The 72,089-nt window shown below is 45.5% G+C and overlaps 1 long non-coding RNA gene across 1 annotated transcript; it reads left to right on the forward strand.

Annotated features, from left to right (window-relative positions):
* Window positions 1-6,460: 6,460 nt before the first annotated feature.
* LOC145715541 (uncharacterized) lies at window positions 6,461-17,046 on the forward strand. Its single transcript, XR_014137756.1, has 3 exons — window positions 6,461-6,543; window positions 10,510-10,571; window positions 16,777-17,046. It is a non-coding gene; the product is annotated as an uncharacterized LOC145715541 (long non-coding RNA).
* The last annotated feature ends 55,043 nt before the right edge of the window (window positions 17,047-72,089 follow it).

Below are 72,089 nucleotides of genomic sequence, written 5' to 3' on the forward strand. Positions count from 1 at the left end.
TAAAATTGTAAGATTTGTAATAATCTGTAATCCTATTTAAGATTCACTTATGACTTCTGGGGTTTTAACAAACTTCTCAGGATTTAAATGGTAAATGAAGTCTTCTTGACCAATTAGGCCCTTTTATTTGGGGTGCTAAGTTACTTGGAAAAGCACTGTCATACAATGATAAGCCTGCCCAAATATATGCAATTCCTAAAATTTTAATGTTTTGATATAAGGTCATCACTTAATATTCTGATTACTTGAGATGTTATGTGTCACAGAAATAACCGAATTTCTTTGTCAATTGCATCATAATGAACTCTCATCAGATCTTTAACAATGTCTATTTCTGAGATTTTGCCATTTATAATTGTTCTTATTCTCCCACAAAACGTGTTTCTTCTTCAAGGAGATTTATAAAAAAGGACTTTGGGGACAAATACAGGTATTCGACATCTTTAAGATTAATACTAAAATGGGTAAGAATTTACAGAACTAAAAAGGTGCATTCAAATTAAACAAGAATTAGGAACATTTTGTGATTCTTGTTGAAAATATTGCTGCTTCTCTAATGTTTCCTCTTCCAGATTAAGGAAACTTTCTCTTAAGATATCTATAATATACAAAAATGTCGTAAAATATTCGCTTGTAAACTAAAGCATTTATCTTTTCTCTGTACATAATTCCCCTGAAACTCAAAACTCTCAATGAGTATTCTTTCTTTCATGGCAAATACAATTGTTTGCATAAGTTCAATAAGAATCTGTTCATCTTATAACAGGTCACTATTGAAAATGCTGGTTGTTTTACCAAGGCTTTCACCGTAATGTCATATTTGAGGATGACATTCATAGACTCAGATATGACCAGACAGCTTTAAGGAACTAGGATTGGCATTATAAAACATGGGCCCATAAAGCCCCTTGGAAATGTTGGTCTGGTGTCTTGCTTACAGTTCTCCCAGCAGCCTCATCAGGTAAGTAAAGAAGGTCACTTCCTGGTAGGTGCAGGAACCTCAGGATATCTTGAGGACCTCATGAAGAGGAATTCGCTCAATTCTACAGGTGTTGAAGGCCTGTCTGATGGCAAGTATTTGGCTTGGCTTCTGGCCTGGAGAGGCTACTAAAAGTTCAGCCCAGAGATTCCTTATAAAAGGTTCCAACAAGGCAAGCTTTAAAAGATCCTCATGATCAATCTCTACTCTTGCTGAGCTTATGTAAATAATTAGGCCAGATTTGTTAAGACTGGATTTGTTCTGCAAATGCATTGGTCTCAATTTGGCTATCTCTGGAGAGGGGGATTTTAGAGAGAACAACTATGTTTCAACAATGCACCATTATGGATGTTAAATTCTAGTTATGATGGCCTTTAAATGTTTTTTTGTTTGCCTAAACTAGACAACTTGAGGTAAACTTCATAAAAATTGTCATAGTATTTCATGTATAGGCAATCTTCTGTGCTTGTTATTCTATGGGGATAATAAGACCCCATGGGTGTCTGATTATTTAAACAACTGGAATGGATTTGTAAATATGCAAACCATATCTTCCCTACGCCTGATCTGACAGTTACCAGAAACCCGCCCCTTTCAAAGACTTAGAGATGGAATTTATAGACATACAAACAAATAGAGGATTCAGATTCAGGTATCATCAACCCATGAGTCAATCACTCCAGAGCTAAGAAGGCCAACTCCGAGGAACCCTCAACCTGGAGAAGCGATCCAGATCCAGTCAACCTACTTAAACTGACCCTCAAAAAGACACTGGCCCCTGAGATCTCCAGCCCTGCTCCAGCCACACCTGGAAGTTGGCTGGCCTGCACACGGAAGAAGCTTGAGGAATCAACATGTGGACCAAGCCCAGGGGTTTGGATGCAACTCTGCCAGCCCTTTCCCCTCACTGGTATCATAGCCCTGATCTTACTTCTTACTATTGGGCTGATAGAGACTGCACCAACAAGCTGCACATGGGACAAAAGATGCATGCTGGATCTCACATACCTCTTATGGATGGGAGCATTATTAAGTATTGCCTGTATATTATGATAACCTCTCTCACCCTCACAACTGCCACTTAACCACTTTGCCCCCAGGGTTGTTATATGACAATAAAAGGGTGAAGGGCATTCAGTACCTTCACCTCCCTCCACAAAGATTGTTACAAGGGAGAAACACCCACTCTCAGTCACCCACTGCCCCAAGGACTAAGTATTGGACCGTAGAGATAACCCAAAATTTCAGGAACACATGTCACAACGAGGGCCTCCAGAGAGGGAAGCGAGCTCGCTACACTTCCCTTCCTCAATGGGGGATCTCAGACAGAGGAGGTGTGCAAGACAAGGCCTTTCAAAAAGTTATAGGATACCCAGGATAGGGTAATACAAGCCACAAAGGCAACCACTCCCCTGGCAGCCTACCAGCGATTGAACCTTTCATCCCTCAATAAAATACCAATTCCCCCACTCCAGCTTTGGGCCAACTCTACAAGTCCTCCATAAAATAGATAATCACACCCAAACCTTCTGGATATGATGGCCCTCAGCCGAAGAACTTACCTAGCTCCTCCTATCCCTTTGACATAGGAAGCTCCTGAAAATCTAAAAACCAACACCTCTGTCTTAATTGGACTCCTGGCCACTGGGATCCGTCTCACAAATGACAACAGTCTAATCTGTACAGTTTCTGATGTATGAACGGTACCACTCTGTGTGAAAGAAATATAACTGTAAAGAGGAATACAACCCTATGTTCAACCCCTGGGGTGTTCTATCTGTGTTTTAATTTGGCCTACCGATGCTTAGAGGCCAACTGGACTCAGATATGTTTTTCCATCCTCCTAACCCCAGAGATATCCGTGTACACTGAAGATCAATTCCTAACAGAGTTTAGCCCCAAGTCCCAGGCTAAACGGGCAATCCTGCTACCTGTTCTTATAGGAGCAGGAATTGTGACAGGAATAGGAACCAAAATAGGGGACATAGGTTCATCTGTAGGACTATACCGTAGACTATCTGAAGAGATAAATGAAAACATGGAATGGGTGGCAGATTCTGTGGTAACCTTGCAAAGCCAAATAAACTCCCTGGTGGCAGTGTTCCTCCAAAATAGGTGAGCCCTCAACCTCCTCACTTCAGAAAAAGGAGGGACTTGTATCTTTCTGGAGGAGGAATTTTGCTATTTTGTAAACCTGTCAGAAATAGTTACAACTAAGGTTAAGGGACTCAAGGAAAGAATTCAATGTAGACACCAGGAAAATAAATCGAGAGAATGGGATCTCACAGACTGGGCATCCTGGCTCCCTGCCCTGGAGGGGCCCCTCTTTTCCATAATTTTACTTGTGACCACTGGCCTCTGTATACTAAATACCCTGGTAAGTTTTATTGGAAACACTGTTGCTCGCCAAACTGCAGCACATATTTTAACCCTCCGAGGGTACCAATCATTAGAACTAAAAAGTGATGCCTAATAAAAGATTTTTAAAAAGGCATCAAAGGGGGGAATGTTGGGAAAATGAATAAAGTTTACACAAGATGGCTGATGGGACTACAACAAACTCTGGTCTCTGGCTTAGAAACCCCTCTTGCAGGTCCTTCTTGCCCTGTTTTCCCCACGAGTGAAACTACCCTCCCGCACAAATATGGAGGCTGACAACTATAAATTACACTTCCCGCTTGCATTCAGTGCTCAGAACTGGAGAAATGGTCTCCTCTGAGCCCGCCAGTGTTAAATAAATCTCTGATCCACCAAGATCTGAGTGCCACTTGGTTTTTCCGCCTGCATTCCAGCCTGATTCAGTAACATCAGGACTACACAATGAAAATCCTAGAGACTTCCAGGCTAGGACTCTCAGTCCCTCACAGGAAAACCTGCTTAGAAAAAGATCAAGGGAATTGGAAGGGATGAATTTGGTCCAAATTCATTGCCTCAGATGACAATAGAATAAAACTCTGAATGAAGTGACTGGCACAACTCCCAGAGAAGGTAGAAATCCTGGGACTAGGGAAAACCTGGGCACCGTAGAGAAGTGGAACATATTTTACTTCCCCCTGGGAGTCCTAAAGTAGCATAAAAGCCCTACATTTGAATTCAAACAGTGTAGGAAAGCTAGGACACCTGCCAGCTTTGCAGCTTTTGCTGCCAGAGGGTAAAAGCAGTATGATTTTTGGGGCAGAGTCTCAATATGGGCTGATGCCCAAGGCTGTGGGACTGGGTTCTGAGTTTTAGGGTTTTGAGTAGTTTCTTTCATGTTTACCTGCTGTAAAATGGAATGGGCACATGGGAATACTTAGAGGCTCAGAAAGCAGAATGTTCAGGTAGTCTATGGCAGGGGCACAGAGCACAGCAATAAACACTGAACAAACCGACACTGAACAAAAAAACTCCCCAAGTTTTTAGGAGGGAAGTATTTTCCTCTTGATATCAGAAATTAGTTGTTCTTGGGGGAGAAAGATAATATTCATATATGCTCTCTGGGAGTTAATCAGCTCAATCTGTGTGATTTTTTCCCTCTGAATGTGTCCCTGAAGGCCACATCTCCACCAGCTTTTCTCACAGATGTGAGGCCAACTGTCTCCCAACAAAATATTACCTGCTCTTACCCACAAGCAATCCTCCTGTGCTTAACACAATCAAGTGCCCAATACCTCCTGTTCCCAAGGTAGATGTGGAAGATACCCAAGGTGCACCTGTTCCTAAAGCTATTCCAAACTTATGGGAACTTGGCATGACTCCACAATTAAAATTGGAGAAAACTGCTGCCAGACTCTGGCACTAAAAGTCTCCCAGTGAACACACGGCTAGGATAAGTGTAAGAGAATTGAAAAGGATACACTGAGACCTAGAGTTCACCATCTCATGTGAGAGCAGAATGAAGCTGTAGATAATGTTACAGGCACAATTCCCTGGGCAAGTTTGGTATCGAAGGAGTAAGAAAGACCTGTGGCCTGCCTGAAGAGAAGTGGGACATCTGCTAGCTATACCAGAGAATTATGGAAGCAAAAATCATGCACCCCAACAAATTTCAAGAAGGTCTGGAATGTGTAAAGCCATCTCCAGCTTTCAAGCACTGCCTTTCTGTGGACAGATATCATTGTGAGTCACAAGGTAAGCTCTTGCTCCTGGAAAGTCTGCAGATTCGGGTTTGGTATTTCGGTCCTTGAGTATTTTTGTGCCCTAAGCTGCTCGGTGAATGGACTTGACATGCATGAACCCCGAGGGTCTCAGGAGGTCAGTAGTTCAGGCTTCCCTGAAAGGAGTTGACAGAGAGGAAGAAAATGGTCCTATGCGAACAGAACCCTGCCAAAAACAGAGTTTTCCTGGCCGAAGGTCAATCTTTACTTTTTGATAGAAGAAATTAACTGCTATGTGATGACACATGGTGTGAGTGCAGGCTCCCCAGGAATTACTGGGCACTGTCTGAGGACAGCCCTGTAGCTGCTGAATTTGACCCTAGGCCCTTGCTCCAGAAAGCATTTAGGATCCTTCCCAACATCATCTGCCCCTGTGCACATGCAAACCTCTTCTGCTGACCACATTCAAAGCCCCTGTGCCTCTTTTGGTTAAGGCTTGTCTTGCAGAAGTGTTCCATGGACTCCCGTTGCCCAGCCTATTGCAGGTTACTGGGAACTAGTCACAACTCTATGATTAAAATCAGAAAATGTTCCCTGATTATGTCTGTCAATGTCCCCTAATGCAATCTTCATTAATGTAAAAGCAAGGGAATCTGAAGGGAGGCACCTAGGGCCAAATGTCTTCATCTCAGAGGAAAATGGTAGAAAGCTTCACATGAGGGCACTAGCACTTTTCCCGAGGCAAGGTTGGTGTCATATCGCCAACATAAGTGGGCCACATCTAAGAACATCCTTGAGCTAAACTTAGGGGCCCTGTGTGCAAAAAGGCTGTCACTCTTCCATTCCCTTCCTTCAGTGATATAACAGTGGTGGTTTGGAGGCTCTTGTCTGGCTCCTGACTCATATCCACGTCTGTGGAAATGAGTTCTGGTGTTTTAGTTACTATGTTTACTTTTTCTATCCTTATCTCTCCAAGTACAGACTTTGCATGGGCAAACCATTAGAGTCTCATAATGAAGTATGTTCAGTCATTCCAGGAGGTGGTGAGAGCAGGGAATGAGCATCTGGGCCAACACAATCCTGCTAAGCACTGAGTTCTCAGCAACAGAACCTTTCTTCCCCAACAACAACTAATATCTATGTGGCAGGACACCACTAGAGTGGGAACTTGAGTAGTTTCTTGTCAATGAGGGAACACCAGTCTCTGCTGACTCTAACCCCTAATCTCAGTCTTTTTTTGCCCCTGAAGTGAGGTGGGCTTTTTCCAGCACCACCTGCATCGAAGTGCATTTGGGTTTTATGTTCTGTACTCTATTTCACATCTAACCTGATTGTTTTGCAGCATGGTATCTTTCTTTGGATTGCATTACACAGTGACACATCACTGTTTTATGTCTTCAGCTATTTAGACAATAATATAACATTGGACTAAAGTGGGAAGCCTTCTGGAGGTGGATCTTTGAGTCATTCTGTGTGATCTCCAAACAGGTAACTGATATCTGACACAAGTATAAAAATACCTAAACTCACGTGAAAGGCAGTCTGTCATTTGTGGTTGTTGAATTCTGTCAAATTCTGCTATCACATGGGAATAGTGAGTTTGAATATTTTGAAGCACTTCTGATTAGAAAATGTAAAGAATCACTGAAGTTTCATGATATCACATTCTTCTCCCATTTTTTCTTAATGTATTCTAAATATTTGAGTTGCAAACAGTTGATTTTATGATATTACTGATGAACTGCAAGTAGAAAGACAAAATAAAAACAATCGTACTTGGAATACGTAAGTTGATCACTGTAAATCATTAGGCTTTTGTTTTTGTTTTTGTTTTTGTTTTTGTTTTTGTTTTGTGTGTGCTCTTTGGAATATGTTCCGCCATGAAGCCTCCAGCTTTGCTTTTCTTTTTCCGGATTAATTTGGCTATTCAGGCTCTTCTGTGATTCCATGCAAATTTTGGGATTGTTTGTTGTGAAAGATGTGTGAAAGATGCTGGTGGTACTTTGATAAGGATTGCATTAACTCTGTAGATTGCTTTGGGTGTAAGAGATATTTTAACAATGTTTCCACTTCCAAACCATGAGCATGGAATTTTTTCTCATTTCTTTGTATCATCTTCTATTTCCTTCATAAGTTTTCAGAGTGCATATCTTATACCTCTTTGGTCAGGTTGATTTCTAATTATCTTACAAAGTATCTTTGGTGAAATTGTCAGTGAGATTGATTCAGTGATTTCTTTTTCTGGGTGGGTGGGGTATGGGATAGATGGGTGATGGGTATTGAGGTGGGCACTTGTTATCATGAGCACTGGGTGTTGCCTTTTCAAGATGAATCACTTAATTCTAATCCTGAAACCAATATTGCATACTATGTTAATGAATGAGAATTAAATAAAAATTTGGCATACAACTGGAAAAAAAATGAGCAGATTATTTTATCTTGCTATTTGTACACTCCCATTTTGACCCTTCTATCATGACTCAGAATTTTATCTTGGAGAATTTAGCTCCTGCACACAATTTTGTTTTGGTATTGTGCTTAATAAACATGAAAATCAGACATACATGAACATAGGATGACTTGGGATAAAGTGTTTTCAGGGAAAAAATAATAAAACACTTCAAATCCTTGATCAATTTAAAAAAGTGTAGCTTAACATACCAGTTCTAGTTTATATGAATTTATTTCATAATGAATGATTTTTCTTCAGGACCAATTAATTGTTATGTAAATGATTGGATGTTCTAGCTCCACCATAATGCATTAAGTATGGATTTTGCCTTTTTAAATTAAAAAAAAAAAAAGGAAATTATATCCTGACATGTTAGAGCAGGGAGATCAATGATATGTGATCTCCAATGGTGGGTAAGCCATAATCAGCCATATCTGGGGATCATTTATATGAAGAAGAAATATATCTGTAGTCTGTGTCACTGTTACTTTGACATCTACTGCAGGTGCCCAAACCTCACCCTTAAGCAAAGCAAGAACTTTGACACTGGAGCACTGTGTCACTTTGGAAAGGATCTGTGTCCTTCTGAAGGACAGATCTCTGTATGCCTAGCAGCAGAGGCAGGTGAAGAAGTAGGCTCTATGATTCTGAGATATAGTGCTTCTGCTTGGTTGATATCTAGGCCTTCTCTTCTGGGAACTGTACGTGGTAGTGTGGTGGGTGGTTGCTCAAGACCCACTTCTTGAGTGGAGCCTTTGCTGCATTACCATGCCTCTTAAAACAGGGAGCACACTCATGCACTGTTGTGTTAGGGCTGGACATAGACATGATTTTTCCTCCAAATTTTGGCTCAAACGTTTGCCTGTTTTATGCAGGTTTTTAGGCACACAGGGACACTTAGTGTACAGGTGTGGCTGAACACTCCCCACCTGACACCCTATGCAGTGTTAAGGGAAGCTGACATCCCATCTTCTGGAGAACTGGCTTTTGTAGTTCTCTATGCAAGCTCTCATTGTACTGTAGAGTGACTGATCTGATCAAGAGACTAGGACTGGCCTAGGTCACAGGAGGTGGGAAGAGTCCAGAGGATAAGCCTTGGCTCTGCCTTTTTAGGCCATGGCTCAAATCCCTCCCATCAGGTTTGCTTTAGAAATGAGAGAGTCTAATGTTCTGGGAGGAATCGTGCCCACTTGTTCTCCATGTGTGGTCATTTTACCATCCAGTCCCCACATGTGCACTGGCACACACATACTGATGGTGCGTTCAAGAAAAATCAGACCTGGGTAAGTGACAAGAGAGAAAGAAGAAAGAAGATAGAGTTCTGCCATGGGGCTGCAGCATCCATTTTCTTAGCTGTGTGCTCAAAGGCCCAAACATGGTCAAGGAATTCCTGAAATTGGTAGGTTTCTGCTGGACACAGGGCCATCCTTCGCCCACCTCCAGAGGAAAGGACTAGGGTAGTGCAGTGTAACTCTGTGGTCATCTGGAATTATGATGAGTTAACTCCCCATAGGGTATACAATAAGTACAGAAGAAAAGGCTTCCGTGTTCTCCTGTAGTGTGTTGTGTTATCAGTGGGTTTCTCCAGGGTTAGGCTGACCCTCACACTGACACTTAACATCAACTGAGCCCTCTGTGTACATCTTCGCACTTCCAGAAGATAAGCCTTTACCATTTTCCTTGCCCTAACCCTAACCCTAGCCATGGCCCTGAATGGACCTGAATGCTAGATCTGAGGAAACAATGGATTTGGAACACATGACTGGCCCAAGTTGCTCACCCAAGTCCATAAGAGGAAATGGTGCCATTTGCAAAGATCACAATGGAGCCAGAGTGTATGATTCCGTGTGAAAACCCTATCCTAGGCCACATAATCAGCGTAGCCCTTTAACCCAAACCAAACCCTGATGGACACTCAGGCTCAATTGAGCCCTCTGTGTAGGTCTTTGCACTGCCAGCAGAAAGACCTTTGCAATTTTTCACAGCCTAACCCTAATCCTAGCCATTGGGCTGGCCCTACTTGAGCCTGAGTGCTAGTTCCAAGGATACAACTGGATTGTGACACATGAATGATGCAAGATGACTTGGCTAGAAACAAAGATGGATACAATGTCACTTGTAAGGACCAGGATGCAAGGACTGGCATGCAGCCTTGAGAGCAGGATTCTAAACAAAATCCTAACTCTAGACCACAAAATCAGCCTATCCCTTGAATTGAGACCAAAGCCTGTCACAAATCCTGATTTTTCCCTCAATCCATCCCTAGAGGGAGGGTTCTGCATTGCTGAAAAATTGACCCCTACAAACTGCCAGGCCCTAACCCTAACCCTAGTCATGACTATCCCTACTCAGACCCGGATCTCAGGTCAGACCAAACAAGGAATTTGAGACACAAGAGTGATACAAGTTTACTTAGGAATAGAAGAGGAAGTTGTGCTGTTTGCAACAACTGGGATGGAGCTGGAGCAAAGGATTGTGGGCAAATACCCAACCTTAACCCTCACCATCACCTTAGAAGCCTAGGAACACAATCCATAAGCCTCACCCTCACCTAACACTCGCCCTCAACTCAACTCTTCGGGGAGTGCTCTGCACTACTGGCAAAGAGGTCACTACCATCTCCTGGTCCCTAATGCTAACATTTGCAAACTAGTTTCTTCCTAGGTGTCATGCAGAGTGAGTATCTCAGAGAAATATACATTCCTTTAAGTTGGGAAATCTGGCCAAGTCCTGATGTCTCTGGCATAATTGGGACACAGGACCCATCATTATTTACCTTTGAGAAGTATGTTGACAATGGGAGGCATAGGGTCTTCGAAATGCCCAGCAGAGTGTCCATGTGCAGGCAATGCCAGGACTTAGGAGGGAGCTGGCCTTACTTCTGGATGAAGGAGAAACTATATTAGACATCTCATTCCCAACTTTATCCTAATCTCCTCTGTAATGTAGACGTTTGCCCTTCCTTGTAACCCTTCCCACCCATTTTCTGTTTTCATAACTAGGTCATGGGTCACAACCAGGCGGAACCGGTCTGTCAGCCACACAGCTGCATCTAGGATTTGTGGTAAACTACCACTCTGGTCCTGTGCTATGTGAGAGCAATCAGTTCCTTCATCTCAAAGAAGAATGACCCTCCTGTCCATGAGCACCTGTTGCTTGTCTGGCGATGGTAATCCCCATGGTGGGTGGCCAACTTGCCTCCCTCCCTGGCTGACTGAAATGTCTTCATCCTATAAGGCAGGTGGATCAGGCATGCACAGTAGACTTCAGGACAATTCAGCCCAAAAAAGCCCTTACAAGGAATACTGCACCATGACTTGGTGACAATACCTAAAGCACCAACAGGACCCCTAACCTGCTATCACCGAATCACTTCCCTTTCTATGTCCTGATGGGTAGGGAATGCAAACGAGCCAAGATCAGGAGCCTTCTTTCTCTTTCTTAAAGAAAACTGCAAGCCTTTTGCCACATGGGCACACAGGTGTAAGTAATGAATGCTTCTCTTTGCCCCTGCCTACCGGTGTTTCTTACTACAGACAACTACTAGCCTCTCAGGAGATGGTGCTAGGCATGTCCTTCTCAGCTTCATCTTGCTCTCCTTTGTAATGAAACGCTTTGGACCTTTGCCTATTTATTTCCATCCTTTTGCTCCTTTCTTCAAACTAACATCTCTCTGGAGTCCATTCAGATTCAGTGTCTCAGAGCAATATCTTCCAATTTAAACTGGGGCCTCTGGCTGAGTGCTGGTGACTCAGGCATAGATTGGCAGCAGGACCTCTTGTAACTTCCTATGAGAACTCTGTTCACAATGAGAGGTGTAGGGCATATGAAGGTCCCAAGATGGATATGGGTAGGTACTCATGAAATTTTGGAAAGGGACTGGCCTTACACATCGAGCAAGGAGAAATGAAGGTAGATAAACGTGGTTAGCATAACTCATTACCATCAGTAATGTAGAGACTTGGCATCCCTTGTAGCCATTCCCACGAATTTGCAATTTTCTAAGTCTTGGTTCATATTCAGGGACAACTGGGCCGTCACTCACTTCACACAAACAGAACCCAAAGATTGGTGCTAAACTGCCACTGCGGTGCCTTGCTATGTGAGAGCAAACACTAACTTCAAATCAAGGGAAGGATGGCCTTCTTTCGCTGAGTGCTTTGTGCTTGGCCAGCTCTGCTTAAATGCAGTAAAGGGAAGACATGCCTTCATTCTGTATCAAACATGATTCCCATATGCACACTATTCTTCAGACCTGGTGAACACAGAAAAGGCCCTTTGAAGAACTACTGTATCAGGTACAGGTTCCAAACACTTGATAACCAGCTGGGAGCAGGACACCCTTGCCTCTATATCAATGGTGCATTTATTTCCTGATGGGAGGGACAGGAAAAATCGCCAAATACAGCTTTTCCTGTTTGTTAATGAAAATACATAACTCCTGCAAATTTTCACTCTTATGTGCAGCCAATGGAGGTTTCCTTTTCCACCAGCTCTCAGGCTTTCTTTTCTGCCCAGACAGCCAGCCTGCCAGGAGACAGAAGTAGGCACTGAATTCTAACTTTAGCCCATTGTCTTCAGTAATGAACAGCTTTTGTCTTCCAGGTGCCTATTTGCATTTTATAGCTCTATTTTTCAAACTAGGTTCTACCTGGGAGCCATTCAGAGCAAGAACCTCAGAAGAATGCACTTTGTTTAAACTAGAACATTGCAAGGTTTTTATTAAGAAAGGATGTTGAATTTTGTCAAATGTTTTTTCTGCATAGACAGGATCATATGGTTCTTTTCTTTTCTTTTATTAATATGATGTATCACATTGATTGATTTCCGAGTGTTGAACCAGCCCTGCAGCCCAGGAATGAATCCCACTTGATCATGGTGAATAATTCTTTTTATATGCTGTTGAATACGATTTGCTAGTATCTTACTAAGAATTTTTGCATCCACATTCATCAGGGACATTGGCCTGTAGTTCTCTTTTTTTACTGGGTCTCTGTCTGGTTTGAGAATCAAAGTCATGCTGGCATCATAGAATGAGTCTGGAAGTTTTCTTTCCCTTTCTATGTTTTGGAACAGCTTGAGAAGAGTAGATATTATCTCTGCATTAAATATCTGCTAGAATTCCCTAGGGAAGCCATATGGTCCTGGACTCTTATTTGTTGGAGATTTTTGATAACTGATTCCATTTCTTCGCTGGTTATGGGTCTGTTCAAGTTTGTTATTTCTTCCTGTTTGAGTTTTGGAAGTGTATGGGTGCTTAGGAATTTGTTCATCTTCCAGGTTGTCCAGTTTGTTGGCGTATATTTTTTCATAGTATTCCCTGATAATCACTTGTATTTCTGAGGCACTGGTTGTAATAATTCCATTTTCATTCATGATTTTATCTATTTCGGTCATCTCCTTTTTCTTTTTGAGAAGCCTGGCTAGAGGTTTATCAATTTTGTTTATTTTTTCAAAAAAACAACTCTTGGTTTCATTGATCTGCTCCAGTTTTTTTAGATTCTGTATGGTTTATTTCTGCTCTGGTCTTTATTATTTCTCTTCTTCTGCTGGGTTTGGGGTGCTTGCTGTTCTGCCTCTAGTTCCTTTAGGTGTGCTGTTAGATTTTGCATTTAAGATTTTTCTTGTTTCTTGAGATAGTCCTGGATTGCAATGTATTTTCCTCTCAGGACGGCCTTTGCTGCATCCCAAAGCGTTTGGATTGTTGCATTTTCATTTTAATTTGTTTCCATGTATTTTTTTTTTAATTTCTTCTCTAATTTCCTGGTTGACCCATTCATTCTTTAGTAGGGTGTTCTTTAACCTCCATGCCTTTGGATGTTTTCCAGACTTTTTCCTGTGGTTGATTTCAAGTTTCATAGCATTGTGGTCTGAAAGTGTGCATGGTATGATCTCAATTCTTTTATATTTATTAAGGGCTGTTTTGTGACCCAGTATGTGATCTATCTTGGAGAATGTTCCATGCGCACTCGAGAAGAAAGTATATTCTGTTGCTTTGGGATGCAGAGTTCTAAATATATCTGTCAAGTCCATCTGATCCAATGTATCATTCAGGGCCCTTGTTTCTTTATTGATTCTGTTAGATGAGCTGTCCATTGTTGTAAGTGGAGTATTAAGGTCCCCTGAAATTACTACATTCTTATCAATAAGGTTGCTTACGTTTGTGATTGTTTTATATAATTGGGGACTCCCATACTTGGCGCCTAGACATTTATAATTGTTAGCTCTTCCTGAGGGATAGACCCTGTAATTATTATATAATGCCCTTATTCATCTCGTGTTACAGACTTCAATTTAAAGTCTAGTTTGTCAGATATAAGTAGGGCTACTCCAGTTTTCTTTTGACTTCCAGTAGCATGATAGATAGTTCTCCATCCCCTCAGTTTCAATCTGAAGGTGTCCTCAGGTCTAAAATGAGTCTCTTGTAGACAGCAAATAGATGGGTCTTGTTTTTTTATCCATTCTGATACCCTATGTCTTTTGGTTGGAGCATATAGTCCATTTACATTCAGTGTTATTATTGAAAGATATGGGTTTAGAGTTATTGTGATGTCTGTAGATTTCATGCTTGTGGTGATATCTCTGTTACTTTGTAGTCTTTGCAACATTTAACTCACAAAATCCCCCTTAGGATCTCTTGTAGAGCTGATTTAGTGGTGATGAATTCCTTCAGTTTTTGTGTTTGGGTAAATCTTTATCTCTCCTTCCATTCTGAATGTTAGACTTGCTGGATAAAGGATTTTTGGCTGCATATTTTTTCTGTTCATCACATTGAAGATTTCCTGCCATTCCTTTCTGGCCTTCCAAGTTTCAGTAGATAGGTCTGCTACTACCTTTATGTGTCTGCCTTTGTAAGTTAGAGTCTGTTTATCCCTAGCTGCTTTCAGAATTTTCTCTTTATCCTTGTATTTTATCAGTTTCACTATGATATGTTGTGGAGAAGATTGATTCAAGTTATTTCTGAAGGGAGTTTTCTGTGCCTCTTGGATTTCAGTGCCTTTTTCCTTCCCCAGATCAGGGAAGTTCTTAGCTATGATTTAAGTACACCTTCAGCCCATTTCTCTCTCTCTTCCTCTTCAGAATTCCTATGATACAGATATTGTTGTGCTTGATTGCATCACTTAGTTCTCTAATTCTCCCCTCATACTCCTGGATTTTTTTATCTCTCTTTTCTCAGCTTCCTCTTTTTCCATAATTTGTCTCCTAGTTCACCTATTCTCTCCTCTGCCTCTTCAATCTGTGCTATGGCCATCTCCGTTTTTTTTTTTTTGCACCTCATTTATAGCATATTTTAGTTCCTCATGACTATTTCTTAGTCCCTTCAACTCTGTAGCAATAGATTCTATGCTGTCCTCTATACTTTTTTCAAGCCCAGCGATTAATTTTATTACTATTACTCTAAATTCTTGTTTCTTATATTGCTGAAATCAATATAATTGGATTTCATAATGTATCATTGGATACATTATGATCAATTCGTTATCTGTCCCTACTTCCTGGAGTTCCTTTTGAGGAGAATTCTTCCATTTTTTCGGTTTAGCTAGTTTTCTGTCCCTTATGCGTTTTAAAAGCTTGGGTGCTCTGTACCTGTGAGCACTGCTATATTAATGGAGGGTATACACTGTCCAGAGCCTGGCCCTTCAGAAGGTGTTTTTTAAGGGGTTGTTACTTGCTCTCTTTTGTTGTGACTTTGGTTATTTTATTACCCTACTCGTAGTAATATTTTGTACCCTCCACCAGGTGTGCTTTGATTTGTTCTTTGCAGTAGTCCTGTAAAGGAAAACAGATAGACAAACAGGAGACAAAATACACAAACACACAAGTAAATAACACAAACAAATAAACAAAAACAACCTAAAGAGTAAAAAGAAAAAAACACAAAACACTGACTCCAAGTAAAGAAGAGAGTGGGGGGTGGTGTTGAAAGAAGAGCATATGCAAAGGGAGAAATGATATGAGTGGGGAGGGGGGAGAAAAAATAAATGTTGATTAGGCAGAGAGACTAAAAGGCTTAATCCAGAGAGAGACAGGAAAATAAACCAGGGTGTGGAGAAAACAAAACCAAGATAAAATACCCAGGCAGAAAAACTATATGGCTTGATTATTCCTGACAGAGAGAAAGGAGTGTAAAGAAAGAGGTATAGAACATGTATCAAGACAATGGACTAAATATGTCTCTTTAGACAGAACAATAACCAGAGTAACTAGCCTAGGGGAGGGAAGAGATAAGGAGGAGAAATGGGGGGGGGGGAGAATATATCTTTGTATCCAGAATTGACCTAGAGTTAATCCAGGCAATGTTGCATCACTTGGAGGTAATAGCTGTCCGCAGGGTCTGTGCTGCTCTGGTGGATAGCAGTTACCCATTGCAAAGGGGCATGGTTTGGTGTAATCTGAACCCACCTCCTCTGTGGGCCCAGGAGTGATCCCACAGTCCTTGTCTTGGTGGTGGTGGGGGCGAGGGAGGGGAAAATGGTGATTCCCTAGTCTCTTCTCCATGGAGCAGGACCTGGTGGATTCCTTTAGAGTGGCCCTCACTGTGCAGCAGGCGTAGATGGTCAGTCTTTCTCTATCAGCCAACTCCCCTGACCCGGGGCTTGGCTAGGATTCAAAGTCCCACTCTATGCTCTCTGTCGCTGTGGAAGTGCCTCTCAGTGCAGTGATATGTGGTCCCGGCTGCTTTGTCTGTGTCACTGAACTTCAGGGAGGACTGTCTTCTACTGCACACTGAGCCACACTGCCCTCGTGGCCGTGAACCCCCAGGGTGGTGGATGTAGGCAGGCTTTATCTTTTCCCACAGCATGCCAGGGAAACGACCACATTATCCTCCTGCAGACTGAGGCCTAGGCCCAGCCACTGCACCCAAGGGTGGCAGATGCAGACAGGTTCTGTGCTATCATGCAGCCCTCCAGGGGCGGAACTGCTTTTTCCAGCTGCGGACTGAGCCTCTGACCTACCACCACACCCAGGCATGGCTCCCCTCCTCCCCAGGTGCACGAACAGGGACCTGGCCCCAGTCCGAAGAAAGCCCCGCAGTTAGAGATCAGATCCTTCTAAGTCTCAGTCCCAGGTCTTTCTCTTGAGCTATGGTCCTGCACTTCCCTAGCCGCTCTTTCTCTTCCCTTCATCTCTCCCCAGAAGGGGGTCCCTCTCCTCTGTGACCACGCAGCCTTTTTTCTTTTTGTCTCCCCCAGTTCGCAGTTAAGCACCTATCTTTTTTCCAGCTTTGCCATTTTCTTCCTAGTAGATTCTGTCTCTTTTCCTCCCAGGCTCTGGTGTTCAAAGTCTTTTGGCTTCTACTCTTCTTTGTTTGAGAGACGCAGGATGTATGGATCCCCCTATTTCTCTGCCATGTTGGCCCCTCCTCCCTGGAGACCATCTTTCAACTACATCTTGTTTCACCAAGTAAGAAGGGTTTGAAAACCTGTGGGATCTTATGCGGATAGTGCCATACACTCAACTCTGTCAAACTGCCCTTTGGGGAAACCATTTTTCAAATAACATCTTGTATCACTGAGTTGTAAGTGTTTGAAAACCTATGTGGGCACGAAGTGGAAAGTGACATGTACTTGATACTCTGAAACAATCCTGCAGAGGAACCTTCTTTCAACTAACATCTTGTTTGACTAAGTTAGAAGAGCTTGAAAGCATATGCAGACGTATATGATAAATGCTATATACTCGACTATGTGAAACAACACGGTGGGGAAAACACCATTCAACTAACATTTCCTTACTCTAAGTTAGAAGAGGTTGAACAATGATGGGAGGCCTATACTGAAAGTGCCACATATTCACCTTTGTGAAACTGCACATTGGGTAAACCATCTTTCAAGTATCACTAAGTTGGAATTATTTGAAATTTTATGTGGAGAACGATGTGGAAAGTGACATTACTCCACCCTGTGAAGGAATACTGTGGAGAAACCATCTTTCAACTAACATCTTGATTCAGAAAGGTGGAACCGTTTGAAAACATATGTGGGGTCAATGCAGAAAGTGCGATATACTCAATTCTGCGAAACAACACTGTGTGGAAAACATTTTTCAACTAACATCTTATTTCACTAAATTAGAAGTGTTTGAAAACCTGTGGTGGCAGAAAGTGCCCTATACTCAATTATGTGAAAAAAACACTGTGGTGAAACAATGTTTCTACTTATATCTTTTTGCACTAAATGAAAACTGTTTGAAAACTATGTAGAACCTACAAGGTAAGTGCCATATAGTCAACAATGTGAAAGAACACTCTGGGGAGCCATCTTTTAACTAACATCTAGTTTCACTCTGGTACAAGTTCTTGAAAACCTATGCAGGGACTTTATGTAAAGTTCCATATCCTCAACTCTGTCAAACTTCACTTTGGGGAAACCATCTTTCAACTAACCTCTTGTATCACTAAGTTAGAAGTGTTTGAAAACCTATGCAGGGCCTATGTGGAAAGTGACATATACTCAACTCTGTCAAACTGCACTTTGGGGAAACCATCTTTCAACTAACATACAACCATGCAACACACGAATTACACAAACCAAACATATATCACACATATCACAACACAAACAACACAAATACAAAACATTTATGACAAACACACTACACATGACCACATGTACACTTCTCTCAAGACACTTATAACACACATACACGCACACCCTGCCCATTCCACACACGTTGCCCTCTGCATTAGCCACATTCATACTAAATACACACCTACATCACACATATATCATCTACAAATACATTAAATACACCATATATATATCACACACTCACCATGCATGTGCCACAAACATATCCAACACAGATCCCACATGCCCCACACACCTACAGTTATAATCCTCACACAGGATTACCAAACTCAACACATATATAGCACACAATTTCCAAACACACCACACATACACCCTCCACATAGACACCACACACCCCAAGCCTACACCACATATACAGAAGGCAGATGCCAACTCCTCTACACATCAACTACAAAGACACAACACACACTGCACATATAGACACAAATGTGACACATATACCACACAGCTACACCACTCTTACACCGAACACACAGCAACAGATAGTACAAACACATACCTCACATAACCCGTGAATACCAAACACCTCACCCAGTCACAACATACACACCACTTACACATCACACAGATATCTTCCACACACTATTTACTACACATAATACACATATCACACACACACATATATACACACCTTACACACATATGCCACACAAACACACTCCATATATACACCACATACATGCCAAACATATACTACACACAACACACATATACTACACAGACACCACATCTACAATAAGCACACCATGAGAATCCATACATCTATGATATATAGACACCATGCACACCACACACACCACACTTATATTGCACAAACTCCACCCGTATGCCACACCACAAAACCACCCATGCACCACATACAAAACACACATGCCGTACAAAGACCATACACGAACATACATTCTATGTGGAGCATACATACATGACATATATAGTAAAATCACAACATATATACACTTAAAGACCACACAGAAAGACACATACATCACCTACAAACCACCGACACACCATACATGCACATCACATTCACCACACAAATGCAGTACACAGAAACAAACCACATATACAACATACGTGCCATCCATACAGAACAGGATCATGCACTCAATCACAACTACTCCCAACATACACCACAAACACCACACACACCACACATATACCTCTCAATACACCCACCAGACGCCACCAACACCTTGTGGTTTACCGCCTGTAATGACACTGCTCAAGTGTCTTTCATGTAGCCTTTCACATACATCTCATAGACAGTTTGTTGAAACATCTTTATTAGTGTGTGTTGGGAGAGCTAGCATGGCAGCTGTTGTAGTCTCATCCCGTGAATGTAGCTAGATCACTAGCAAATCATTCTAAATACCCCAGAAAGCAACACGAAGACTGACAGAACCAAGGCCACGGTTACAGGGAGAGAAGAAGCCAAATCAAAGAAAGTAGGAAGTGCAGAGAGGGGTTTGGGGAAAAATATATCAAGGGTTCTGCAGAGGAGAGGGAGCCCTCATTGAGAAAAGAGGGAGAGGAAGAGAAGCACACAGAGGAACACACAAGGTGACCCTTCCCCCAAAGACACATGAAAAGAGGCTCAACATCACTCATCATCAGGCAAATACAAATCAATACTACAATGAGATATCACCCACGTCTGTCAGAAGGGCTACATTTGACAACACAAGGAACAAGTGGTGTTGGCAAGTTTGGGGATAAAGGGAAACCCTCTGACACTGGATGGGAACGCAAACTGGTGCAGCCACTCCGGAAAACAGTCCAAAGTTTCGTCGAATGTTGAGAATACAAGTGCCCTGGGGCACCTGGGTGGCATGGTCAGTGAGGCGCCTGACTCTTGATATCAACTCCAATCAGGATCTCACAGTCATGGGACTAAGCCCTTGTTGGGCTCTGCACTGAGAGCATGGAGTGCGCTTGGGATTCTCTCTCCATCTCTCTCTGCTCCTCTCCATCTCTCACTCTTTCAATCTCTCCCTCTCTAATAAATTAATTAATTGAAAAAATTGCTTAACCTTTAAAACTTAGAGTTGCCCTATGATCCAGCAATTGCCTTATGAGGTATTTATCCAAGGGATACAAAAATAAGAATTCAAAGGCACACAGCCACCCCAGTGTTTTTCACAACACAATGAAAAATAGCCAATTAGGGAAAGGGCTCACATGTCCACTGGCTGAGGAATGGATGGAGATGTGGTATATACATACAATGGAATATTACACAGCCATGAGAAAGAATGAAATTTTCCTTTGCAATGATTTGGACGCAGCTCAAGAGTAGTATGCTAAGTGAAATAAGTCAGTCAGAGAAAGGCTTATACCCTATGATTTCACTCCTATGTGGAATGTGAGAAACAAAACAAAGAAATAATCATGGTGGAAAAAAGAGACTGGCAAAACAAGAAACATGCGTTTAACTATAGAGAACAAACTGATAGATACCAGAGAAGAGATGGGTGGGGAGATTGGGTTATATTGGAGATGGGAATGAAAGAGTACACTTTGTGATGTGCATGGAAAGTTGTGTGGATGGGTGAAACAACTGAATTCTACACCACTGAATTCTACATCAACTACACAAATTACAACTGAAATCTACACCACTGTATCTTAACTAACTGGAATTTAAATAAAAACTTATTAAAAAAAACATTGCATATTAGCTGTAGGGAAAGGCCCGGTGCTGAAGTGCCCAAAGCGTTACTGTGCTTTAAGTGACATTCTTGTCTCTCATAGACATGTAGAGTAACACTTTGCTCACCTCTCTGTATTGACACTTGTACTTTACTGCTGAAAAGTACCCTTTGCTGCAAGAGGGATTTAGAAAGCTTCTTGGGGATATTGAGTCATATGTATTATTAAACCCTTGTGTAGAAGCACCAAGAAATGCCCTAGGGTTATGTGCCTAAAAGTAGAGTGTGACACACTGTGTCTGCCCCCTACACCAACCGAGATCCCTGGTTTGTAGGTGAGTTTCAAAGTCATTCCTGACACAATGCAGGGCTCTCAGAGGCTGATATTCCATAGGAGAGCTACCCCCGATGTCCCTGCTCTCCTGGTGCTGGGCAGGCAACAGTATCACAGGAATGGGAGCCACTTTGACCCCCGCCCCTAATGGATGGAGCTACCATCCTTCGGAAGAACAGTCTGTGAAAATACACCATTCTCCATGATATGATAAGTGCACCAAAAGGCTTTTGAATAAATAGCTCACAAAGGTTTGTTCCCACCTCGTGATCATCACATGGAAGCACATTCTTCATATCGCAGATCCACTGGTGACCCTCTCTACAAATACAATGGGCTGAAACCCACAAGAATTCAAAGTCGTGCTCTAATTCTTAGGGGACAATGTGGGGCTCTTTCTCACAGGCTCCAAAGGGTATCTTTTGGAACACTCCTGTAGCCAAAGACCCCAAAAGTTCTTTTGATTCTGTGTGAGCTAGATTGTGAATACATGAGCTAGTCAGGTTCTTGTAAACATGAACACTGGCCCTCAGAGTATCTAGTCTCAGAAAATTGCTTTATCACCCATCAGGTTCATCTTGTGGTCCACAAAATCTTAGTCTTTTTGAGTATTATAGCCAGCTGTAGATGTCCAATGGGGACCATCCCTGGTGACTGTGTGACAGGTAGAGCCAGAGACCCTGGTCTTGTGGCTTTAGGACTACATGGACATCCAGAGCCCTATGGCACCAAAAGGGGTCCAGTCAAGAGCTGTGCATGGGGAGGCTCAGGCAGAGGTATACTCCAGAAGCTGGCTTCTTTACTGGGTTTCGGGGAAATGAAGATAAGTATCTCCATTCCACATTGATCACATTCCCATTGGATGGTAATTTTGAATCCCCTTTGGTCTTGGATGCAGCCATCTCCTCTGCCTCCCTATGTGTCCGACTGCTTCTTGATTCACCCTTAGCAGCCATGAGCTGACACACACTCAGCAGGCACCCGAGGATGGGCATCGGGCTCTTACTCTGTCCCTTGCTCAGTTATAGCCATCAGCATCGGATATACCAAGGGAGAATACTCCTCGTATCCGTGAGCTTGGTGGTTGGCTGTTTGTAGCAAGGGGTTGGGGGAGAGGAGCCACACAGCTTCCTTGCTCTGTCTGATTGAGGTGCCTTCCTTCTGAAAACCAGACAGTTCACACAAGAGCTGTAGGCTCCAGAAGCTGGTCATCAAAGAGCCTTTACGGGAAGAGAACACCAATGTCCCTCTCCACACTCTGGAGCCACAGCTAGGGGCACCTCTCAGCTACAGCACTGTCACTACTCACTCCATTCAATCATGCAAAAAGCAGCAAAATCCGACCAAGTCCCAGGGATCTTTAGGTCCTTCTGAAAAAAAAAAAAAAAAAGCAAGACTGGTGATGACAGGGCTCCCAGGTGGAGTCTCTAGAGGGCATAGCTTCCTAAGCCCTCTGGTGATCTTTTTACAATCAGGTTCCTAAGAACAGGCCCTGGACACTCCCCTCCTGATAGAATTCCTCTTCCAAGCTGTGAAGAGCTCTGACCCTCCTTGTTCGCTTTGACATATCTTTGATCTCTTGTAGAAACATGGTTCTGCCCACAATCCATTCAGAATCAGTGTCTCAAGAGCCCTATCCTCTGCCTTCCACCTGGGAGTGTGGTCCAGTCCTTGTGACTGGGGATGAGATTCATAAATGCATTTGGCTTCAGAAGTATGCGACCATTCTGAGGCTGAGGGCATTTGAAGTGGTCCAGCAGACAATGTTTGCTCTGTAGGCTGGACCAGAGATTTGGGCAGGGTACTGGCCTCCCTGTGGGCCAAGGGCAAATGAAGCAAGACATCTGTCCAAGGATATCCCCATTCCCGCTGGAAATGTCGAGTTTTGGCCCAACTGGTGCCCATTTCCTTTCCCTTGATGTGTGTCTGAAAATGTGTGTGTGTGTGTGTGTGTGTGTGTGTGTGTGTGTGTGTGTGTGTTCCTTAGGAGCCATGGAGTCATAACTAACTCAGCTAGTATCTCTGCCTAGGCCACATTCTCCCACTCTGCTCCTGTGCTCAGTGAGAGCTAACAGGCTCTGCTCTACCAAAGGAAAGAAGACCTTTCGTCCATGTGTACTTGGTGCTTGGCTTGCTGTGCTATGGAAGGGAAAGGAGAGCCAGCTTGCCTCACTGACCTGGGTGACTGAGGTGCCTTCATTTTGAAAAGCAGACAGGTTGCACATGGGCAATATGAAGGAGGAGGGGGTCAGCATTTCATGAGCCCTTGCCAGGAATGAGGGAACCAAGTTCTTGTAGCAGATTCCTGAATAAGAGCCCTCAGAACCCCCTGGCTACAGCTCAAACACTTCTGCCTCCCACTACTAATGGGGAAATGGCATGGATAGACCAAGCCAAAAATCACTGCCTCCTAAAGAAAGAAGGCAGGCTTCTTGCTGATAGGACTCGCAGGTGTAGTCCTTCAGAGGGCCCCCTTGGTCTAAGCCCACAGGCCTTTCTGATTCTCAATATGACCTGGTTGATAAGAGACTACACTGGGTACTTCATTCTCAATTTTCTCCAAATCTCATTTGTGGTGAAGAATTCTGGCATTGTGTGTCTCCATTTCTGCTCCTAAACTTTTTTGATGAAAGAGGGTTTGCATGGACACTATTCTAGGACAGTGTCTCAGAAATATATCCTCTTGTTTCAACTTGGGGGTTTGGTGGTATGCCTGTGATGGTGATAGAGGTACTGCACTGGGCCCTTTTCAGTTTGGGTTCAGATTGATGTGGCCCTCCACATACCCAGGGCCTGTGAAGGTGCCCAGGGAGAATGTTCATGGGAAGTCAAAGCCCGTGGTTGAGGGTGGATCCCAACTCCTGTGTGGGGCAAGTAGAAGGAAAGGTCATGGTCTCCATCTGCGGTTTCCTCCATGTGCATTTGAATGCATAGCTTTGGCTCACCTTGTAGTCATTCCTCTTCCATTGCTGCTTTTCTAACTTGGTCTCAGTTCACACACGGTTACCCTACCCTGTGTCTGTCACCTACACCAACCAAGGTCCCAGTTTAGGGGTGAGATTCCAAACTTTTCCTAACCCAATACAGGGCTCTGTGATGTGATGTCCCAAAGGACACCTGTCCCCCCCTGTCCCTGAGCCTCTGGTTGTAGGCAGGCTACAGTATCATGCAAATGGGTAGCCACATGGACCGCTGCCCCTTATGGAGGGAGCTACCTTCAATCGAAAGAACAGTTTGTACATATGCACCATGATCCCGGACGTGGTCAGCACGCAAAAATGCTTTTGAATAGAGCACCGAGTCCTTGTCCCACAATCTGATCATCACATGGAAGCACATTCTTCATAGGTCACAGCCAGTGTTGCCCCTCTCTACTAATATGATGGCCAGAAGCACACCAGAAGCCAAAGTTCCCCTCTATATACTTCCAGAAGCCGAGCTATCCAACCAGCCTGATGGCAGGGCCCAGGAAGTGGATGGATCAGGGCTGCAGGGCAGCCCACCGACAGTGAAGCTTCTTGTACTCCTGCTTTTATGTAATTTGGCTTTAATAAAGTACCTGGGGAATTGTCTGTTGGGGAATTTCCCTCAACAGGCCCCCTGGGAAAAGAACTATTGGGAAAGAAATAAGGTTCTGCAAGGAATTGTGCAGCCCTACATTTAGCCCTTGCCACCCCGTATAAAGACTCCTCTACCTAAAGGAAGGGTAGCCTCATACATTTGCCAGCAAAGGAGGGACAAATGGATTTGAAAGCCCAAAGGCAACAAAGGAGTGTATCTATGGGCACAAATTACTCCAACCCCTAGGCCCACTTGGCCCCCAGGAGGCATTCCAGGTGATGACTGAACTTAGTCGGTTAAAGTACAGAATGGTTCATTAGTTCTAGGTGCATTGTCTCTCTGAGAATGTATAAGGCATGGGTTCCTAAGACACTCTTGGCCCCCTTCTGGCCCCTGGACTGAGGCGAACACTTTTGTTCCTCGAGCCACAAATGGTTCAGGGAAACAACTAAGAGGTCATGTCCTTGTAACTGTTCTACTTGAGGTGTTGAGAGATAGATGACTTTTCATGACAACGGCAAAGCAAATGCTTTATAGATTACACCTAAACATAGATACATAATGAAAATAATGTAAGAAATCAATCAGTAAGCAAAGGGCAGGAGGAAACATAATGAGAAAATAACCATGTTATTCCTTAAAGTGTGATTACACATAAGAACATTTTTAGAATTAGGTAATGCTAGAAAACATAGATGACGCACGCTATAAGGAAAATTGTTAACGAATATGCCACGTTTGCCACATCAAAGTGGCCAGTTCAACACACTGCTGTTGTCTGTGTCCATTTTTATTTTTGTTTTATTTTTTTTCACTTTTTTGCTGATGCTGTTCATCCTTTGGGAACACCTGGACCTGCTGGAGCTGGACTCTGGCAGAGTTCATGGAAGGAGCCAATCTTAACCTGCCCTTCCAAACTGAACAAGAGCACTGGCTTTATATGCCAAGACTTCAATGGTGGCTTACTTCAGCACCTCCTTATGTGTGTTACCGACCTCAACAACTTTTCTGCTTGTATTAAACTAAAAATCAACTGGCTTTCGCCAAGTACAGCCCCAAACCTCTACAAGGACAGACAATTTTACCTTTTTCTCAGCCACAAGCTTTGATATACCTCAAAAAACAAGCACATCTCATACTCCTAATGTTATAGCATGCTCTAGTCTCAAATATTCAGACCCGCCCCCCCCCCCACCCCCTGGAATATTATCCCCTGGACAACCTTATGGAGAAACTGAGCATAATCTTCACTGGGGTAATTGGACTATTACTGACAGGGGTCCTGGAGGACATCTTGAAACAAAATATTCTACTAAGACCATAACCTTTGGCCAGCTTAATAGGGAGAATATTTTTTGACAAAACGGAGGCTTGTCTGGCCCTGTAATTTGTGCACATAAAGGGAAATTAAAAGGACCTTGGCATGTTAATCTTTGGAAGCTACGTCTTCCCTTCCTCACTCGTATTATTAGCCATGGTGACATTTATGTGAAACAACACGCTAATCTAACTTGGGTCTCCCTGTTCAATAACCAATTCGCATGGACCACTATTTGCATCCTTTCTCCCTATGTTCTCTTTGCGACCTCCACCTTACAGATCCGACAACTAGAAAATAATTATAATGTATCTACCTCCCAAGGTTGGCTTATGTCCTGCGTAAGTAATGATAACATCACCCAATTAAACATCTCCTCTCTCTTTAGTACTTAGAGAGCGTATCTCAACCTGGGTTCCTGTTAATATCTATGAGCCCTGTATGCACCCACTAAGACTAGGCACGCTTTCCAAGCTTGTTCAATACTGGTACACTGCTGCAAGGCAGAAAAGAATTGTTGGCCTGTTAACCGCGGGCATCCTAGCAGCAGTAGGTGTTATCACCTCTGCCACTGTAGCTGGAATCAGCCTGCATCATACGATCCAGACAGCCCATGTCCTTAATAAATTTATGGTCAACACCACCAAACAATTCATGAGCCAGACTTTCACTGATAAACAAGTCTTGGCCCGCCTCGAAGCTCTTGAGGCTGCAGTAGAATTTATTGAAGAAAGACAGGAGGCCTTTTTCCTCCACTCTAAATTTCCCTGTGTGGCATTCCTTAGCTTGGGATGCTGTCCAGAAACACTTTTACAGTGTCTTTTGTTCCCACCTCTCTAACAATATAGTTTTAGATATTTAGATATTTAGATATAGTTTTAGACTTGAGCCAACAGCTGCAATATGCAGAGTACCAGCTTAAAAATGAATGGGCTGGTTCTTAGGAAATGTGGCATGTCCTAAATCCTTTCTCACAGCTGGCACCCATCTCACATTCTGGATAACTTTGAGAAGTGGAATGCTTTTACTGTGTCTCTGCTTATGTCTTTGCAGAATCACCTTCCAAGCCATCCAAAAGCAAAAGAATGACCAGAAGCTCATCATGATGGTCCCGGAACACGATGCTAAAAGAACCAAGAAAAACAAAAAGGGGGAGATGTGGGGGATAAGCTTAGGAATCCCCTGGGCTTACACAAATGGGTTCATGTGGCATAAAAGAAATACAAAGCCATAAAGTGCTCACTCCTGAGTTTGAGTAAGCCAGATTTGCACCCCAAGACTAGAGGGGTGCAAAGATACCCTGAGAACAGGGAGGCACAAAGGTGCCAGGAATAGAGAGGTGCAATGGGGCCTTGCTCCAAATGTGTTACAGAATTATGTGTACATGAGGACACCTACCGCTTCTGAGGGGCCCAGCATGGAAAGTTTGCCTGTAGGCAGGCCCAAAGGAGTAAGGAGAATACCAGTCCTTCTGCAAGAAGAAAACATTGAGCCATACAATGCATCTTCAGTTGTATCCCATTCTGATTTGAATTGCGGATGATTTCCTCTGGACTGAGCTTCCAGGTAAACCCAGTGGTGTTTTTCCCATTCTCCAGTGAGGAGGTGCTTACAATTATGAAGACAGCCAGCTTCAGGTAGATTATATTAGTCACTCTATTCTCTGCTTCATCCCTTTCTCATAGGAAAAGAAGTGCTCTGGCCCTCCATGTGTCCATTCCCATTCTGTCACTGGGTTTCTTTCTTTTTTTGAAACCTGGTTTTCAACATTTACCATTTTTGAGTGAGAAAGACACACACACACACACACACACACACACACACACAGCCATGAGTGGGGGTAGGAACAAAAAGAGGGAGATAGAAAATCCAAAGCAGGCAACACTCTGTGAGTACAAAGCCTGATACGGGGTGAGACCTCACAACTATGACTTTGTGACCTGAGCTGAAATCAAGAGACAGCCACATGACAGACTGAGCATCCCAGGTGCCTCGTGCTTTTTGATTTCTCTAATTATATGTTGGTTCCCACTAGGCACAGACAGCCTGTGAGAAGTGGGTGATTGGTGGAAATTTCTCACACTGCTTCCCAGCTAACAAAGCATTCAGTTTCTGATACACAAGAGGATCCACTGACCCCTGAGACTGATGACTTGGTGCTTGAAACCCTGGAGTTGGCATGGCAATAGTTAGACAGCAGAACTCCAACCACCGGCTGCTATGGATGCCTTCATCTGAACAGCAGACAGTTCATCCATTTGCAGTATTCTTCAGGACCTGCAAAATGTGCAGAAACAACATTCAAGGACCAGTGCAACAGAACCACTTTCTAAATACTTGAGGGTCAGCCACAAACCAGAAACTGCTGTGTAGCATGACTGCCTCAGAGGACAGGAAAAAACAAAACAAAAGAAAAAAACAAAAACAAAAAAAGACAATATCGAATGCCAGAAACGTTCCCTCTCCTTGAGAAGGAACAATGCAGGAGTTATCCCTTTGTCCCAGCACACACAGGGTTCTTACTCTTGAGACAACCATGTTGCCAAGAGATTGTTCCAGTCACTGCAGTTTCTTGCCATAACCCATCCTTTTCTGTTAATAGACAAGTTTGGTCTTCTGTGTCTTCTCCTCCACCCTGTTGCTTTTTCAAGCTCAGATCTCCCTGTTTTCCATTGAGGCCCATTGTCTCAGATCCATTTCCTCTTCTTTTAACTAGGAAGTCTGACCAAATTCTTGTCATTCTGGGATATGCTGGGCCACAGGGACCCTCAAAAATGGCCTCCCAGTACTCTGTTGACAAAGATAAGCCCGGGACATTTCAAGGAGCCCAGCAGGAATGCTTGTGTGTATTCAGGGTCAGACGTATCAGGAGGGAGCTATCCTCACTTCTGGGCCAAAAGAAACATGGAGCTAGACAATTCATTCTCACATTTATTTCCATTCTCAGCTGAAATGAAAAACTTTGGCCCTGAGTGTACCCATTCCAATTCCCTGGATGTATGGGTCCCAAGTAAGGCGAATGAGGCTGTCCCCCACATAGCGAGTGCCCAGCCAGTCCCAAGGAGCTCTGACTCTGCTCTGTGCTAACCAAGAGCAATCAGTTGCTGGTATCCCAAAGGAAAGGTTGCTTTCTTGGGAGTATTGGTGTTTGTGGCTGGGTGATGAGGGAATGATGGTTAACCATCTTCTCTCCCTCCCTGACTGTTAAAGAAGCTGTCACTCTGAAGAGCAGTGGGTTCACCTATGGGCAGTATTCTTGAGGATCCGCTTAGCACTGAAAGAGACCAATCAAGAATACTGCACCACAGACCAGCTGAAAACACTTGAGCACAAACCCACTACCTTTGAATCACTGCTGTCTTTATCCACTGATAGGATGGGAAAGGAAACCAGTGAACTCGCAAAGCTTTCCTTGTCTCTCTCGAGTAACAATACAGGCATCTTTCCATGAGGGCTCCCACTGTAAACTGTGGAGGTTTCCCTCTGCCCTAGTCCACATGTGTTTCTTTTTGCGGAGACAGTCAGCTAGCCAGGAGATTGTACTAGTCATTTCATCCTCAGACTGATCACATTCTCATCTCTCATAGGAACCCTGTCCCTCTGTGTATCTATTTCCACTCCTTTCCTCTCTTTGTGTTTATTTTTATTTTTGAGAGAAAGGGAGGGCATGAGAGTTTGTGTGCATGTGGTGAGGGGTTGAGAGGGAGGGACAGATGACTGCAAGCAGGCTCCTCCATGCTGACAGGAGAGAACTTGATGTGGGGGGTCCATCTTGCAACCATGAAATCACACCCTTCGTGATAAACTGATGCTTAAGCAACCGAGCCACCCAGGAGCCCCATTCTTTCTTTCTTTTACTTTTTTAAGTATTTATTTAATTTTGAGAGAGAGCGAGAGCGAGAGACCCACGGAAAGAGAGAAAGAGAGAGAGAGAGAAAACAGGGGATGGGTTGAGAAAGAGAGAGAGAGAGAGAATCTGTAGCAGACTTCAGGCCTCAAGCTGTCAGCAGAAACTGTAACACAGGACTCGAACTCACGAACTGTAAGATCATGACCTGAGCTGAAACCAAGAGTCAGAGGCTTAAGCGACTGAGTCATCCAGGTGCCCCTTTTTACTCTTAAAAGTAGAATCAGCCATGGGCAAATCTGGCCCCTGGTTCAGAGCAATTCCCTCTGGTTTTAATTGGTGATTCTGGATGAGTTCTTGGGACCGCAAAATAGGTTGAGCCATAGGAGCCCTGCAATATGCCTTCCAGATCTACATGGACAACATTAGTTGCAGGTCAGTGGAAAGTACCTAGCACAGAACATTTGAGTGTATCTAGGGCCAAAAGTGTTGGGAGGCAGCTGACTTCAGTAGTGAGGCAAAGGCAAATGGAGGGAGATATTTCTCTCTCAGCTTTCTTCCATTCCCATCTAAAATGAAACTTTGGCTGTCCGTAGAGCCATTCCCATCCCATTGCTATTTGCTAAGTAGGACTTGGTTCGCAGACTGGGTGGGCCAGTAGGGCTGTCAATCACACAGTGAGCTGCCAGGGATTGCTGGTGAGTTCTTATACTGCTTCTCTGCTAACCAAGAGTAATTAGTTTCTGACAACCCACAGAGAAGATTGCTTTGCTGTCAGAAAGCACTTAGTGCCTGGCCTCATATTCTGAAGAGCACAGGATCCATGTGAGCAAGGTGTGTTCCAGGACCTAGTCAGTGCAGACAGAGGCTCTTCAAAACCTAATGTGCCACAGAAATGGTTCCAAACACCCCCTGAATCTCTGCTGCCTCTATCCCCTGTAGGGAAGTACAGGAAAAACAGCCAAGGTCAGAAGCTTTCCCTCCCTTTCAGAAGGAAATATGCAGACCTCCTGCAGACTGGGCTTTCAGGAGGTTTCCCTTTAGAGGTTTCCTTTGTCTCTAGCCACAGGAGTTTCTTACTCCTTAGACAGGACCTCGCCAGGAAGTTGTCCTTCCAAGACACTTCATTCTAAACTATGTCCCATTCTCATAGATACTGAAGCACTTTGGCCTTCCTGTTTTCCATTCCAATGAATACTTTTTTTCTGTTTGCAAAGTTGTTTCTCCCTGAGCGCCATTCAGGGCCAGTGTCTCAGAGACATATCCTTTCCTTTAGGTTGGGGAATCTGGCCAAATCCTGATGTCTCTGGCATAATTGGGACACAGGATCCCCTCATTATGTGCCTTTCAGAAGTGTGTAGGCAATGGGGGGCATAGGGCTCTTGAAGGTCCCCAGCAGAGTGTCCCTGAGTAGGCAATGCCAGGGTTTGGGAGGGAGCTGGCCTTACTTCTGTTTGAAGGAGAAACTATGTTAGTTCATTCCAAGCTCTATCCTGATCTTCTCTGTCATATAGAAGCTTGGCCTTCCTTATAGCCCTTCCCATCTAGTTTGTTTTCATAACTAGGTCACCACCAGGTGGAATTGGTCTGTCAGCCACATAACCAACATCCAGAGTTTGCGATGATATACCACGCTGGTCCTGTGTTATCTGAGAGCAATCAGTTCCTTTATCCCGAAGAAGAATGCCCCTCCTGCCCAGAATGAGCACCTGTTGCTTGACTGGCCCAGGCAATCTCTGTGATTGATAGCCAGCTGGCCACCCTCCCCTTCCTGATTGAATTGTGTTGATTGTCTAAGGCAGATGGACGGGACATGCATAGTAGACTGCAGGACAATTCAGCCCAAAAAAGCCTTGGAAGGAATACTGCACTATGACTCGGTTAAAAAACCTACAGCACCCTCAGGAGCACTGTTACCAGGAATCAGTTCCCTGAGGGCTAGGGCATACAAAGGAGCCAAGGTCAGGAGCCATCCTTCTCTTTCTGAAGGAAAAGTGCAAGGCTAGTGCCAGATGGGCACCCAGGTGTAGGCAATGGATGTTTCCCTTTGTCCCTGCCCACAGGTGTTTCTTACTAGAGACAACAGCTTCTCCAGAGCTTGTGCTATTCACATCTTTGCCAGCTTAATTCTGCTCTCCTTTGAATTGGAGCACTTTGGCCCTCCTTTTCCCTGGTTCATTTCCCTCCTTTTCCTCTTTTTTTCCAAACTAGGATCTTGCTGGAGTCCCTTCAGAATCAGTGTCTCAGAACATCATCTGAGTTGCTCCTTTAAACTGGGGACTCTGGCATAGATTGACAACAGGACCTCTTGTAACTTCCCACGAGAACTCTGTTCATAGTGAGAGGACTAAGGCATATAAAGGTGTCAGGTTGGGTATGGGTAGATGTGGGTAGGAGGTCCCAGAGGTTTGTGGATGGGCTGGCCTTACAGATGCAGCAAGGAGAAATGAAAGTAGATATACATGCCCAGCATTACTGCAGTCCCATCTGCAATGTGGATCCTGACCTCCTGTGGAGCCATTCCCACCAAGTTGCTATTTTCTAAGTCCTTGGTCACATTGAGGGACAACTGGGCTTCCACTCACGTCACACAAGCAGAGCCCAAAGATTGGTGCTAAACTCCCACTCTGGTCCTTTGCTATGGGAGAGCAAACAGTAACTTCAAATCAAAGGAAGGATGGCCTTCTTTTTCCTGAGTGCTTGGTGCTTGGCCAGCTCTGGTAAGTGCAGTGAAGGATAGGCATGCCTTCCTTCTGAGTCAAACATGATTCCCGTATGCACACTATGCTTCAGGACCTGGTCAGAACCGAAAGGGCCCTTTCAAGAACTTCTGCATCAGGTCCAGGCTCCAATCACTTGATCACCAGCTAGGTGCAAGGACCCCTTACCTCCAAATCAATGGTGCCTCTATTGCCTGATGGGAAGGACAGGAAAAACCACCTAATCCAGCTTTTCCTGTTTGTTAATGAATAGAAACCTCCTGCAGAATTTCCCTCTTGGGTGTAGCCAATGGAATTTTCCTTTTACACTGGCCCTCAGGGCTTTCTTACTGCCCAGACAGCCAGCCCAACAGGAGATAGAAGTAAGCACTGAATTCTAACTGTAGTCCATTGTCTTCTGCAATGAAGACATTTGGTCCTCAGGGAGCCTGTTTGCATTGTATTGTGCTTCTTTTCAAACTAGGTTCTACCTGGGAGCCATTCAGAACAATAGCCTCAGAAGAATGTACCCTGTTTACACTTGAACTTTCCAGGATCCAGGGGTCTGTGTTAGGTACACAGCCCAGGTCCCAACATTGGTGTGGAGTTCCCGCTCATTTCCTCAGCCAACTGACAGCTCTCACTGTCTGGTACCCCAGAGGAAACCAGGCCCACCATCCAAGGGGGCTTGTCGCTCACTTAGAGTCATTGCAGGGGTTGTAGGCCACTGGCCTCCGTCCCCTGGCTGACAGAGGTGAATTCATCCTGCAGAGTAAATGGTTCATGCATGTCCACTCTGCTCCAGGCCCTGGGATCGTACCAAAGGGACTTTTTTTTTAAATTTTTTCAATATATGAAATTTATTGTCGAATTGGTTTCCATACAACACCCAGTGCTCATCCCAAAAGGTGCCCTCCTCAATACCCATCACCCACCCTCCCCTCCCTCCCACCCCCCATCAACCCTCAGTTTGTTCTCAGTTTCCAACAGTCTCTTATGCTTTGGCTCTCTCCCACTCTAACCTCTTTTTTTTCCTTCCCCTCCCCCATGGGTTTCTGTTAAGTTTCTCAGGATCCACATAAGAGTGAAAACATATGGTGTCTGTCTTTCTCTGTATGGCTTATTTCACTTAGCATCACACTCTCCAGTTCCATCCACGTTGCTACAAAGGGCCATATTTGGTTCTTTCTCATTGCCATGTAGTACTCCATTGTGTATATAAACCACAATTTCTTTATCCATTCATCAGTTGATGGACATTGAGACTCTTTCCATAATTTGGCTATTTGTTGAGAGTGCTGCTATAAACATTGGGGTACAAGTGCCCCTATGCATCAGTACTCCTGTATCCCGTGGGTAAATTCCTAGCAGTGCTATTGCTGGATCATAGGGTAGGTCTATTTTTAATTTTCTGAGGAACCTCCACACTGTTTCCCAGAGTGGCTGCACCAATTTGCATTCCCACTAAAAGTTCAGGAAGGTTCCCGTTTCTCCACATCCTCTCCAGCATCTATAGTCTCCTGATTTGTTCATTTTGGCCACTCTGACTGGCGTGAGGTGATATCTGAGTGTGGTTTTGATTTGTATTTCCCTGATGAGGAGCGACGTTGAGCATCTTTTCATGTGCCTGTTGGCCATCCGGATGTCTTCTTATTTTAAAGTGTCTATTTATGTTTTCTGCCCATTTCTTCACTGGGTTATTTGTTTTTTGAGTGTGGAGTTTGGTGAGCTCTTTATAGATTTTGGATACTAGCCCTTTGTCCGATATGTCATTTGCAAATATCTTTTCCCATTCCGTTGGCTGCCTTTTAGTTTTGTTGGTTGTTTCCTTTGCTCTGCAGAAGCTTTTTATCTTCATAAGGTCCCAGTAGTTCATTTTTGCTTTTAATTCCCTTGCCTTTGGGGATGCGTTGAGTAAGAGATTGCTACAGCTGAGGTCAGAGAGGTCTTTTCCTGCTTTCTCCTCTAGGGTTTTGATGGTTTCCTGTCTCACATTCAGGTCCTTTATCCATTTTGAGTTTATTTTTGTGAATGTTGTGACAAAGTGGTCTAGTTTCAACCTTCTGCATGTTGCTGTCCAGTTCTCCCAGCACCATTTGTTAAAGAGACTGTCTTTTTCCATTGGATGTTCTTTCCTGCTTTGTCAAAGATTAGTTGGCCATACTTTTGTGGGTCTAGTTCTGGGGTTTCTATTCTATTCCATTGGTCTATGTGTCTGTTTTTGTGCCAATACCATGCTGTCTTGATGATGACAGCTTTGTAGTAGAGGCTAAAGTCTGGGATTGTGATGCCTCCTGCTTTGGTCTTCTTCAGAATTACTTTGGCTATTCGGGGCCTTTTGTGGTTCCATATGAATTTTAGAATTGCTTGTTTTAGTTTCGAGAAGAATGCTCGTGCAATTTTGATTGGGGTTGCATTGAATGTGTAGATAGCTTTGGGTAGTATTGACATTTTCCCAATATTTATTCTTCCAATCCACGAGCAGGGAAGGTCTTTCCATTTCTTTATATCTTCTTCAATTACCTTCATAAGCTTTCTATAGTTTTCAGCATACAGATCTTTTACATCTTTGGTTAGATTTATTCCTAGGTATTTTATGCTTCTTGGTGCAATTGTGAATGGGATCAGTTTCTTTATTTGTCTTTCTGTTGGTTCATTGTTAGTGTATAAGAATGCAACTGATTTCTGTACATTGATTTTGTATCCTGCAACTTTGCTGAATTCATGTATCAGTTCTAGCAGACTTTTGGTGGAGTCTATCCGATTTTCCATGTATAATATCATGTCATCTGCAAAAAGTGAAAGCTTAACTTCATCTTTGCCGATTTTGATGCCTTTGATTTCCTTTTGTTGTCTGCTGGTGCTAGAACTTCCAACACTATGATAAACAACAGCAGTGAGAGTGGGCATCCCTGTCGTGTTCCTGATCTCAGGGAAAAAGCTCTCAGTTTTTCCCCATTGAGGATGATGTTAGCTGTGGGCTTTTCATAAACGGCTTTTATGATGTTTAAGTATGTTCCTTCTATCCCGACTTTCTCAAGGGTTTTTATTAAGAAAGGGTGCTGGATTTTGTCAAAGGCTTTTTCTGCATCGATTGACAGGATGATATGGTTCTTATCTTTTCTTTTATTAATGTGATGTATCACGTTGATTTGTGAATGTTGAACCAGTCCTGCATCCCAGGAATGAATCCCACTTGATCATGGTGAATAATACTTTTTATATGCTGTTGAATTCGATTTGCTAGTATCTTATTGAGAATTTTTGCATCCATATTCATCAGGGATATTGGGCTGTAGTTCTCTTTTTTTACTGGGTCTCTGTCTGGTTTAGGAATCAAAGTAATACTGGCTTCATAGAATGAGTCTGGAAGTTTTCCTTCCCTTTCTATTTCTTGGAATAGCGTGAGAAAGATAGGTATTATCTCTGCTTTAAACGTCTGGTAGAACTCCCCTGGGAAGGCATCTGATCCTGGACTCTTCTTTGTTGGGAAATTTTTAATAACCGATTCAATTTCTTCGCTGGTTATGGGTCTGTTCAACCTTTCTATTTCCTCCTGATTGAGATTTGGAAGAGTGTGGGTGTTTAGGAATTTGTCCATTTCTTCCAGGTTGTCCAATTTGTTGCCATATAATTTTTCATAGTATTCCCTGATAATTGTTTGTATCTCTGAGGGATTGGTTGTAATAATTCCATTTTCATTCATGATTTTATCTATTTGGGTCATCTTCCTTTTCTTTTTTTTTAATTTTTTTTAATGTTTATTTATTTTTGAGACAGAGAGAGACAGAGCATGAACGGGGAGGGGCAGAGAGAGAGGGAGACACAGAATCAGAAGCAGGCTCCAGGCTCTGAGCCATCAGCCCTGAGCCCGACTCGGGGCTCGAACTCACGGACCGTGAGATCGTGACCTGGGCTGAAGTCGGACACTTAACTGACTGAGCCACCCAGGTGCCCCTCATCTCCCTTTTCTTTTTGAGAAGCCTGGCTAGAGGTTTGTCAATTCTGTTTATTTTTTCAAAAAACCAACTTTTGGCTTCGTTGATCTGCTCTACAGTTTTTTTTAGATTCTATATTGTTTATTTCTGCTCTGATCTTTATTATTTCTCTTCTTCTCCTGGGTTTAGGCTGTCTTTGCTGTTCTGCTTCTATTTCCTTTAGGTGTGCTGTTAGATTTTGTATTTGGGATTTTTCTTGTTTCTTGAGGTAGGCCTGGATTGCAATGTATTTTCCTCTCAGGACTGCCTTCGCTGCATCCCAAAGCGTTTGGATTGTTGTATTTTCATTTTCGTTTCTTTCCATATATTTTTAAATTTCTTCTCTAATTGCCTGGTTGACCCATTCATTCTTTAGTAGGGTGTTCTTTAACCTTCATGCTTTTGGAGGTTTTCCAGACTTTTTCTGTGGTTGATTTCAAGCTTCATAGCATTGTGGTCTGAAAGTATGCATGGTATAATTTGAATTATTGTATACTTATGAAGGGCTGTTTTGTGACCCAGTATATGATCTATCTTGGGGAATGTTCCATGTGCACTCGAGAAGAAAGTATATTCTGTTGCTTTGGGATGCAGAGTTCTGAATATATCTGTCAAGTCCATCTGATCCAATGTATCATTCAGGGCCCTTGTTTCTTTCTTGACCGTGTGTCTAGATGATCTATCCATTTCTGTAAGTGGAGTGTTAAAGTCCCCTGCAATTACCACATTCTTATCAATAAGTTTGCTTATGTTTATTAGTAATTGTTTTATATATTTGGGGGCTCCAGTATTTGGCGCATAGACATTTATAATTGTTAGCTCTTCCTGATGGATAACCCTGTAATTATTATATAATTCCCTTCTTCATCTCTTGTTACAGCCTTTAATTTAAAGTCTAGTTTGTCTGATAGAAGTATGGCTACTCCAGCTTTCTTTTGGTTTCCAGTAGCATGATAAATAGTTCTCCATCCCTTCACTCTCAGTCTAAAGGTGTCCTCAGATCCAAAATGAGTCTCTTGTAGACAGCAAATAGATGGGTCTTGTTTTTTTATCCATTCTGATACCCTATGTCTTTTGGTTGGCGCATTTAATCCATTTACATTCAGTGTTATTATAAAATATACGGGTTTAGAGTCATTATGATGTCTGTATGTTTTATGCTTGTAGCGATGTCTCTGGTACTTTGTCTCACAAGATCCCCCTTCGGATCTCTTGTAGGGCTGGTTTACTGGTGACAAATTCCTCAGTTATTGTTTTTTGGGGAAGACCTTTATCTCTCATTCTATTCTAAATGACAGACTTGCTGGATAAATGATTCTTGGCTGCATATTTTTTCTTCTCAACACATTGAAGATATCGTGCCAATCCTTTCTGGCCTGCCAAGGTTCAAAAGAGAGATCAGTCACGAGTCTTATACGTCTCCCTTTACATGTTAGGGCAGGTTTATCCCTTGCTGCTTTCAGAATTTTCTCTTTATCCTTGTATTTTGCCAGTTTCACTAAGATATGTCATGGAGATCGATTCAATTTACGTCTGAAGGGAGTTCTCTATGCCTCTTGGATTGCAATGCATTTTCCGTCCCCAGTTCAGGGAAGTTCTCAGCTATTATTTCTTCAAGTACAGCTTCAGCACCCTTCCCTCTCTCTTCCTCCTCTGGGATACCAATTATGCATAAATTATTTCTTCTTAGTGTATCACTTAGTTCTCTAATTTTCCCCTCATACTCCTGGCTTTTTATCTCTCTTATTCTCAGCTTCCTCTTTTTCCATAATTTTATCTTCTAGTTCACCTATTCTCTCCTACACGCAGCTCTGTGAAACAACTACGGGGAAAGAGTCTTTCACCTAACATCCGGTTTCAGTAAGTGAGAACTCTTTGAAAACCTAGGCGGGGCCTACAGGGTAAGGGCCATAGCGTCACCTCCGTGAAACAACACCGTGGGGAAACCGACTTTCAAGTAACATACATCTATCTGATTTGACAAAGTGAGAAGTGTTTGAAAACCCATGGTATCCGGCTTGCAACTAACCTCTTGCTTCGCCAAGTAGAATTGGAAAGCCTACGTGGGCCCTACGGGGAAAGTGCCATGCACTCAACTCTGTGAAACAGAAAAGTGTGAGGGAAACATCTTGCCACTAACATCTTCTTTCACCAAGTTAAAAGTGTTTCAAAGCAAATGCAGCACCTACACCGAGTGTGCCTTATACGCAATACCATGAAACACCTTAGGGAAAGCTTTCTCCTATCGTCTTATTCACTAAGTTTGAAGCGCTTGGAGACCTATGCGGAGCCCAGGTGGAAAGCTCTATGTACTCAGCTCTACCAGGCAGCCCTTGAGGGAAACTATCTTTCAACTAACATCTTGTTTCACTAAGTCACAAGTGTTTGAAAAACCCCGTAGGCCTACCCCGACCAGTGCCTTGTACCTAACTTTAGGAAGTACCGTGGGGATACCATCATTCAACTAACGGCTACGTGTCACAACGTGAGAAACCTTAGTAAATACGTGCGGGGCCTACAGGGAAAGTGCCTTATACTCACCTCTGGAAAAAAAGAGTGAAGCGTCGGGTTTCGCTACGTTAAAATGGCTTGAAAACTAGGCGGGACCTAGAGGTAAGCGCCATAGAGTCAACTCTGTGACAGAACACTGTGGGGAACCCATCGTCCACCCAATTTCTTGTTACACTAAGTTAGAGGTGTTTGAACGCCATCCGGGGATCACACCGAAAGTGCCACATAGCCCTGGGCACCGTCACGGTCGAGAGACAATCTCCCAACATCTGCTTTCACTCGGTTACAAGTGTTTAAAACACATGCGGGGCCTGGGTGGAGAGTACCAAACACGCAACTCCGTGAAACAACACGGTTGGGGAGACCACCTTTCAACCTCTATGTGGTTTCTTTGAGCTAGAAGTGTCTGAAAACCTATGAGAAGCCAACTGGTTAAGTGCCATACCTCTACGCTCAACGGTGAACAACGATGGTGTGCTAAAACAATATTTCAACTAACATCTGGTTGCACTAATTTAAAAGTGTTTGAAAACTATTCAGGGTCTGTGAGGAGAGTGCCATATGCGCTCCACTCTGTGACAGAACACAGTGGGGACACCATCTTCCGACTAACGTGTGTCAGTTTGAAAACCATGAGGAGCTACACCCCAAAGGGACTTACTCTATGAGACGCCCTAGGGAAACCGTCTTTGAAGTGACTTCTCGTTTCACAAACTTACAAGTGTTTGAAAACCCATGCATGCAAGGCCTGCGCAGAAAGTGCCTATAGTCCACTCTGTGAAACAACACTGTGGGTCTCCACGTTTCAACCAACCGCTCGTTTCACTGAGTGAGAAGGGTTTGAAAACCTACGTGCGTTCTACGCAACGAGTGCCATATGCTCAACTCTGTAAAACAACACCGGTGACACCATCCTTCAAATAGCATCATGGTTCACTGTTAGAAGTGTTTGAAAACCTATGCGGAGCCTACCCCGAAAGTATCTTACACTGCACTCTGGCAAAGACTTTGGGGAAGCCGTCCTTCAACTGACATTTTACTTCACTATGTCACCATGGGGTTGCAAACCATGCGGCGCCTACAGCCAAAGTGCCATATGCTCAACTCTGTGAAACAACGCTGTGGGGAAACGGGTTCAACGAACACCTGGTTTCACTACGTTAGAAGTGTTTGAGAAACCCGTCGTGCCCTCTGTCAAACTGCACATTGCAGAAGCCATCTTTCAGCTAACATCTTACATCTCTAAAGTATGGATGGCACGTATGTTGTATATAACGTTTGTGTCTGTGCATGTTATTTGTGTGGTGAATGTGGTGTGTGTATGGTGTGTCAGTGTTTTGGAGGTGCTGTATGTGTCCTTCTGTGTTGTCTTCAAGGGTCATATATGTGTTGTGATTGTAGTATATCAGCTAGGTATGCGCCGCATAGAACGTATGTGCGTGTATGGTCTTTCTATGGCATGTGTGTTTTGTATGTGGTGCACGTGTGGTTTTGTGGTGTGGCATACGGGTGGAGTTTGGGCAGTAAAAGTGTGGTGTGTGTGTGGTGTGCGTGGTGTCCGTACTTCATAGATGTATGGATTCTCATGGTGTGTGTATTGTGGATGCGGTGTCTGTGTAGTGTAAGTGCGTTGTGTGCGGTATGAGTTTGGCATGTATGTGGTGTATATACGGGGTGTGTTTGTGGGCTATACGTAGTGTACGGTGGGTATATGTGTGGTCCGTGTATTAGGTGTAGTAAGTAGTGTGTGGAAGATGTCTGTGCGAGGTGTAAGTGGTTTGGTGTGTATGTGGTGACTGGGTGAGGTGTTTGTGTGGTATTCACGTGTCAAGCGAGGTATGTTGGTACCCTGTTGTGTGTTCGGTGTAGGAGTGATGTGGCTGTGTGGCATATGTGTCACATTTGTGTCTCTATGTGCAGTGTGTGTGGTGTCCTGGTAGTCGACGTGTAGAGGAGGGAGCATCTGTCTTCCGTATAAGTGGCGTGGGTTTGGGGTGTGGGGTGTGCATGTGGAGGGTGTATGCGTGGTATACGGGCAGTGGTTTGTTTGGAAACCGTGTGCTGTATATGTGTGGAGTGTGGTAATACTGTGCGAGGGGGGTAACTGTGGGTGTGTGGGGCATGTGTGATGTGTGTTGGACATGTCTGTGGCATATGCATGGTGAGTGTGTGGTGAGCATGTGGTGTGTGTGATGTATGCATGTGTAGACGGTGTATGTGTCATGCAGGTGTGTATGTCGTAGGAAGGTGGCCAATGCGGCGTGCCAGGTGTGTGGAATGTGCAGGGTGTGTGTGTGTGTGTGTGTGTGTGTGTGTGTATGTGTGTTATATAAGTGTCTTGAGTGTATTGCACGGGTGGCCGTGTGTGGTGTGTTTTCCTTAAATGTTTTGGGTTTGTGTGTTGTGTGTTTGGGTACTGTGGTATGTGTGAGATATGTGTGGGTTTCCGTGTAATTCGTGTCTTGTGTAGGCTTCACGTTAGTTGAAAGTGCAGTTTGACAGAGTTGAGTATATGGCACTTTCCACCTAGTCCCCGCCGAGGTTTTCAAACACTTCTAACTCAGTGAAACAAGATGTTAGCCACACGATGGTTTTTCCCCCACAGTGTTACTTCACAGAGTTGAGTGTATGGCACGTTCGTCGTCGTTCCCAGCAGTTTTTCAAACGCTTCCAACATGGAGAAACAAGATGTTAGTTGAAAGACGGTTTCCCCAAAGTGCCGTTTTGACAGAGTTGAATATATGGCACTTTCTTTCTGCACAGTCCCTGAATAATTTTTCAAACCCTTCTAACTTAGTGAAACTAGATGTTAGTTCAAAGGATGCTTTCCCACCGTGTTGGTTCCCAGAGATGAGTATATGGCAGTGACCTTGGAGGCCCTGCATAGCTTCTCAAAACTTCCAACTTGGTGAAACATGTTAGTTGAAAGATGCTTTCTCCACAGGAGTCTTTTGCGATGGCTGGTATATGTGACTTTCCACATCATTCCCTGCATAGGTTGTCAAACTCTTCTCACGTAGTGAAACGACAGGCTAGTTACAAGATATTTTCCCCACAGTGTTGTATCACAGGGTTGAGTATATGGCACTTACCCTGTAGGCCCCGCGTAGGTTTTCAAACAGTTCTCACTGAGCGAAACCACACATTAGGTGAAAGCTGGTTACTCTCCAGGGTTGTTTCGCAGGATTGGGTATACGGCCCTTTCCGCATGGGCCCGCGTAAGTTTTTCAAACACTTCTAACTGACAGAAACCAGATGTGAGTTGAAAGATGGTTTCTCCACAGTATGTTTTCTCTGAATCGAGAATTCTGAGGAACTCGAGAATTCCGTTGAAGACGAATCTTCGTTCCCAGCAGTTTTTCAAACACTTCTAACATGGTGAAATAAGATGGTAGTGGAAAGATGGTTTCCCCAAAGGCTGCTTGACAGAGTGGAGGGTATGACACTTTCCGCCTAAGCCCCCACAGGTTTGCCAACACTTCTTCCTTAGTGAAACAAGATGTGAGTGGAAAGATGGTTTCCCCACAGTGTTGTTTCACAGGGTTGAGGGTATGGCACTTTCCTTCTAGGCCCCACATGGGTTTTCCAACACTTCCACGTTAGTGGAGCCAGAGGTTAGTGGAAAGATGGTTTCCGTAGAGTGCAGATTGACTGACTTGTGTACATGGCACTTCACTCTCCACATAGCCCCCCCCCCCCGCCCCCCACATAGGTGTTCCAACACCTCCAACGTTGTGACACCGGATGTTAGGTGAGAGATGGTTGCTCCACAGGATTCTTTCACAGTGGCTGGTATATGTCACTTTCCACATCGTTCCCCACATAGGTTCTCAAACTCTTCTAACCTAGTGATTGATACAAGCTGTTAGTTGAGTGTTGGCTTCCCCAGAGTGAAGTCTGACGGAGTTGAGTACGTGGAACTTGACGCGCAGTCCCCGCGCAGGTTTTCAAGCCCTTGGAACTGAGTGAAACTAGGTGTTAGCTAAAAGGTCGTGTCCTCAGAGTGTGCCTTCACACGGGTGACTCTACGGCACCTACCTTGCAGGCCCCGCACAGTTGTCAGACAGCTCTCTTTTAGTGCAGCAAGATATTAGGAGAAAGACCGTTTCGCCACACCGTGTTTCACATGATGGAGTGTAAGGGCACTTTCTACGCAAGCCACCGTACGTAGGTTGGCAAACACTTGGAACGGAGTGAAACGAGATGCTAGCTGAAAGGTGGTCTCTCCACAGTACACCTTCACGGGGTGGAGGGTCACTTTCGACGTCGTTCTCCGCATAGGATTTCAAACAATGCCAACCTGGTGATACAAGATGTTCCTGGAAAGACGGTTTCCCCAAATGTGCAGCTGCACAAAGGTGAGTGTATGGCACTTTCACTATAGGCCTCCCATCACTGTTCCGCCTCTTCCCACTTAGGGAAAGGAGATGTTGGCTGAAAGGTGTTTCCTCACCCCCCCCCTTCCGCCCTCCACGGTTTTGTTTCACACAGTCGAGGACAGAGCACTTGCCGTGTACGTCTGCATACGCTTTCAAACTCTTGCAACTTAGTCAAACAAGATGTCAGCTGAGAGATGGTTTCTCTGCAGGATTCTTTCAGAGTATCGAGTACATATCACTTTCCACATCGTGCCCTGCATAGGTTTTCAAACGCTTCTGACTTAGTGATACAAGATGTCAGGTGAAGGATGGTTTCCCCGAAGGGCAAACCTTTGACAGAGTTGAGTGGCACGCGCCGCATAAAGCCCCCACAGGCTTCCTTCACACGCTTCTTACCTGGTGAAACCCAATGTAGTTGAAAGACGGTTTCCCCAACAGTGTTGTTTCACAGCGCTGAGGGTCTAGGCCCCACATGGGATTGCAAACACTTCCAAGTTAGTGGAACCAGAGGTGAGTGGAAAGCGTTCCTCCAAAGTGCAGTTTGCCCGAGTCGAGTATATGACACCTTCCACTGAGGCCCCACGATAGGCGTTTGTTCAAACTGCTGGTCTAACTTAGCGATACAAGATGTTCCTTCACAGAGCCGAGTTTGTGGCACTGACCTTACATGTGGGCGCCGCATAGGTTTTCAAACAGTTCTCCCTCAGTGAGCCAAGATGTTAGTTGCAAGATGGCTTCTCCACAGGACTTTCTCACAATGCCGAGTAAATGTCACTTGCCCCTTCTTTGCCCGCAGAGGATTTCCGGCAAATCTAACTTAGCGATACGGGATGTTATTTGAAAGGTGGTTTCCCCAAAGTGCCTCTCGACAGAGTCGCGTATATGGCACCTTCGTCATAGGCCCCGAATGGGTTTTCAGACACCTCTGCCCAGTGAAACGTGATGTCAGTCCACAGTATTCTCTCCCACAGTCGAGTATATGTCACTTTCCCCCTGGCTCCCCACAGAGGGTTTCAAACACTTCTACGTTAGTGATGCAAGCTGTTAGCCAGAAGATGGCTCCTGCAATGTGCAGTGGGACAGTGCTCTGTGTATATACATATATATATATATATATACACACACATATAGCACGTTGTGCTTAGGCCCCGACGGGTTTCTCAAACACTTCTAACTTAGTGAAACCACGTGTTAGTTGAAACGGTCTCCCCACAGTGTTGTTTCACAGAGTTGAGTGTATGGCACTTTCGCTGTAGGCCCCGCACGAACGGTTTGCAGCCACAGGTAACATAGTGAAGTAAGCTGTTAGTTGAAGGACGGCTTCTCCGCCCTCCCCCCTCCCCCCACACACACCGCAGGTGTTGTCTGACAGAGTGGGGTGTCTCATACTTTTGGTGTGAGCTCCGCATCGCTTTTCAAACACGTCTAACAAGGGAACCCAGATGCTATTTGAAGGATGGTTTCACCACAGTGTTGTTTTACAGAGTTGAGCACATGGCGCTTTCTGCGTAGGAAGCCCCTCGTTTCTGAAACTCTTCTCAGTAAGGGAAACGAGAGGTGTGTTGAAAGGTGGCGTCTCCACGGTGTTGTTTCACAGAGTTGACTCTACGGCACTTTCGTCGCAGGCCCCGCATGGGTCTTGAAGCCCTTGTCACTTTGGCAAACGAGCTGCCATTTGAAAAGTGGTCTCCCCCCAGTGTCTCACAGAGTTGAGGGTAGGGCCCTTGCCGCGTAGACCCCCAACAGTTTCCGAACACTCTTAAGTTAGTGAAACCAGGTGCTAGTTGAGTGCTCGTTTCAGCACACCATCGTTTCTCACAGTTGAGTAGACGGCGCTCAACAGTTAGGCTTCTCGTAGGTTTTCAAACCCTTCTACCTTAGAGAAACCACATGGTAGTTGAAGGACGGTTTCCCCACAGTGTTGTTTCCTAGAGTTGAGAGCGTACGGTCCCGTGCGCTAGGCGCCTGCGAGCCTTATGAAACACGTGTGGCTTAGTGAAACCACATGCTAGGAGACAGATTGTGTCCCCACAGTGTCGTCTCACAGGGTTCAGTATATGGCACTCTCGTTGTAGGCCCCGCAACGTTTGGAGCTACGTGTACCTTAGCGAAGCGAGATGTCAGCGGAACGACGGCTTTCATTCACCAAGTGTTATCTGCCAGAGCGCAGTGGGAGATACTTTCGGGCTAGGCTCCGCGTAGCTTTCCAAACACTTCTAGCGAGGGAACCCAGATGCTGTCGGAAGGAGGGTTTCACCACAGTGTTGTTTTACATACAGAGTTGCGCACAGGGCCCTCTCTGCGTAGTACCCACGTAGGTTTTCGAGCCCTTCTCACTAAGCGAAACGAGCGGTTAGGTGAAACGTGGAGACCCACAGTGTTGTCTCACAGAGTTGAGTGTATGGCACTTTCCGCATAGGCCCTGCATAGGTTGTCAAACACTTCTAGCATTGTGAAACGAGATGTGATTGGAAAGATGGTTTTCCCCCACAGCGTCTCAGAGAGCTGAGTATACGGCAGTTTCGTTGTAGTCTCCGGATGCTTCTCAAACACTTCCAACTTAGTGAAACCACATGGTAGTTGGAAGATGCTTTCCCCGCAAGGTTGTGTCACAGAGTTGAGTGTACGTCCCTTTCTACATACGCCTCCATAGGTTTTCAAACACGTCTGCCTTAGTGAACTGAGATGTCAGTTGAAAGGTGTTTTCCCCACCGTGTTTTTCCCCATAGCCGAGTATATGGCACTCACCGTCCACGTCTGCATACGTTTTCAAACTCTTCTAACTTAGGCAAACAAGGGGTTAGTTGAAAAGACGGTTCTCTCCACAGTGTGTTTTCACAGAGTCGAGAACATGGCACTTTCCTCATTGTTCCTAGCAACGTTTTTCACGTACGTCTAACATGGTGAAACAAGATATTAGTTGGAAGACGGTTTCCCTAAAAAAAATTGACAGTGGAGCAGATGGCACTTTCCGCCTAAGCCCCCCCCCCCCAACCCCCACCCCCGGCAAGTTTCGAAACACTCCTACGAACTGAACCCGGATGTTATTTGAAAGACGGTTTCACCGCAGTCGTGTTGTGCAGAGTTGAGCATATGACACTTTCTTTGTAGAAATGGCATAGGTTTTCAACCACTTCTGAGTGAAGAGCAGTTAGCTGCAACATGGATTCACCACAGTGTTGTGTCACAGAGTTGAGTGCATGGTCTACGCGCCTAGGTCCCGTGGGTCTTCTCAGACACTTGTAACCTAGTGAAACCAGAGGCTAGAAGAAAGATCTTTCCCCCCGCAGTGCCGTTTCACAGAGTTGAGCATATGGCACTTTCGGACTAGGCCCCACATGGTTTGCATCTACATCTAACATAGTGAATTAAAATGTGAGTTGGAGGACGGCTTCCCCAGGTGTTGTTTGACAGAGTGGAGTGTATGATTCTTGCGGTGTCGGCGCTGCAGAAGTTTTCAAACACTTCTAACAGGGGAGCCCAGATGGTATTTGAAGGGTGGTTTCCCCACCGTGTTGTTTTACAGAGTTGAGCACATGGCACTTTCTACGTAGAACCGCATACGGTCCTCAAACACTTCTAAGTGAAACGAGAGTTTAGTTGAAAGGTGGAGTCCCCGCAGTGTTGTTTCACAGAGTTGACTAGGTGGCACTTTCGGCGCAGGCCCTACATGGGTTTTCAAACGCTTGTCACTTTGTGAAATGAGATGTCAGTTGAAAGATGGTTCCTCCACAGGGTCTCACAGAGATGAGTTGGTGGCGCTTTCGGTGTCATCTCCGCGTGGTTTCCAAACACTTCTAACTTACTGAAACAACGTGTTAGTTGGAAGAGGGTTTCCCCCGACTGTGTTGTGTCTCGGAGTTGAAACTATGGCACTTTCCTCATAGACCCTGGATAGTTTTCAAACAGGCTTGAAGCAGGGAAACCAGATGTTAGTTGAAAGATCGTTTTGCCACACCATTGTCTCTCACAGTTGAGTGCACGGCACTTAACCGTTAGGCTTCCCGTGGGTGTTCAAAGACTTCTACCCTAGGGAAACCAGATGGTAGTTGAACGATGGTTTCCCCAGTGTTGTTTCACAGACTTGACCGTATGGCACTCTCCGTGTGGCCCACACTTAGGTTTCCTAACCCTTGCAACCACGCTCAGTGAGAAGTTAATTGAAAGGTGGTTTCACCACAGTGTTGTTTGATTGAGTGGCGCGTATGGCGCTAGCCACATGGGCCCCGCATGTGTTTTCAAACACTTGTAACAGTGAAACCAGATAGTAGTGGAACGATCCTTTCACCACACTGGTATTCACACAGTTGAGTATAGGGCACCTTGCGATTAGGCAATCCTATGAGAGCACAGGATTTCCACACACTGCTCACTTAGAGAAACCAGCTGGTAGTCGAAGATCGTTTTCCCACAGTGTTGTTTCACAGAGTCGAGTATACGGCACGGTCTTCAGAGGCCCCCCCCCCCCCCAGGGGTTTCAAACACTTCTAACTTAGTGGCCCAGCTTTTAGTTCAAAGTCAGTTTCTCCCATGTTGTCTCACAGAGTTGAGCCTATGGTGCTATGCACCTAAGCCCCCTCCCCCCGTCTTTTCAAACCCTTGTAACCTCGCGAATCCAGATGCTCGGAGAAAGACTGTGTCACCATCGTGTCTGTTCTCGGAGTTGAGTATATGGCACTTTCGTTGTGGGCCCCGCATGGTTTTCAAACACATCAAACTTAGGGAAATAAGATGTGAGTTGGAGGACGGCTTCCTCCAAGTGTTGTTTGACACAGTGCAATGTAAGATACACTCGGTGTAGCGGCCGCATGGCATTTCAAACACGTCTGACAAGTGAACCCAGGTGATATTTGGAGGATGGTATCACCACGCTGTTGTTTTACAGAGTTGAGCTTATGGCACTCTCTGCGTAGTCCCTGCATAGGTCTTCAAACACTTCGAACTTAGTGCACCAAGATGTTAGTTGAAAGAGGGTGTCTCCACAGGATTCTCTACAGTGTCCTGTACGTGTCACTCTCCACATCGTTCCCCACATAGACCTTCACAGACTTCTACGCGACACGACAGGTCAATGGACAGACCATTTCCACAAAGTGCGTTGTGACAGAGTTGAGGATGCGGCGCTTTCACCATAGGCCCTGCATTGATTTTCCAACACTTGGAACCTAGCGAAACAAGATGGTAGTTGAACGATTGTTTTCATTACACTGCTGCTTCGCAGAATCGAGTATATGGCACTTTCGTGTATCCCAAGCACAGTTTTCCAAACACTTGAACCTTAGTGAAACCGGATGTTAATCGAACAGTGGTCTCCTCACAGAGTCGTGTATATGGCACCTTGCGGGGAGGCCACTCAAGTGTTTCTAAACACTTCAGACTTTGTGAAACCAGGTAGTAGCTGAAAGACAGTTGCCCCACAGTGTTGTTTCACAGGGAGATGGGTATTTGGCACCTTCCGCTTAGGCCCCTCACAGGTTTTCAAACGCTTCCACCTTAGCGTAATGGGCTGTTCCTTGAAAGATGGTTGCCCCCGCAACGTATCAGACAGGCGTGTATGTGGCACTCTGGATGTCGCCCCCCCGCACGGGTGTTCAAGCACACTAAGTTAGCGAAACCAGATGTTAACTGATAGACGTTTGCACCACACAAACGTTTCACAGGGTTGAGTACCGGGCACTTTGGCTGTAGTCCCCGCATGGGTTTTTAGCCACTTCTAGTGTCGTGAAACAAGACATTAGTTGAAAGATGTGTTGTCTGCCAGACTTGACTATGTGGCACTTTATGCATAGGTTTTGGAACACGCCTAGCAACGTGAAACCGTTAAGTTAGTTGAAAGATGGTTTCCCCACAAGCAGTCTTTAGAGTCGAGTATATGTCACTTTCCCCATAGTCCCTAGTGTGTGTTTTAAAGCATTTCTAACCGTGAAACAAGTTGTTAATGGAAAGATTTTTATCCCACAGTATTGTTTCACAGAGTGGAGTATATGGCACCTTCCTCTAGGTCCCTCTTCAGTTTTTAAGCTTTTCTAAATTTCTGAAATCAGATGGTAGTGGAAAGAGGTTTTCACCTCAGTGTTGTCTCGCAGAGTTGAGTAGACGGCACTTTCCTCATAGAGCCGGCCTAGGGTTTCAAGTGCTTCTGTTAGTGAAACAAGATATTAGTTGAAAGACCGTTTTTCCGTAACACTCTTTCACACAATCAAGTCTATGTCACTTTCATCGTAATTCCCCGAAAATGGTTACAGAAACTTCCAACGGTGAAACGAGATGTTAGTTGAAGGATGGTTTCACCACACTGTTGTTTCACAGAGCTGAGTGATGGCGCTTTCCGTCTCGTTGCCCGCGTGGGTTTTCTAACACTTACAAATTAGTGACATCAGATGGTAGTTGAAAGATGGTTTCACCACAGTGTTGTCTCACAGAGTGGAGGATATGGCGCTTCTCTCATAGTTGCTCGCGTACGTTTTCCACCCCGTCCAAATTAGTGAAACCGAATGTTTCTTGAAGGAGGGTTCCCCAAAATGTTGTTGTTTCCCATATTTGAGTACAAGGCGCTTTCCCTGAAGGTGTCGCATAGGTTTTCAAACTGGTCCAACCTTGTGCAACAAGAGGTTAGTTGGCTGAGGGTTTGAGCAGACTCTTGTGCAGAGTTGAGTGTGTGGCACTTTCCGCATAGGCTCCGCATAGGTTTCAAAGATGGTTTTAACCGTAGGGATACCAGATGCCAGTTGAAAGATGTTTCATACAGTCGTGCATACGGCAGTTTCGGTGTTGGCCCCGCACGGGCCCTCCAACACTTCTAACTTGGTGAAACCCGACGTTGGTGGATAGATGGTTTCACCACACGGTTGTTTCCCAGGGTTGAGTGCATGGCACATTCGGTGTAGGCCCCACATGGGTCTTCAAGCTAAGAGGGGTCTAACGTACTGAAACAGGATGCTGGTTGGAAGATGGTTTCCGCACAGTGTTATTTGCCAGACTCGAGTATATGACACTTTATTCGTAGGCCCCACATACGTTGTCGAATACCTCTAACATAGTGAGACCTGATGGTAGTTGAAGGATGGTTTCTCCACGGTAAGATTTCAGCGTGGAGTGTATCTCGTTTTCCTCATAGGTTTTCAAACACTTCTCAGCGAAGCAAGATGTTAGTTGATAAATGGCTTATTTATGAAAAGTGTCACATACTTAACGCGGTGTAAAATCACTGTGCGGAAACATCTGTTTGTTTCACAAAGTTAGAAATGTTGGAATCCTAGGCATAGAAGCTAAAAAGCGGGGCGCCTGGGTGGCTTGGTCGGTTAAGCGTCTGACTTCGGCTCAGGTCATGATCTCGCGGTCCGTGGGTTCGAGCCCCGCGTCAGGCTCTGTGCTGACAGCTCAGAGCCTGGAGCCTGTTTCAGAGTCTGTGTCTCCTTCTCACCGTGACCCTCCCCCGTTCAGCTCTATCTCTCTCTGTCTCAAAAAATAAAGGAACTTTAAAAAAGAAGTTAAAAAGCAAAGCGCACTTTCCTCGCTGTGTCAAGGATCGTTGTAGACAAACCACTTTTCAAATAACATCTGGTTTAACTAAGTGGGAAGTGTTTGCAAACGCTTGCGGGGCCGCAAAGACACTGCCATGTCCTCGGCGCTGTGAAACCCCAGTGTGGTGACGCCTTTTACCAACTAACATCTGCTTTCACCGCATAGGGTTTCAAGTGCTTGAAAACCCATGTGGGGACGAAACGGAAAGCGCCATAGGCTGAAGTGTATGAAACGCTGTGGGGGAACCACCTTCCAACTAAAATCCTGTTTCGGTAGGTTGGAAGCGTTTGCAAACCTCTGCGGGGCTTAGGCGGAAACGCCTACACGCAGCTCTGTGAAACAACTACGGGGAAAGAGTCTTTCACCTAACATCCGGTTTCAGTAAGTGAGAACTCTTTGAAAACCTAGGCGGGGCCTACAGGGTAAGGGCCATAGCGTCACCTCCGTGAAACAACACCGTGGGGAAACCGACTTTCAAGTAACATACATCTATCTGATTTGACAAAGTGAGAAGTGTTTGAAAACCCATGGTATCCGGCTTGCAACTAACCTCTTGCTTCGCCAAGTAGAATTGGAAAGCCTACGTGGGCCCTACGGGGAAAGTGCCATGCACTCAACTCTGTGAAACAGAAAAGTGTGAGGGAAACATCTTGCCACTAACATCTTCTTTCACCAAGTTAAAAGTGTTTCAAAGCAAATGCAGCACCTACACCGAGTGTGCCTTATACGCAATACCATGAAACACCTTAGGGAAAGCTTTCTCCTATCGTCTTATTCACTAAGTTTGAAGCGCTTGGAGACCTATGCGGAGCCCAGGTGGAAAGCTCTATGTACTCAGCTCTACCAGGCAGCCCTTGAGGGAAACTATCTTTCAACTAACATCTTGTTTCACTAAGTCACAAGTGTTTGAAAAACCCCGTAGGCCTACCCCGACCAGTGCCTTGTACCTAACTTTAGGAAGTACCGTGGGGATACCATCATTCAACTAACGGCTACGTGTCACAACGTGAGAAACCTTAGTAAATACGTGCGGGGCCTACAGGGAAAGTGCCTTATACTCACCTCTGGAAAAAAAGAGTGAAGCGTCGGGTTTCGCTACGTTAAAATGGCTTGAAAACTAGGCGGGACCTAGAGGTAAGCGCCATAGAGTCAACTCTGTGACAGAACACTGTGGGGAACCCATCGTCCACCCAATTTCTTGTTACACTAAGTTAGAGGTGTTTGAACGCCATCCGGGGATCACACCGAAAGTGCCACATAGCCCTGGGCACCGTCACGGTCGAGAGACAGTCTCCCAACATCTGCTTTCACTCGGTTACAAGTGTTTAAAACACATGCGGGGCCTGGGTGGAGAGTACCAAACACGCAACTCCGTGAAACAACACGGTTGGGGAGACCACCTTTCAACCTCTATGTGGTTTCTTTGAGCTAGAAGTGTCTGAAAACCTATGAGAAGCCAACTGGTTAAGTGCCATACCTCTACGCTCAACGGTGAACAACGATGGTGTGCTAAAACAATATTTCAACTAACATCTGGTTGCACTAATTTAAAAGTGTTTGAAAACTATTCAGGGTCTGTGAGGAGAGTGCCATATGCGCTCCACTCTGTGACAGAACACAGTGGGGACACCATCTTCCGACTAACGTGTGTCAGTTTGAAAACCATGAGGAGCTACACCCCAAAGGGACTTACTCTATGAGACGCCCTAGGGAAACCGTCTTTGAAGTGACTTCTCGTTTCACAAACTTAACAAGTGTTTGAAAACCCATGCATGCAAGGCCTGCGCAGAAAGTGCCTATAGTCCACTCTGTGAAACAACACTGTGGGTCTCCACGTTTCAACCAACCGCTCGTTTCACTGAGTGAGAAGGGTTTGAAAACCTACGTGCGTTCTACGCAACGAGTGCCATATGCTCAACTCTGTAAAACAACACCGGTGACACCATCCTTCAAATAGCATCATGGTTCACTGTTAGAAGTGTTTGAAAACCTATGCGGAGCCTACCCCGAAAGTATCTTACACTGCACTCTGGCAAAGACTTTGGGGAAGCCGTCCTTCAACTGACATTTTACTTCACTATGTCACCATGGGGTTGCAAACCATGCGGCGCCTACAGCCAAAGTGCCATATGCTCAACTCTGTGAAACAACGCTGTGGGGAAACGGGTTCAACGAACACCTGGTTTCACTACGTTAGAAGTGTTTGAGAAACCCGTCGTGCCCTCTGTCAAACTGCACATTGCAGAAGCCATCTTTCAGCTAACATCTTACATCTCTAAAGTATGGATGGCACGTATGTTGTATATAACGTTTGTGTCTGTGCATGTTATTTGTGTGGTGAATGTGGTGTGTGTATGGTGTGTCAGTGTTTTGGAGGTGCTGTATGTGTCCTTCTGTGTTGTCTTCAAGGGTCATATATGTGTTGTGATTGTAGTATATCAGCTAGGTATGCGCCGCATAGAACGTATGTGCGTGTATGGTCTTTCTATGGCATGTGTGTTTTGTATGTGGTGCACGTGTGGTTTTGTGGTGTGGCATACGGGTGGAGTTTGGGCAGTAAAAGTGTGGTGTGTGTGTGGTGTGCGTGGTGTCCGTACTTCATAGATGTATGGATTCTCATGGTGTGTGTATTGTGGATGCGGTGTCTGTGTAGTGTAAGTGCGTTGTGTGCGGTATGAGTTTGGCATGTATGTGGTGTATATACGGGGTGTGTTTGTGGGCTATACGTAGTGTACGGTGGGTATATGTGTGGTCCGTGTATTAGGTGTAGTAAGTAGTGTGTGGAAGATGTCTGTGCGAGGTGTAAGTGGTTTGGTGTGTATGTGGTGACTGGGTGAGGTGTTTGTGTGGTATTCACGTGTCAAGCGAGGTATGTTGGTACCCTGTTGTGTGTTCGGTGTAGGAGTGATGTGGCTGTGTGGCATATGTGTCACATTTGTGTCTCTATGTGCAGTGTGTGTGGTGTCCTGGTAGTCGACGTGTAGAGGAGGGAGCATCTGTCTTCCGTATAAGTGGCGTGGGTTTGGGGTGTGGGGTGTGCATGTGGAGGGTGTATGCGTGGTATACGGGCAGTGGTTTGTTTGGAAACCGTGTGCTGTATATGTGTGGAGTGTGGTAATACTGTGCGAGGGGGGTAACTGTGGGTGTGTGGGGCATGTGTGATGTGTGTTGGACATGTCTGTGGCATATGCATGGTGAGTGTGTGGTGAGCATGTGGTGTGTGTGATGTATGCATGTGTAGACGGTGTATGTGTCATGCAGGTGTGTATGTCGTAGGAAGGTGGCCAATGCGGCGTGCCAGGTGTGTGGAATGTGCAGGGTGTGTGTGTGTGTGTGTGTGTGTGTGTGTGTGTGTATGTGTGTTATATAAGTGTCTTGAGTGTATTGCACGGGTGGCCGTGTGTGGTGTGTTTTCCTTAAATGTTTTGGGTTTGTGTGTTGTGTGTTTGGGTACTGTGGTATGTGTGAGATATGTGTGGGTTTCCGTGTAATTCGTGTCTTGTGTAGGCTGCACGTTAGTTGAAAGTGCAGTTTGACAGAGTTGAGTATATGGCACTTTCCACCTAGTCCCCGCCGAGGTTTTCAAACACTTCTAACTCAGTGAAACAAGATGTTAGCCACACGATGGTTTTTCCCCCACAGTGTTACTTCACAGAGTTGAGTGTATGGCACGTTCGTCGTCGTTCCCAGCAGTTTTTCAAACGCTTCCAACATGGAGAAACAAGATGTTAGTTGAAAGACGGTTTCCCCAAAGTGCCGTTTTGACAGAGTTGAATATATGGCACTTTCTTTCTGCACAGTCCCTGAATAATTTTTCAAACCCTTCTAACTTAGTGAAACTAGATGTTAGTTCAAAGGATGCTTTCCCACCGTGTTGGTTCCCAGAGATGAGTATATGGCAGTGACCTTGGAGGCCCTGCATAGCTTCTCAAAACTTCCAACTTGGTGAAACATGTTAGTTGAAAGATGCTTTCTCCACAGGAGTCTTTTGCGATGGCTGGTATATGTGACTTTCCACATCATTCCCTGCATAGGTTGTCAAACTCTTCTCACGTAGTGAAACGACAGGCTAGTTACAAGATATTTTCCCCACAGTGTTGTATCACAGGGTTGAGTATATGGCACTTACCCTGTAGGCCCCGCGTAGGTTTTCAAACAGTTCTCACTGAGCGAAACCACACATTAGGTGAAAGCTGGTTACTCTCCAGGGTTGTTTCGCAGGATTGGGTATACGGCCCTTTCCGCATGGGCCCGCGTAAGTTTTTCAAACACTTCTAACTGACAGAAACCAGATGTGAGTTGAAAGATGGTTTCTCCACAGTATGTTTTCTCTGAATCGAGAATTCTGAGGAACTCGAGAATTCCGTTGAAGACGAATCTTCGTTCCCAGCAGTTTTTCAAACACTTCTAACATGGTGAAATAAGATGGTAGTGGAAAGATGGTTTCCCCAAAGGCTGCTTGACAGAGTGGAGGGTATGACACTTTCCGCCTAAGCCCCCACAGGTTTGCCAACACTTCTTCCTTAGTGAAACAAGATGTGAGTGGAAAGATGGTTTCCCCACAGTGTTGTTTCACAGGGTTGAGGGTATGGCACTTTCCTTCTAGGCCCCACATGGGTTTTCCAACACTTCCACGTTAGTGGAGCCAGAGGTTAGTGGAAAGATGGTTTCCGTAGAGTGCAGATTGACTGACTTGTGTACATGGCACTTCACTCTCCACATAGCCCCCCCCCCCCCGCCCCCCACATAGGTGTTCCAACACCTCCAACGTTGTGACACCGGATGTTAGGTGAGAGATGGTTGCTCCACAGGATTCTTTCACAGTGGCTGGTATATGTCACTTTCCACATCGTTCCCCACATAGGTTCTCAAACTCTTCTAACCTAGTGATTGATACAAGCTGTTAGTTGAGTGTTGGCTTCCCCAGAGTGAAGTCTGACGGAGTTGAGTACGTGGAACTTGACGCGCAGTCCCCGCGCAGGTTTTCAAGCCCTTGGAACTGAGTGAAACTAGGTGTTAGCTAAAAGGTCGTGTCCTCAGAGTGTGCCTTCACACGGGTGACTCTATGGCACCTACCTTGCAGGCCCCGCACAGTTGTCAGACAGCTCTCTTTTAGTGCAGCAAGATATTAGGAGAAAGACCGTTTCGCCACACCGTGTTTCACATGATGGAGTGTAAGGGCACTTTCTACGCAAGCCACCGTACGTAGGTTGGCAAACACTTGGAACGGAGTGAAACGAGATGCTAGCTGAAAGGTGGTCTCTCCACAGTACACCTTCACGGGGTGGAGGGTCACTTTCGACGTCGTTCTCCGCATAGGATTTCAAACAATGCCAACCTGGTGATACAAGATGTTCCTGGAAAGACGGTTTCCCCAAATGTGCAGCTGCACAAAGGTGAGTGTATGGCACTTTCACTATAGGCCTCCCATCACTGTTCCGCCTCTTCCCACTTAGGGAAAGGAGATGTTGGCTGAAAGGTGTTTCCTCACCCCCCCCCCTTCCGCCCTCCACGGTTTTGTTTCACACAGTCGAGGACAGAGCACTTGCCGTGTACGTCTGCATACGCTTTCAAACTCTTGCAACTTAGTCAAACAAGATGTCAGCTGAGAGATGGTTTCTCTGCAGGATTCTTTCAGAGTATCGAGTACATATCACTTTCCACATCGTGCCCTGCATAGGTTTTCAAACGCTTCTGACTTAGTGATACAAGATGTCAGGTGAAGGATGGTTTCCCCGAAGGGCAAACCTTTGACAGAGTTGAGTGGCACGCGCCGCATAAAGCCCCCACAGGCTTCCTTCACACGCTTCTTACCTGGTGAAACCCAATGTAGTTGAAAGACGGTTTCCCCAACAGTGTTGTTTCACAGCGCTGAGGGTCTAGGCCCCACATGGGATTGCAAACACTTCCAAGTTAGTGGAACCAGAGGTGAGTGGAAAGCGTTCCTCCAAAGTGCAGTTTGCCCGAGTCGAGTATATGACACCTTCCACTGAGGCCCCACGATAGGCGTTTGTTCAAACTGCTGGTCTAACTTAGCGATACAAGATGTTCCTTCACAGAGCCGAGTTTGTGGCACTGACCTTACATGTGGGCGCCGCATAGGTTTTCAAACAGTTCTCCCTCAGTGAGCCAAGATGTTAGTTGCAAGATGGCTTCTCCACAGGACTTTCTCACAATGCCGAGTAAATGTCACTTGCCCCTTCTTTGCCCGCAGAGGATTTCCGGCAAATCTAACTTAGCGATACGGGATGTTATTTGAAAGGTGGTTTCCCCAAAGTGCCTCTCGACAGAGTCGCGTATATGGCACCTTCGTCATAGGCCCCGAATGGGTTTTCAGACACCTCTGCCCAGTGAAACGTGATGTCAGTCCACAGTATTCTCTCCCACAGTCGAGTATATGTCACTTTCCCCCTGGCTCCCCACAGAGGGTTTCAAACACTTCTACGTTAGTGATGCAAGCTGTTAGCCAGAAGATGGCTCCTGCAATGTGCAGTGGGACAGTGCTCTGTGTATATACATATATATATATATATATATATATATATATATATATACACACACACATATAGCACGTTGTGCTTAGGCCCCGACGGGTTTCTCAAACACTTCTAACTTAGTGAAACCACGTGTTAGTTGAAACGGTCTCCCCACAGTGTTGTTTCACAGAGTTGAGTGTATGGCACTTTCGCTGTAGGCCCCGCACGAACGGTTTGCAGCCACAGGTAACATAGTGAAGTAAGCTGTTAGTTGAAGGACGGCTTCTCCGCCCTCCCCCCTCCCCCCACACACACCGCAGGTGTTGTCTGACAGAGTGGGGTGTCTCATACTTTTGGTGTGAGCTCCGCATCGCTTTTCAAACACGTCTAACAAGGGAACCCAGATGCTATTTGAAGGATGGTTTCACCACAGTGTTGTTTTACAGAGTTGAGCACATGGCGCTTTCTGCGTAGGAAGCCCCTCGTTTCTGAAACTCTTCTCAGTAAGGGAAACGAGAGGTGTGTTGAAAGGTGGCGTCTCCACGGTGTTGTTTCACAGAGTTGACTCTACGGCACTTTCGTCGCAGGCCCCGCATGGGTCTTGAAGCCCTTGTCACTTTGGCAAACGAGCTGCCATTTGAAAAGTGGTCTCCCCCCAGTGTCTCACAGAGTTGAGGGTAGGGCCCTTGCCGCGTAGACCCCCAACAGTTTCCGAACACTCTTAAGTTAGTGAAACCAGGTGCTAGTTGAGTGCTCGTTTCAGCACACCATCGTTTCTCACAGTTGAGTAGACGGCGCTCAACAGTTAGGCTTCTCGTAGGTTTTCAAACCCTTCTACCTTAGAGAAACCACATGGTAGTTGAAGGACGGTTTCCCCACAGTGTTGTTTCCTAGAGTTGAGAGCGTACGGTCCCGTGCGCTAGGCGCCTGCGAGCCTTATGAAACACGTGTGGCTTAGTGAAACCACATGCTAGGAGACAGATTGTGTCCCCACAGTGTCGTCTCACAGGGTTCAGTATATGGCACTCTCGTTGTAGGCCCCGCAACGTTTGGAGCTACGTGTACCTTAGCGAAGCGAGATGTCAGCGGAACGACGGCTTTCATTCACCAAGTGTTATCTGCCAGAGCGCAGTGGGAGATACTTTCGGGCTAGGCTCCGCGTAGCTTTCCAAACACTTCTAGCGAGGGAACCCAGATGCTGTCGGAAGGAGGGTTTCACCACAGTGTTGTTTTACATACAGAGTTGCGCACAGGGCCCTCTCTGCGTAGTACCCACGTAGGTTTTCGAGCCCTTCTCACTAAGCGAAACGAGCGGTTAGGTGAAACGTGGAGACCCACAGTGTTGTCTCACAGAGTTGAGTGTATGGCACTTTCCGCATAGGCCCTGCATAGGTTGTCAAACACTTCTAGCATTGTGAAACGAGATGTGATTGGAAAGATGGTTTTCCCCCACAGCGTCTCAGAGAGCTGAGTATACGGCAGTTTCGTTGTAGTCTCCGGATGCTTCTCAAACACTTCCAACTTAGTGAAACCACATGGTAGTTGGAAGATGCTTTCCCCGCAAGGTTGTGTCACAGAGTTGAGTGTACGTCCCTTTCTACATACGCCTCCATAGGTTTTCAAACACGTCTGCCTTAGTGAACTGAGATGTCAGTTGAAAGGTGTTTTCCCCACCGTGTTTTTCCCCATAGCCGAGTATATGGCACTCACCGTCCACGTCTGCATACGTTTTCAAACTCTTCTAACTTAGGCAAACAAGGGGTTAGTTGAAAAGACGGTTCTCTCCACAGTGTGTTTTCACAGAGTCGAGAACATGGCACTTTCCTCATTGTTCCTAGCAACGTTTTTCACGTACGTCTAACATGGTGAAACAAGATATTAGTTGGAAGACGGTTTCCCTAAAAAAAATTGACAGTGGAGCAGATGGCACTTTCCGCCTAAGCCCCCCCCCCCCAACCCCCACCCCCGGCAAGTTTCGAAACACTCCTACGAACTGAACCCGGATGTTATTTGAAAGACGGTTTCACCGCAGTCGTGTTGTGCAGAGTTGAGCATATGACACTTTCTTTGTAGAAATGGCATAGGTTTTCAACCACTTCTGAGTGAAGAGCAGTTAGCTGCAACATGGATTCACCACAGTGTTGTGTCACAGAGTTGAGTGCATGGTCTACGCGCCTAGGTCCCGTGGGTCTTCTCAGACACTTGTAACCTAGTGAAACCAGAGGCTAGAAGAAAGATCTTTCCCCCCGCAGTGCCGTTTCACAGAGTTGAGCATATGGCACTTTCGGACTAGGCCCCACATGGTTTGCATCTACATCTAACATAGTGAATTAAAATGTGAGTTGGAGGACGGCTTCCCCAGGTGTTGTTTGACAGAGTGGAGTGTATGATTCTTGCGGTGTCGGCGCTGCAGAAGTTTTCAAACACTTCTAACAGGGGAGCCCAGATGGTATTTGAAGGGTGGTTTCCCCACCGTGTTGTTTTACAGAGTTGAGCACATGGCACTTTCTACGTAGAACCGCATACGGTCCTCAAACACTTCTAAGTGAAACGAGAGTTTAGTTGAAAGGTGGAGTCCCCGCAGTGTTGTTTCACAGAGTTGACTAGGTGGCACTTTCGGCGCAGGCCCTACATGGGTTTTCAAACGCTTGTCACTTTGTGAAATGAGATGTCAGTTGAAAGATGGTTCCTCCACAGGGTCTCACAGAGATGAGTTGGTGGCGCTTTCGGTGTCATCTCCGCGTGGTTTCCAAACACTTCTAACTTACTGAAACAACGTGTTAGTTGGAAGAGGGTTTCCCCCGACTGTGTTGTGTCTCGGAGTTGAAACTATGGCACTTTCCTCATAGACCCTGGATAGTTTTCAAACAGGCTTGAAGCAGGGAAACCAGATGTTAGTTGAAAGATCGTTTTGCCACACCATTGTCTCTCACAGTTGAGTGCACGGCACTTAACCGTTAGGCTTCCCGTGGGTGTTCAAAGACTTCTACCCTAGGGAAACCAGATGGTAGTTGAACGATGGTTTCCCCAGTGTTGTTTCACAGACTTGACCGTATGGCACTCTCCGTGTGGCCCACACTTAGGTTTCCTAACCCTTGCAACCACGCTCAGTGAGAAGTTAATTGAAAGGTGGTTTCACCACAGTGTTGTTTGATTGAGTGGCGCGTATGGCGCTAGCCACATGGGCCCCGCATGTGTTTTCAAACACTTGTAACAGTGAAACCAGATAGTAGTGGAACGATCCTTTCACCACACTGGTATTCACACAGTTGAGTATAGGGCACCTTGCGATTAGGCAATCCTATGAGAGCACAGGATTTCCACACACTGCTCACTTAGAGAAACCAGCTGGTAGTCGAAGATCGTTTTCCCACAGTGTTGTTTCACAGAGTCGAGTATACGGCACGGTCTTCAGAGGCCCCCCCCCCCCCAGGGGTTTCAAACACTTCTAACTTAGTGGCCCAGCTTTTAGTTCAAAGTCAGTTTCTCCCATGTTGTCTCACAGAGTTGAGCCTATGGTGCTATGCACCTAAGCCCCCTCCCCCCGTCTTTTCAAACCCTTGTAACCTCGCGAATCCAGATGCTCGGAGAAAGACTGTGTCACCATCGTGTCTGTTCTCGGAGTTGAGTATATGGCACTTTCGTTGTGGGCCCCGCATGGTTTTCAAACACATCAAACTTAGGGAAATAAGATGTGAGTTGGAGGACGGCTTCCTCCAAGTGTTGTTTGACACAGTGCAATGTAAGATACACTCGGTGTAGCGGCCGCATGGCATTTCAAACACGTCTGACAAGTGAACCCAGGTGATATTTGGAGGATGGTATCACCACGCTGTTGTTTTACAGAGTTGAGCTTATGGCACTCTCTGCGTAGTCCCTGCATAGGTCTTCAAACACTTCGAACTTAGTGCACCAAGATGTTAGTTGAAAGAGGGTGTCTCCACAGGATTCTCTACAGTGTCCTGTACGTGTCACTCTCCACATCGTTCCCCACATAGACCTTCACAGACTTCTACGCGACACGACAGGTCAATGGACAGACCATTTCCACAAAGTGCGTTGTGACAGAGTTGAGGATGCGGCGCTTTCACCATAGGCCCTGCATTGATTTTCCAACACTTGGAACCTAGCGAAACAAGATGGTAGTTGAACGATTGTTTTCATTACACTGCTGCTTCGCAGAATCGAGTATATGGCACTTTCGTGTATCCCAAGCACAGTTTTCCAAACACTTGAACCTTAGTGAAACCGGATGTTAATCGAACAGTGGTCTCCTCACAGAGTCGTGTATATGGCACCTTGCGGGGAGGCCACTCAAGTGTTTCTAAACACTTCAGACTTTGTGAAACCAGGTAGTAGCTGAAAGACAGTTGCCCCACAGTGTTGTTTCACAGGGAGATGGGTATTTGGCACCTTCCGCTTAGGCCCCTCACAGGTTTTCAAACGCTTCCACCTTAGCGTAATGGGCTGTTCCTTGAAAGATGGTTGCCCCCGCAACGTATCAGACAGGCGTGTATGTGGCACTCTGGATGTCGCCCCCCCGCACGGGTGTTCAAGCACACTAAGTTAGCGAAACCAGATGTTAACTGATAGACGTTTGCACCACACAAACGTTTCACAGGGTTGAGTACCGGGCACTTTGGCTGTAGTCCCCGCATGGGTTTTTAGCCACTTCTAGTGTCGTGAAACAAGACATTAGTTGAAAGATGTGTTGTCTGCCAGACTTGACTATGTGGCACTTTATGCATAGGTTTTGGAACACGCCTAGCAACGTGAAACCGTTAAGTTAGTTGAAAGATGGTTTCCCCACAAGCAGTCTTTAGAGTCGAGTATATGTCACTTTCCCCATAGTCCCTAGTGTGTGTTTTAAAGCATTTCTAACCGTGAAACAAGTTGTTAATGGAAAGATTTTTATCCCACAGTATTGTTTCACAGAGTGGAGTATATGGCACCTTCCTCTAGGTCCCTCTTCAGTTTTTAAGCTTTTCTAAATTTCTGAAATCAGATGGTAGTGGAAAGAGGTTTTCACCTCAGTGTTGTCTCGCAGAGTTGAGTAGACGGCACTTTCCTCATAGAGCCGGCCTAGGGTTTCAAGTGCTTCTGTTAGTGAAACAAGATATTAGTTGAAAGACCGTTTTTTCCGTAACACTCTTTCACACAATCAAGTCTATGTCACTTTCATCGTAATTCCCCGAAAATGGTTACAGAAACTTCCAACGGTGAAACGAGATGTTAGTTGAAGGATGGTTTCACCACACTGTTGTTTCACAGAGCTGAGTGATGGCGCTTTCCGTCTCGTTGCCCGCGTGGGTTTTCTAACACTTACAAATTAGTGACATCAGATGGTAGTTGAAAGATGGTTTCACCACAGTGTTGTCTCACAGAGTGGAGGATATGGCGCTTCTCTCATAGTTGCTCGCGTACGTTTTCCACCCCGTCCAAATTAGTGAAACCGAATGTTTCTTGAAGGAGGGTTCCCCAAAATGTTGTTGTTTCCCATATTTGAGTACAAGGCGCTTTCCCTGAAGGTGTCGCATAGGTTTTCAAACTGGTCCAACCTTGTGCAACAAGAGGTTAGTTGGCTGAGGGTTTGAGCAGACTCTTGTGCAGAGTTGAGTGTGTGGCACTTTCCGCATAGGCTCCGCATAGGTTTCAAAGATGGTTTTAACCGTAGGGATACCAGATGCCAGTTGAAAGATGTTTCATACAGTCGTGCATACGGCAGTTTCGGTGTTGGCCCCGCACGGGCCCTCCAACACTTCTAACTTGGTGAAACCCGACGTTGGTGGATAGATGGTTTCACCACACGGTTGTTTCCCAGGGTTGAGTGCATGGCACATTCGGTGTAGGCCCCACATGGGTCTTCAAGCTAAGAGGGGTCTAACGTACTGAAACAGGATGCTGGTTGGAAGATGGTTTCCGCACAGTGTTATTTGCCAGACTCGAGTATATGACACTTTATTCGTAGGCCCCACATACGTTGTCGAATACCTCTAACATAGTGAGACCTGATGGTAGTTGAAGGATGGTTTCTCCACGGTAAGATTTCAGCGTGGAGTGTATCTCGTTTTCCTCATAGGTTTTCAAACACTTCTCAGCGAAGCAAGATGTTAGTTGATAAATGGCTTATTTATGAAAAGTGTCACATACTTAACGCGGTGTAAAATCACTGTGCGGAAACATCTGTTTGTTTCACAAAGTTAGAAATGTTGGAATCCTAGGCATAGAAGCTAAAAAGCGGGGCGCCTGGGTGGCTTGGTCGGTTAAGCGTCTGACTTCGGCTCAGGTCATGATCTCGCGGTCCGTGGGTTCGAGCCCCGCGTCAGGCTCTGTGCTGACAGCTCAGAGCCTGGAGCCTGTTTCAGAGTCTGTGTCTCCTTCTCACCGTGACCCTCCCCCGTTCAGCTCTATCTCTCTCTGTCTCAAAAAATAAAGGAACTTTAAAAAAGAAGTTAAAAAGCAAAGCGCACTTTCCTCGCTGTGTCAAGGATCGTTGTAGACAAACCACTTTTCAAATAACATCTGGTTTAACTAAGTGGGAAGTGTTTGCAAACGCTTGCGGGGCCGCAAAGACACTGCCATGTCCTCGGCGCTGTGAAACCCCAGTGTGGTGACGCCTTTTACCAACTAACATCTGCTTTCACCGCATAGGGTTTCAAGTGCTTGAAAACCCATGTGGGGACGAAACGGAAAGCGCCATAGGCTGAAGTGTATGAAACGCTGTGGGGGAACCACCTTCCAACTAAAATCCTGTTTCGGTAGGTTGGAAGCGTTTGCAAACCTCTGCGGGGCTTAGGCGGAAACGCCTACACGCAGCTCTGTGAAACAACTACGGGGAAAGAGTCTTTCACCTAACATCCGGTTTCAGTAAGTGAGAACTCTTTGAAAACCTAGGCGGGGCCTACAGGGTAAGGGCCATAGCGTCACCTCCGTGAAACAACACCGTGGGGAAACCGACTTTCAAGTAACATACATCTATCTGATTTGACAAAGTGAGAAGTGTTTGAAAACCCATGGTATCCGGCTTGCAACTAACCTCTTGCTTCGCCAAGTAGAATTGGAAAGCCTACGTGGGCCCTACGGGGAAAGTGCCATGCACTCAACTCTGTGAAACAGAAAAGTGTGAGGGAAACATCTTGCCACTAACATCTTCTTTCACCAAGTTAAAAGTGTTTCAAAGCAAATGCAGCACCTACACCGAGTGTGCCTTATACGCAATACCATGAAACACCTTAGGGAAAGCTTTCTCCTATCGTCTTATTCACTAAGTTTGAAGCGCTTGGAGACCTATGCGGAGCCCAGGTGGAAAGCTCTAGGTACTCAGCTCTACCAGGCAGCCCTTGAGGGAAACTATCTTTCAACTAACATCTTGTTTCACTAAGTCACAAGTGTTTGAAAAACCCCGTAGGCCTACCCCGACCAGTGCCTTGTACCTAACTTTAGGAAGTACCGTGGGGATACCATCATTCAACTAACGGCTACGTGTCACAACGTGAGAAACCTTAGTAAATACGTGCGGGGCCTACAGGGAAAGTGCCTTATACTCACCTCTGGAAAAAAAGAGTGAAGCGTCGGGTTTCGCTACGTTAAAATGGCTTGAAAACTAGGCGGGACCTAGAGGTAAGCGCCATAGAGTCAACTCTGTGACAGAACACTGTGGGGAACCCATCGTCCACCCAATTTCTTGTTACACTAAGTTAGAGGTGTTTGAACGCCATCCGGGGATCACACCGAAAGTGCCACATAGCCCTGGGCACCGTCACGGTCGAGAGACAGTCTCCCAACATCTGCTTTCACTCGGTTACAAGTGTTTAAAACACATGCGGGGCCTGGGTGGAGAGTACCAAACACGCAACTCCGTGAAACAACACGGTTGGGGAGACCACCTTTCAACCTCTATGTGGTTTCTTTGAGCTAGAAGTGTCTGAAAACCTATGAGAAGCCAACTGGTTAAGTGCCATACCTCTACGCTCAACGGTGAACAACGATGGTGTGCTAAAACAATATTTCAACTAACATCTGGTTGCACTAATTTAAAAGTGTTTGAAAACTATTCAGGGTCTGTGAGGAGAGTGCCATATGCGCTCCACTCTGTGACAGAACACAGTGGGGACACCATCTTCCGACTAACGTGTGTCAGTTTGAAAACCATGAGGAGCTACACCCCAAAGGGACTTACTCTATGAGACGCCCTAGGGAAACCGTCTTTGAAGTGACTTCTCGTTTCACAAACTTAACAAGTGTTTGAAAACCCATGCATGCAAGGCCTGCGCAGAAAGTGCCTATAGTCCACTCTGTGAAACAACACTGTGGGTCTCCACGTTTCAACCAACCGCTCGTTTCACTGAGTGAGAAGGGTTTGAAAACCTACGTGCGTTCTACGCAACGAGTGCCATATGCTCAACTCTGTAAAACAACACCGGTGACACCATCCTTCAAATAGCATCATGGTTCACTGTTAGGAGTGTTTGAAAACCTATGCGGAGCCTACCCCGAAAGTATCTTACACTGCACTCTGGCAAAGACTTTGGGGAAGCCGTCCTTCAACTGACATTTTACTTCACTATGTCACCATGGGGTTGCAAACCATGCGGCGCCTACAGCCAAAGTGCCATATGCTCAACTCTGTGAAACAACGCTGTGGGGAAACGGGTTCAACGAACACCTGGTTTCACTACGTTAGAAGTGTTTGAGAAACCCGTCGTGCCCTCTGTCAAACTGCACATTGCAGAAGCCATCTTTCAGCTAACATCTTACATCTCTAAAGTATGGATGGCACGTATGTTGTATATAACGTTTGTGTCTGTGCATGTTATTTGTGTGGTGAATGTGGTGTGTGTATGGTGTGTCAGTGTTTTGGAGGTGCTGTATGTGTCCTTCTGTGTTGTCTTCAAGGGTCATATATGTGTTGTGATTGTAGTATATCAGCTAGGTATGCGCCGCATAGAACGTATGTGCGTGTATGGTCTTTCTATGGCATGTGTGTTTTGTATGTGGTGCACGTGTGGTTTTGTGGTGTGGCATACGGGTGGAGTTTGGGCAGTAAAAGTGTGGTGTGTGTGTGGTGTGCGTGGTGTCCGTACTTCATAGATGTATGGATTCTCATGGTGTGTGTATTGTGGATGCGGTGTCTGTGTAGTGTAAGTGCGTTGTGTGCGGTATGAGTTTGGCATGTATGTGGTGTATATACGGGGTGTGTTTGTGGGCTATACGTAGTGTACGGTGGGTATATGTGTGGTCCGTGTATTAGGTGTAGTAAGTAGTGTGTGGAAGATGTCTGTGCGAGGTGTAAGTGGTTTGGTGTGTATGTGGTGACTGGGTGAGGTGTTTGTGTGGTATTCACGTGTCAAGCGAGGTATGTTGGTACCCTGTTGTGTGTTCGGTGTAGGAGTGATGTGGCTGTGTGGCATATGTGTCACATTTGTGTCTCTATGTGCAGTGTGTGTGGTGTCCTGGTAGTCGACGTGTAGAGGAGGGAGCATCTGTCTTCCGTATAAGTGGCGTGGGTTTGGGGTGTGGGGTGTGCATGTGGAGGGTGTATGCGTGGTATACGGGCAGTGGTTTGTTTGGAAACCGTGTGCTGTATATGTGTGGAGTGTGGTAATACTGTGCGAGGGGGGTAACTGTGGGTGTGTGGGGCATGTGTGATGTGTGTTGGACATGTCTGTGGCATATGCATGGTGAGTGTGTGGTGAGCATGTGGTGTGTGTGATGTATGCATGTGTAGACGGTGTATGTGTCATGCAGGTGTGTATGTCGTAGGAAGGTGGCCAATGCGGCGTGCCAGGTGTGTGGAATGTGCAGGGTGTGTGTGTGTGTGTGTGTGTGTGTGTGTGTGTGTGTATGTGTGTTATATAAGTGTCTTGAGTGTATTGCACGGGTGGCCGTGTGTGGTGTGTTTTCCTTAAATGTTTTGGGTTTGTGTGTTGTGTGTTTGGGTACTGTGGTATGTGTGAGATATGTGTGGGTTTCCGTGTAATTCGTGTCTTGTGTAGGCTGCACGTTAGTTGAAAGTGCAGTTTGACAGAGTTGAGTATATGGCACTTTCCACCTAGTCCCCGCCGAGGTTTTCAAACACTTCTAACTCAGTGAAACAAGATGTTAGCCACACGATGGTTTTTCCCCCACAGTGTTACTTCACAGAGTTGAGTGTATGGCACGTTCGTCGTCGTTCCTAGCAGTTTTTCAAACGCTTCCAACATGGAGAAACAAGATGTTAGTTGAAAGACGGTTTCCCCAAAGTGCCGTTTTGACAGAGTTGAATATATGGCACTTTCTTTCTGCACAGTCCCTGAATAATTTTTCAAACCCTTCTAACTTAGTGAAACTAGATGTTAGTTCAAAGGATGCTTTCCCACCGTGTTGGTTCCCAGAGATGAGTATATGGCAGTGACCTTGGAGGCCCTGCATAGCTTCTCAAAACTTCCAACTTGGTGAAACATGTTAGTTGAAAGATGCTTTCTCCACAGGAGTCTTTTGCGATGGCTGGTATATGTGACTTTCCACATCATTCCCTGCATAGGTTGTCAAACTCTTCTCACGTAGTGAAACGACAGGCTAGTTACAAGATATTTTCCCCACAGTGTTGTATCACAGGGTTGAGTATATGGCACTTACCCTGTAGGCCCCGCGTAGGTTTTCAAACAGTTCTCACTGAGCGAAACCACACATTAGGTGAAAGCTGGTTACTCTCCAGGGTTGTTTCGCAGGATTGGGTATACGGCCCTTTCCGCATGGGCCCGCGTAAGTTTTTCAAACACTTCTAACTGACAGAAACCAGATGTGAGTTGAAAGATGGTTTCTCCACAGTATGTTTTCTCTGAATCGAGAATTCTGAGGAACTCGAGAATTCCGTTGAAGACACGAATCTTCGTTCCCAGCAGTTTTTCAAACACTTCTAACATGGTGAAATAAGATGGTAGTGGAAAGATGGTTTCCCCAAAGGCTGCTTGACAGAGTGGAGGGTATGACACTTTCCGCCTAAGCCCCCACAGGTTTGCCAACACTTCTTCCTTAGTGAAACAAGATGTGAGTGGAAAGATGGTTTCCCCACAGTGTTGTTTCACAGGGTTGAGGGTATGGCACTTTCCTTCTAGGCCCCACATGGGTTTTCCAACACTTCCACGTTAGTGGAGCCAGAGGTTAGTGGAAAGATGGTTTCCGTAGAGTGCAGATTGACTGACTTGTGTACATGGCACTTCACTCTCCACATAGCCCCCCCCCCCCGCCCCCCACATAGGTGTTCCAACACCTCCAACGTTGTGACACCGGATGTTAGGTGAGAGATGGTTGCTCCACAGGATTCTTTCACAGTGGCTGGTATATGTCACTTTCCACATCGTTCCCCACATAGGTTCTCAAACTCTTCTAACCTAGTGATTGATACAAGCTGTTAGTTGAGTGTTGGCTTCCCCAGAGTGAAGTCTGACGGAGTTGAGTACGTGGAACTTGACGCGCAGTCCCCGCGCAGGTTTTCAAGCCCTTGGAACTGAGTGAAACTAGGTGTTAGCTAAAAGGTCGTGTCCTCAGAGTGTGCCTTCACACGGGTGACTCTACGGCACCTACCTTGCAGGCCCCGCACAGTTGTCAGACAGCTCTCTTTTAGTGCAGCAAGATATTAGGAGAAAGACCGTTTCGCCACACCGTGTTTCACATGATGGAGTGTAAGGGCACTTTCTACGCAAGCCACCGTACGTAGGTTGGCAAACACTTGGAACGGAGTGAAACGAGATGCTAGCTGAAAGGTGGTCTCTCCACAGTACACCTTCACGGGGTGGAGGGTCACTTTCGACGTCGTTCTCCGCATAGGATTTCAAACAATGCCAACCTGGTGATACAAGATGTTCCTGGAAAGACGGTTTCCCCAAATGTGCAGCTGCACAAAGGTGAGTGTATGGCACTTTCACTATAGGCCTCCCATCACTGTTCCGCCTCTTCCCACTTAGGGAAAGGAGATGTTGGCTGAAAGGTGTTTCCTCACCCCCCCCCCCTTCCGCCCTCCACGGTTTTGTTTCACACAGTCGAGGACAGAGCACTTGCCGTGTACGTCTGCATACGCTTTCAAACTCTTGCAACTTAGTCAAACAAGATGTCAGCTGAGAGATGGTTTCTCTGCAGGATTCTTTCAGAGTATCGAGTACATATCACTTTCCACATCGTGCCCTGCATAGGTTTTCAAACGCTTCTGACTTAGTGATACAAGATGTCAGGTGAAGGATGGTTTCCCCGAAGGGCAAACCTTTGACAGAGTTGAGTGGCACGCGCCGCATAAAGCCCCCACAGGCTTCCTTCACACGCTTCTTACCTGGTGAAACCCAATGTAGTTGAAAGACGGTTTCCCCAACAGTGTTGTTTCACAGCGCTGAGGGTCTAGGCCCCACATGGGATTGCAAACACTTCCAAGTTAGTGGAACCAGAGGTGAGTGGAAAGCGTTCCTCCAAAGTGCAGTTTGCCCGAGTCGAGTATATGACACCTTCCACTGAGGCCCCACGATAGGCGTTTGTTCAAACTGCTGGTCTAACTTAGCGATACAAGATGTTCCTTCACAGAGCCGAGTTTGTGGCACTGACCTTACATGTGGGCGCCGCATAGGTTTTCAAACAGTTCTCCCTCAGTGAGCCAAGATGTTAGTTGCAAGATGGCTTCTCCACAGGACTTTCTCACAATGCCGAGTAAATGTCACTTGCCCCTTCTTTGCCCGCAGAGGATTTCCGGCAAATCTAACTTAGCGATACGGGATGTTATTTGAAAGGTGGTTTCCCCAAAGTGCCTCTCGACAGAGTCGCGTATATGGCACCTTCGTCATAGGCCCCGAATGGGTTTTCAGACACCTCTGCCCAGTGAAACGTGATGTCAGTCCACAGTATTCTCTCCCACAGTCGAGTATATGTCACTTTCCCCCTGGCTCCCCACAGAGGGTTTCAAACACTTCTACGTTAGTGATGCAAGCTGTTAGCCAGAAGATGGCTCCTGCAATGTGCAGTGGGACAGTGCTCTGTGTATATACATATATATATATATATATATATATATATATATATATACACACACATATAGCACGTTGTGCTTAGGCCCCGACGGGTTTCTCAAACACTTCTAACTTAGTGAAACCACGTGTTAGTTGAAACGGTCTCCCCACAGTGTTGTTTCACAGAGTTGAGTGTATGGCACTTTCGCTGTAGGCCCCGCACGAACGGTTTGCAGCCACAGGTAACATAGTGAAGTAAGCTGTTAGTTGAAGGACGGCTTCTCCGCCCTCCCCCCTCCCCCCACACACACCGCAGGTGTTGTCTGACAGAGTGGGGTGTCTCATACTTTTGGTGTGAGCTCCGCATCGCTTTTCAAACACGTCTAACAAGGGAACCCAGATGCTATTTGAAGGATGGTTTCACCACAGTGTTGTTTTACAGAGTTGAGCACATGGCGCTTTCTGCGTAGGAAGCCCCTCGTTTCTGAAACTCTTCTCAGTAAGGGAAACGAGAGGTGTGTTGAAAGGTGGCGTCTCCACGGTGTTGTTTCACAGAGTTGACTCTACGGCACTTTCGTCGCAGGCCCCGCATGGGTCTTGAAGCCCTTGTCACTTTGGCAAACGAGCTGCCATTTGAAAAGTGGTCTCCCCCCAGTGTCTCACAGAGTTGAGGGTAGGGCCCTTGCCGCGTAGACCCCCAACAGTTTCCGAACACTCTTAAGTTAGTGAAACCAGGTGCTAGTTGAGTGCTCGTTTCAGCACACCATCGTTTCTCACAGTTGAGTAGACGGCGCTCAACAGTTAGGCTTCTCGTAGGTTTTCAAACCCTTCTACCTTAGAGAAACCACATGGTAGTTGAAGGACGGTTTCCCCACAGTGTTGTTTCCTAGAGTTGAGAGCGTACGGTCCCGTGCGCTAGGCGCCTGCGAGCCTTATGAAACACGTGTGGCTTAGTGAAACCACATGCTAGGAGACAGATTGTGTCCCCACAGTGTCGTCTCACAGGGTTCAGTATATGGCACTCTCGTTGTAGGCCCCGCAACGTTTGGAGCTACGTGTACCTTAGCGAAGCGAGATGTCAGCGGAACGACGGCTTTCATTCACCAAGTGTTATCTGCCAGAGCGCAGTGGGAGATACTTTCGGGCTAGGCTCCGCGTAGCTTTCCAAACACTTCTAGCGAGGGAACCCAGATGCTGTCGGAAGGAGGGTTTCACCACAGTGTTGTTTTACATACAGAGTTGCGCACAGGGCCCTCTCTGCGTAGTACCCACGTAGGTTTTCGAGCCCTTCTCACTAAGCGAAACGAGCGGTTAGGTGAAACGTGGAGACCCACAGTGTTGTCTCACAGAGTTGAGTGTATGGCACTTTCCGCATAGGCCCTGCATAGGTTGTCAAACACTTCTAGCATTGTGAAACGAGATGTGATTGGAAAGATGGTTTTCCCCCACAGCGTCTCAGAGAGCTGAGTATACGGCAGTTTCGTTGTAGTCTCCGGATGCTTCTCAAACACTTCCAACTTAGTGAAACCACATGGTAGTTGGAAGATGCTTTCCCCGCAAGGTTGTGTCACAGAGTTGAGTGTACGTCCCTTTCTACATACGCCTCCATAGGTTTTCAAACACGTCTGCCTTAGTGAACTGAGATGTCAGTTGAAAGGTGTTTTCCCCACCGTGTTTTTCCCCATAGCCGAGTATATGGCACTCACCGTCCACGTCTGCATACGTTTTCAAACTCTTCTAACTTA

This window comes from Panthera onca, chromosome A1 (assembly GCF_046562875.1).
Source record: "Panthera onca isolate mPanOnc1 chromosome A1, mPanOnc1 haplotype 2, whole genome shotgun sequence".
Lineage (NCBI taxonomy): Eukaryota > Metazoa > Chordata > Mammalia > Carnivora > Felidae > Panthera > Panthera onca.